The sequence below is a fragment of the Mustelus asterias genome, chromosome 22 (assembly GCF_964213995.1).
Source record: "Mustelus asterias chromosome 22, sMusAst1.hap1.1, whole genome shotgun sequence".
Lineage (NCBI taxonomy): Eukaryota > Metazoa > Chordata > Chondrichthyes > Carcharhiniformes > Triakidae > Mustelus > Mustelus asterias.
The window spans coordinates 55,161,180-55,233,010 of record NC_135822.1 but is presented as its reverse complement, the minus strand read 5'-3'; the positions used below and the strand labels follow the sequence as shown (position 1 = coordinate 55,233,010).

The following is a 71,831-nucleotide window of genomic DNA, read 5'->3' as shown; positions in this document are numbered from 1 at the left end:
GTGACTGCATTTCACCGGAAGGGTGGAGGTTTGCTGAAGTTTTTCCTTTAAACAGAGAACTTCCGCCAGTTGTGCTTAAAGGAACGAGGTGCTGGCTACAAAAGATCGGTTTTCCACCGAATAATTCCTTCATTTATGTGCCAGGTAAGTGTTCTTTAAGAACTGGATATACATTTTCTTAAAGCACTGCCTTGTGTCCAAGTGAAATACTATACTTTTGCCACATGGTTTGGAGAGGTTGGTAAAAATAAATTGCCTTTTTGACCAAATTCACTCATTGAATGAACGTGAAGTGCTCCTGGCTAAATCTCTTGGCATGCAACCTTGTTGCACTATACTTTGTTGTCTAGCCATTTCTGATCTGAAATCCAACTCTTCAAATTATTGGCGTTTCATTGGGAGAAGGAAAGCATACCATTAGAAAGAAGGTCTCTGGTCACTAGTCAGTTGTTGTCTTGCAACGAATGCAGTGGTTGGCACTGCTGCCTCACAGCGCCAGGGACCCAGGTTCGATTCCAGCCTTGGGTGACTGCCTGTGTGGAGTTTGCACATTCTCTCCATGTCAGGTTTCCTCTGGGTGTCGGGGTTCTTCCCATCGTCCAAAGATGTACAGGTTGGGTGGATTGACGATGCTAAATTGCCCCTAGTGTCCAAAGATGTGCTAGTTGGGTGGATTGGCCATGCTAAACTGCTCCTTCGAGTCAGAGGAACTAGCAGCGTAAACTCGTGGTGTTACGAGGATGGGGCCTGGGTGGGATTGTTGTCGGTGCAGACTCGATGGGCCGAATGGCCTCCCGTACTGTTGGGATTCTAGGATTTGTTGAAAGCTATCTGAAAGGTCAGAATTTGTTGAATCGTTTAAAATTAGTTGTAACTGGGATATTTTGGCAGCTGTTTAATTGTATCCTACCTTTATTCATTTTTCTCGCCAGGAAATGTTGAGTCATAGTGAAGAAGAGAATGATAGGTCTCGGGAATCTTTAGATGCTTATTTAGGAGTCGGTTCAGGGAAAGGAACAGTGTCACCTGCCGCAGAATAATAGCAGTAAGCTGTTTCTCAGGTTGGTGGCCTAGGCCCAGCTATCTTTAGCTACCATTGGTGACCTCTCAGCCAGAAGTGGTGATGTTCACTAATGATTAGTGTTCATCAAGACACCTCTTGATACATCCAGCAACGGTTAGAGTGGGCCATTAAATGGCAAGTGACATTGTGCCACACAAGTGCCAGCCAGACAATGGCCATCTCCTGAGGATGTAACCTCGTCCCATTTCATTCAGTGGCATTAACCATTGCTTTACTGCCCCACTATCAACATTCTGACAGTTAACCATTGCCTGAAACTTTAACTGGGGCAGCCACATAATACAAGAGGAATTCTGTGGTGAGTAACTACCCAAATCCTGTCTGCCATCTAGAAGGCACAAGGTGGGAGTGCGGTGGAATACTCCCCACTTGTCCAGGTGAGTGCAGCTCCAACAATGCTAAAATGCTCCACTATTCAGGACATTGCAGCCTGCTTTATTGCCACCCCGTCCATTGCCTTACCCCTTTGCCACTGGCATCTGGTGGGTACTGTGTACTAGGTAGATGCAGCAACTCACTAAGGCTCCTTGGATGGCACCTTCCAAACCTGTGTCCTGCCACCCTGGTCATTCTAGGTGGTAAGGTTCCTGTCCGAGCCACATGCTGTCCTGACTATATTGCTGCTCCATCACTTTTGCTGGATCAAAATCCCTCCCTAACAGCATTGGGGAAAGACCTACATCACGTGGACTGTAGCAGTTCTCGAAGGAAGCCTTCCCCGCAATACCTGCATTCTGTGAATAAAAAAAGTACAGGGGTTAAAACAGTGCCACAACGCAGGTCAGGCCACTTGCATGCAAAGCAGCATTCTTTTGGCATGGGTTAATGTTTCTGCAGGCAGACCTTATTCCAAGCAGTTATGGATGGGATACAAGGCTGGGAGTTGTAGTGATGAGTTTTACAAGCCGAGTGCCCTAACTCAAGATGCTGAGTGAGATGGGCTGTGGGACATGGCGGAAGAGGAACTGAATGATCAGTACGTTATGGTGGTTGAGGCTAAAATGGGTTAGCATTTTGGCAGCAGTCCAGGTGGAAATGGGCCATGTTCTGCAAATGGAAAGCTGTGGCATTAAAAATTTACCATTTGGGTGGTAATATCTGCATATAATTAGCTAAAGGATAAGAGGGAGTAACTTCCTATTGGGCTGTAGGCAGTGAGGTTTGAGGCATAGAGGCAGTATAAATCTACGGAGGGAATGTAGTCTTAAAGGTAGTGAGGATGTTGAGATTTTTCAAATCATATTGGATGACTCAATTTGCAACTGGGTCATGGATAGCCAAGCCTATCCCAAGTTGCTGATGGCCCTTGGTTCAAATGCTGTGTACAGTTGGGCTGGGGTAGAGATTTACCAAGGACTACGATGCCATTGAGAGGTTGGAGAATCTAAGATTTTTTATCTATGCAATCCCTGCCATTGAGTTGTTTCTGTATGTCATGGTAACTCTGTCTTACATAGGACTTGGCACAGCATCTTTGAGGATGACAAGATGTCCCAAAGTACTTTTACAGCCAATGAAATATTCTTGACACCTGAGCAGCAGATACCTGGGATGTTCCCCTCAAGTTGCTCTCCATCCTGACTTGGGAATATATTGCTGTTCCCTCACTGTTGGGCCAAATCTTGAATTTTGCTCCCTCTAACAGCACTGTGGGTGTATCTGCACCTCGGGCTATTCAAGAAGGTGTCTCTCCACCACCACCTTCAGAAGCACATTGAGGAATGGGCAATAAATGTTGGTCTAGACAGCCACCCACATCCCATAACTGAAAATGGGCTGCAAGCTCTGAAAGCAGCATGTGATAATGAGCAGAATCTGTTTTTGGGAAAGGTAACTTATTGGCCAGCACACCAGCATTATTCCTCTTAATGCTATTGGATTTTTTGCATTCACTGGAGGGTAAACAGAGCCTTGGTTTATTACTGCACGGAAAAATGGCATCACTGACAGTGCAGAGGTTCCCCAAGTACTGGTGTGGAGTTTGGCACCTAGCCTGATGCACAAGTGGACAATAGTTCCAATCCCCAGTTTCACAAGGCCTCCTTCAAATGACATTGACGCATTTTTACGAGTGGCCGTCTTAAGTGCACAGAGATTGAATTTTCTGCCTTTCTGAGAGTAATTTATAATCTGTCTGCGTCCCATAGGGTGGTGATTTCACAAATGGCAATGGCACTGGTGGCAGGTCCATCTATGGTTCAAAGTTTAAGGATGAGAACTTCACTCTGAAGCACGAAGAAGCAGGTAAGAGACTTGTGCACAACCTGCAACTAGAACGCCAGTTATAATGCTGTCTGAACAGCAGCAGCACCCTGTCTGAGCCAGAAAGTTTGAGCTCCGGCCCCACTCCAGGACTTGCCATGGAAGGAGTGTTTGCTGAAAGGATACAAAGATAGGTCTTTTGAATCAGCTCCGTTCAATGAGATCATTGCTGAACTTCTTATGACACCATTTTCCTGCACAACTAAATGTTTTTCATATATAGAAACCCATTGTCAATAAGCTGAGAATCTACAGCCCTCTAGCAGAGAATACCAAAGATTTTACTACCCTCAAGTGCAGAAACTCCTCATCTTGGTTCTAAATGACCTGCCCCCATCAATCTGAGACCACCCCCTGGTTCTAGGCACTCCAGCCAGGGGCATAGAATCATAGAAACCCTACAGTGCAGAAGGAGGCCATTCGGCCCATCGAGTCTGCACCGACCGCAATCCCACCCAGGCCCTACCCCCACATATTTACCCGCTAATCCCTCTAACCTACGCATCTCAGGGGCAATTTTAACCTGGCCAATCAACCTAACCCGCACATCTTTGGACTGTGGGAGGAAACCGGAGCACCCGGAGGAAACCCACGCAAACACGAGGAGAATGTGCAAACTCCACACAGACAGTGACCCAAGCCGGGAATCGAACTCGGGACCCTGGAGCTGTGAAGCAGCAGTGCTAACCACTGTGCTACCGTGCCGCATCTCCTTTCTGCTTTGAAGCCTGTAAGAATTTTGTTTGTATGAGTGCGATTGCCCCCTCATTCCGTGAAGATCCAAACAGGTCTGCACATCCTTCAAACCAAGGGGGAAGCTGTAATGTGACCCTGCATGGGTAGCACATTATTGCTTTGAAGGTGGCAGGATCTAACACTCCTTTGCCTGAACCACGGTGCTTGCATGCTGCTGACCTATTGGCGAGGCATCAAGTCTTGGACCACCTTGGCCTGTGGTGCTGAGCAGGTTAATTGGAGCAATACCCTTTAGTCATGTGTAGCTTTGAGTATTTCTTTTATGACAAGACTACCAAAATGAGAGTCTGAGGCTAATGTTGCATTGTTTCAATTACAGGTACACTGTCGATGGCCAATGCTGGGCCCAATACAAATGGATCTCAGTTCTTCATCTGTACTGCAAAGACTGGATGGTAATGATCCTTACCTTGTTTGTCAGCCTGGTACTGAACTCAGTGCATCTTGGATTATGATGATTCTTGATGCTACAAAAGTGGCAGTCCATAAATGGACTCGCATTATATTGTGAGAACCGGATAATGGTGATTAATTGCTCTTTAGTTGTGTTCAGGTCAGGTGTTCAAGGGATAGAAAACCAAATGGTGGTGAGCAGATGGATCTGTAAAATTCACTGAGTTGCCTGTAGCTTATGAATATTTTTGCCTTTCCTAGATTGGTATTTGTGGTCTCCAAGTGAAGCATCCCCCTGTCCTTTGGTTGTCATTTGCAATGATCTGGTGCAAACCATAGTTGACACTTGGGTTTTGCCCACACAGAATCTAACCATTGCCCCTTAAAATTCAATGGTTTATGTTGCTGAATCCTCCACTATCAATGTTCTGGGGGTTACCATTGGCCAGCAACTGAAGCGGACAGGCCATATAAATACTATGGCTACAAGGATGGCAGTGGTTAGTTAGCACTGCTGCCTTGCAGGGCCAGGCCTCCAGGTTTTGATTCAGGTCGTGGGTGACTGTGTGGAGTTTCTCCCCGTGTCTACATGGGTTTCCTCTGGATGCTCAGGTTTCCTCCCACAGTCCAAAGATGTGCCGTTTAGGTGGATTGGCCATGCTAAATTGCCCCTTGATGTCCAAAGATGTGCAGGTTAGGTGGTGTTATGGGGATTGGGCAGGGGACTGGGCCTGGTTAAGATGCTGTGTCAGTCGCTGCAGACCCGATTGGCCAAATGGCCTCCTTCTGTATGTAGGGATTCTATGAAGAGCAGGTCATAGGTCAGGCATCTGCTAATAACTCACTACCTGACTCCCTGGTGCCTATCCACATGTACAAATCTGGAGTGAGGGAAAGGCTCCACTGGCCTGGATGAGTGCAACCCCAGCAGCTTGACACCACATCCATGAACATTCACTCCCTCTACACCTCCGACACACAGTAGCAGCAGTGTGTACCATCTACAAGATGCACTGCAGGAACTCACCAGGCCCTTTCAACATGACTGCTACCATCTAGAAGGACAATGGAAGCAGTCTCCTCAGAACAGCACCTGGAAGTTCCCCTGTCCTTGTACTGTATACCATCCTGACTTATAAATATATTGTCATTACTTCACTGTTGGATCAAAATAACACTGTACCTACCCCACATGGATGGTGATAGTTCAAGAAGGCAGCTCAGCACCACTGCTCGGACATCTAGGGTGGCAATGAATGCTGGTGTAGCCAGCAACACCCACATCCCCATGAGTGACTTTAAAAAAAAAACATTGGGTAATTCTGGGGCTGAAACATTGTAAGAAGTCTCACAACACCTGGTTAAAGTCCAACAGGTTTATTTGGCAGCACCAGCTTTCGGAGCACTGCCCCTTCATCAGGTGAGTTGGGAGTTGTGTTCACAAACAGGGCATATATAGACACAAACTCAATTTACAAGATAAAATCTGAAGCGTTGTAGCATGGCTGAGACTTGAGACCTCCAAGGAGTGACTCCTGAGGGTTCAATTTTTTTGAATCCTCTGCACTGACCAGTGCAGTGTTTGCTCCTTTTAAAAAGCAGTTCAGTCCCATCCCCCTGGCCCAGTGGGGCCTGGTCATGTCTTAGAATAGATGTAGGCAGCACTGATGTAGGGCGGCACGGTAGCACAGTGGTTAGCACTGCTGCTTCACAGCTCCAGGGTCCCGGGTTCGATTCCCGGCTTGGGTCACTGTCTGTGTGGAGTTTGCACATTCTCCTCGTGTCTGCGTGGGTTTCCTCCGGGTGCTCCGGTTTCCTCCCACAGTCCAAAGATGTGCGGGTTAGGTTGATTGGCCAGGTTAAAAAAAATTGCCCCTTAGAGTCCTGGGATGCGTAGGTTAGAGGGATTAGTGGGTAAAATATGTGGGGGTAGGGCCTGGGTGGGATTGTGGTCGGTGCAGACTCGATGGGCTGAATGGCCTCCTTCTGCACTGTAGGGTTTCTATGATTTTCTATGATCCGAAGTTGAACTACTTTTATTGAGCATCATTTAAAATGAACACATCAAAGTGAAAAAGGATTACTTGAGAGAAAGAGGGGGACCAGCAGAAGCTAGTCCTGATACAGACTTGGTGCAAATCTTGCACAGGACTCAACTGACCAAACAACTGTTAACTACAATGAATTCTTATCTGTGTTATTGAAAGAGCTGGTACAAACTGTCCCTAACTTTCTTAAACAATTGGCAGCTGTGGCTGTGAAAGACTTCTGTTTGGGCTTATGAGAAAGCCCAAGATTACTTTCAAAAAATGCAGTTAACTTTCCAAGCTAATCCCAGACTGCCTGCTGCATTTAAAATGTGGCCAAGTTGGCTTTAAAGCTTAGCATAGTTAGTTACACAGGCAGAAATATCTTAAAATGAAGTCTTCTAACTGAAGCAAGCCATACAAAGGATCCCACATACACCCCTCCCTCTGCACAGCTCCTTTCCCCTTGGTCACTGCAGACATCAAGGGGTGAATTTTCTCACTGCCTGCCACAGGAATTGGAGAGGGCAAGGGGTGGACCGTGGGGAGTCCATTGACATTGGGCAGGGTTTTCTGTTTTCAGGGAAATCCTGCCCCAAAGCTGAATGTTGAGTCTCGTTCGAGATGTAGCTTGTTCAACGCTGAACTGGAGGTTAAGCTGTTCTATTTCTTTTCAGGTTAGATGGAAAACACGTTGTGTTTGGAAAAGTTGTAGACGGCATGGATGTCGTGAAAGCAATGGATGCAAAGGGGTCACGATCTGGGCAGCCGAATGCTGTTGTTACCATTGCTGATTGTGGAGAGTTGTAAATGGTGCCATTCCTGCAATAGCTGCTACATATGTAGCTCAATGAATGACCAGTCTGCTATCAGACAAGATTTAAAAATCATTGTCAAATTGAAATGTTTGCTATGATTAACCATCCATGCTGTGGCGTAGTTGGACAGGTGTAACCTACAGATTATTAGTGATATTACGGCAGTGCTTTGCTTCATTTAACCTGTGGACTGGTTCATTTGTAATGAGAACGTCTGTGCAGATGTAATTATTCACTGTCACCCTGTACTAAATCACTTCATTCAAATAAAGTGAACACTTGTCACCTACTTTTGCTCATGGTGCATTTTTTGCAGTTGAAGAAATGTACTGAAAATTAGCAAATGCACTTTTGAGTTATCAGATGCTCAAATGGCCATGGGTAAGCTTGTTGGACCACGGTAGCAATCAGTTTTAATATTAAGGCAACTGTTCTGTGCAAAACCAATGTAACTACTGACGCCATTGATGCAAGCAAAGTAATGGAGGAATCGATGGAACATGAGATGTACACTGTAATCTGGGCAATTTTCTTTTCAAGGTAAATTCATGCATGGTTTGGTGTCCCGAACTGGATAGGATGGAGAGAAATTGCTTAGTGGTAATGTCACTGGACCAATAATCCCAAGTGCAGACTAATGGGTGGCTGTGGTTAGCACTGATGCCTCCGTGTCAGGCCAAGTTCAATTCCAGCATTGTGTGGAGTTTGCATGTTGCTGTGGGTTTCCTCCAGGTGGCCCAGTTTCTTCCTCCTGTCTGAAGATGTGTAGGTTGGGTGGATTGGCTACACGAAATTGCCTCTTGGTATACAAAGGTGTGTGTTAGGTGGATTGGCCATGCTAAATTGCCTTGGTATACAAAGGTGTGCAGGTTAGGTGGATTGGCCATGCTAAATTGCCTCGGTATACAAAGATGTGCAGGTTAGGTGGATTGGCCATGCTAAATTGCCTCTTGGTATACAAAGATGTGCAGGTTAGGTGGATTGGCCATGCTAAATAGAGGGTGTCGTGCTGTTTTGGCAAGTTGGTGCAGACTTGAAGGGCTGAATGGCCTCTAGATATAGCTCTTGGGCTAAAGGGACATGGCGGGGGGGGGGGGGGGGGGGGGATCAGGATATTTGATCAGAATGAAGGGTGGAAGCAAGCTTGAAGGACTGAATGGCCTACTCCTGCTTCTGAACTGTAGGAATTCTATGGTTTCAATGTCCTTGGGACACAGGCCTGCTAGCTGGCATTCAATTAATCAGGACTATCAATTTCACTAAAGGTGACCATCAGACTATCATTCTAAACATCCATCTAGTTCATTGATGTCCTTTAGGGGAGGAAATCTGCTATCTTTACCTGGTCTGGCCCACATGTGACACTCATCCCACGAAAGAATAAAAACTTTGGTTCAGCTGATTTGGTTTTAAAGGTTCGTATTATGACCCAGGCCAGAAACTCCAAGGTCTTTATGAAGTCAGCTTAGACCATATGTTCTGCACTTTGAACTTGGCACGGGTGAGCATAAGATTTGGTTCAAGTGTCCCACTAGAAAGCTTTTAACAAATTTTATTTAAGAACAGTTCTCTTTTACCAGTTACAAGAGTAACATGATGTATGAACTTTAACAGCTAAGTATACTGTTCCAAGTCTCAACCCCATACTGTTCTGGGCTTGACACACAGTAGGCTCATGTGTTGGCCTTAGTGAGAGAGCATTTGAGTATAGGGATAGGGGTGTTTTACTGCAATTGTATAGGGCATTGGTGAAGTCCTTACTATAGAGAGTACAGCGAAGGTTTACCAGGCTGATTCCTGGGATGGAAGGTCTGTTATATTAGGAGACTAAGTCGGTTAGGATTACATTCACTGGAGTTTAGAAGTGAGGGGATCTCATAGAAACTTAGAAAATTCCAACAGGGTTGGACAGGGTAGATTATGTTCCCAATGGTTGGGAGTGGAAGAGTCCAGAACTAGGGGTCAGAGTTGATATGGGGTAAACCTTTTAGGACTGAGGTGAGGAGAAATTTCTTCACCCATTGATGGTGAATGTGTGGAATTCACTACCACAATGTAGTTGAGGCCAAAATGTGATTTCAAGAAATTAGATTTCACTCTTGGGGCTCAAGGGATATTGGGGGTGGGGGAGGAGAAATATCAGGATATTGAATTTGATGATCAGCCAATGATCAAAATGAATGGTGGAGCAGGCTCGAAGGGCTGAATGGCCTCCTCCTGCTTCTAGTTTCTATGATGCTGGATTTTGCAGCTTTTTAACATTTGCTGTGGTTTTGTCCTTTGGATGTTGAATTAAAACGCTGAGGCTTACCAGTCCTGGAACTTTCAACATCTCAGTATGGAGATTGAGACACTGTTTGCCTCTAGTGTCTAGCTGGCAACCACACACAGTGAAATCTTCACTCCAGAAAGGCAAGAAACACTGCTTTCAGTCTGCAGTCCAAACAGCTGCTGGCCAAAATGTAACTAAAATCCTGAACTTAACTGTGGGGAACTGTCCATGCAGGTATCAGCAACAACAGTTGGCACATCTGGTCCAGGTGTGATATCCTGAATTACAGGTGGCACAATGGTTTGCACTGCCTCACAGTGGCAGGAACCTGGGTTCAATTCTGACCTTGGGTCACTGTGGAGTCTGCATGTTCTCCCCATATCTGTGTGGGTTTCATCCCACAGTCCAAAAGACGTGCTGGTTAGGTGGATTTTTTAATGCATTTGTGGGACATGGGCATTGCTGGCTGGGCCAGCATTTATTGCCCATCCCTGGTTGCTCTTGGAGGGCAGTTGAGAGTCAACCACATTGCTGTGGCTCTGGAGTCACATGTAGGCCAGACCGGGTAAAGATGGCAGATTTCCTTAAAGGACGTTATTGAACCAGATGGGTTTTTCCAATCAACAATGGTTTCATGGTCATTAGATTAATTCCAGATATTTTTTTATTGAATTCAAATTCCACCATCTGCCGTGGTGGGATTCGAACCCAGGTCCCCAGAACATTAGCTGAGTTTCTGGATTCATAGTCTAGCGATAATACCACTAGGCCACCACCTCCCCTTGCCATGCTAAATTCTCCCGTGTGCCTGAACAGGTGTCGGAGTGTGGTGACTAGGGGATTTTCACAGTAACTTCATTGCAGTGTTAATGTAAGCCTAACTTGTGACACTAAGAAATAAACTTTAAGCTTTCCAGAGGAGAAAAGGGGGGAAATCATGGAGGGGAGCACATCCTCGATATGGAGATGGTTGCAAATGTTAAAAAGCAGGGAGTGATACAGTCGGCTGCTGGCCTTGGTGAGGCCACACCTGGAGTATTGTTTGCAGTTTTGGTCTCCTTTTCTGAGGAAGGATGTTCTTGCTCTCGAGGGAGTGCAGCGAAGGTTTACCAGGCTGATCCCGGGGATGGCGGGACTGATGTATGAGGAGAGATTGACTAGGTTAGGATTGTTTTTGCTGGAGCTCAGATGAATGAGGGGGAATCTCAGAGACTTATAAAATTCTAACAGGACTAGACAGGGTAGATGCAGGGAGGATGTTCCCGATGGTGGGAGAGTCCAGAACCAGGGGTCACAGTCTGAGGATTCGGGGTAGACCATTGAGGATGGAGATGAGGAGACATTTCTTCATCCAAAGAGTGGTGAGCCTGTGGAATTCATTACCACAGGAAGTAGTTGATGCCAAAACACAATGTATTCAAGAGGCGGCTGGATATAGCACTTGGGGCGAATAGGGAGAAAGCAGGATTAGGCTATTGAGTTGGACGATCAGCCATGATCGTGATGAATGGTGCAGCAGGCTCAAAGGACCAAATGGCCTCCCCCTGTTCCTATCTTCTATGTTTAAACTGGCTGGGATTAAATTTGTGATATGGATGTGTCTGCCAAGGCCAGTCGTTATTACTTGCCACTAAGCAGCTCATGTTTCAAGAGTTGTCCACGTTGCTGTGAGTCTGATTTAGGCCATACCAAAAAAAAATGGGAGATCTCCTGGCATTGGTTTATGTAATTTAATTTAAAAGATGGATCTGCCGTCCCTGATTGCTGGCCGCGATACGATTTTCCAAGATCGGCTCTTGAATTAATGAAGCAGGTTTATGAGGGAGCTGCAGTTATGGATTTTCAAATGCCACTTGATGTAGTGCAGGCTTGCTATCAGAATTAAAGCCTGGGGAATTAATGAAGGTGTGGAGACACTCTCGGTTAATAGGTGAAGCAGAGTGGAGCAGGGAAGTATCCTGGAGGTTGGTATTAGGAACACTTCTTGATTTTTGTGAATATTGGTCCTATGTGGCACAATTTCAAAGTTTCGTGATGAAACAAAGCTTGAATGTAACTTTCTGGTTGTGTCACAGCTTGGTATGGCTCCTGTTCTCACCAAGACCGCAAGGCACTACAAAGGGTGGTGAATGTAGCCCAGTCCATCACGCAAACCAGCCTCCTATCCACTGACTCCATCTACACTTCCCGCTGCCTCGGGAAAAGCAGCCAGCATAATTAAGGGCCCCACGCACCCCGGACATTCTCTCTTCCACCTTCTTCCGTTGGGAAAAAGATACAAAAGTCTGAGGTCACGTACCGACCGACTCAAGAACAGCTTCTTGCCTGATGCCATCAGACTTTTGAATGGTCCTATCACATATTAAGCTGATCTTTCTCTACATCCTATCTGTAACTGCAACACTATATTCTGCACCCTCTACTTTTCGGTTCCCCTATGCACTCTATGAACGGTATGCTTTGTCTGTATAGCGCATAAGAATGAGGGGCACAGTTTAGCACAGGGACCCAGGTTCAATTCTATTTTGGCTCACTGTCTGTGTGGAGTTTGCACGTTCTCACCGTGTCTGCGTGGCTTTCCTCTGGGTGCTCCGGTTTCCTCCCACACTCCAAAGATGTGTAGGTTAGTTGGATTAGCCATGCTAAATAGCCCCGTAGTATCAGGGTGAGTAGCTGGAGTAAATGCATGGGGTTATGGGGATGGGGCCTGGCTGGGATTGTGGTCGGTGCAGACTCAATGGGCCGAATGGCCTCCTTCTGCATCGTAGGATTCTATGATTCTATCCAAACAGGCGCCAGAGTGTGGCGACCAGGGGATTTTCACAGTAACTTCATTGCAGTGTTAATGTAAGCCTCCTAGTGACACTAAAACATAAACAAGAATACTTTTCACTGTACCCTAATACATGTGGCAATAATAAATTGGAATAAGGGTGGTGGAGAGACTGAGAATGACAGGAGACTGGCAATCCCTACAGTGCAGAAGGAGGCCATTCTGCCCATCGAGTCTGCACCGACCACAATCCCACCCAGGCCCTATTCCCGTAACCCCACACATTAACCCTGATCATCCCCTGACACTAAGGGACAATTTAGCATGGCCAATCCCCCTAACCCGCACATCTCTGGACTGTGGGAGGAAACCGGAGCACCTGGAGGAAACCCACGCAGACACGGGGGGAATGTGCAAACTCCACACAGACAGTGACCCAAGCTGGGAATTGAACCCGGGTCCCTGGCGCTGTGAGGCAGCAGTGCTAACCACTGTGCTACCGTGCAGTGAGGTCATGCTTGCAGACTGAGCAGAGGCATTCAGCTATCTGGTTGTTGTTTGGTTTTTCCAAAGTAGAGATTGTGTTGTGAGCAGCGAATACCGTCGACGAAATCTAAAGAACAATTTGTTGGTTAGTGGACATGTTGTCGAAGCTTTTTGTCCAGCACTCATCAGGACAAGAATGCCAAATATCAAACAATTGCAGCAATTTATACTAAAAAGAAAGTAAAAGAAAGGGAACCCTTTGAAAGGGCTGAATCCATAGTGCAGAAGGAGGTCATTCGGCCCACTGAGTATGCACCAATGCTAACACAGCATAGAATCCCTACAGTGCAGGAGGCCATTCGGCCCATCGAGTCTGCACCGACCACAATCCCACCCAGGCCCTATCCCTGTAACCCCACACATTTACCCTGCTAATCCCCTGACACTAGGGTCAATTTAGCCTGGCCAATCCACCTAACACGCACATCTTTGGACTATGGGAGGAAACCGGAGCAGAGGAAACCCACGCAGGCACGGGGAGAATGTGCAAACTCCACACAGTCATTGGACTGGACCCAGGTTTGAACCCGGGTCCCTGGCGCTGTGAGGCAGCAGTGCTAACCACTGTGCCGTCTCAGGCCCCTCTTACCCAGGCTGCACATGCCCTATCTCCGCACCCCAGGCATTCACCATAGCTTTTAAAAAATTAATTCATGGGACATGGGCGTTGCTGGCTGGCCAGCATTTATTGCCCATCCTGACTTGCCCGAGGGCAGCTGACACATTGCTGTGTGTCTGGAGTCACATGTAAGCCAGACCGGGTAAGGATGACAGATTTGCTTCTCTAAAAGAACATTAGTGAACCAGATGGGTTTTTCCAACAATCGACAATGGTTTCATGGTCATCAGTAGATTCTTAATTCCACATTTTTTTTATTGAATTCAAATTCCACCATCTGCCGTGGCGGGATTCGAACCCGGGTCCCCAGAACATTCGCTGGGTTACTGGATTAATAGTCTCGTGATAATACCACCAGGCCATCGCCTAACCAGCACATCTTTGCAGTGTGGGAGGAAACTGGAGCACCCGGAGGAAACCCACGCACACACGGGGAGAATAGAAACATAGAAAAACTACAGCACAAAACAGGCCCTTCGGCCCCACAAGTTGGGCCGAACATATCCCTACCTTTTAGGCCTACCTATAACCCTCCATCCTATTAAGTCCCATGTACTCATCCAGAAGTCTCTTAAAAGACTTTGTCTCCACCACCACTGATGGCAGCCGATTCCACTCACCCACCACCCTCTGTGTTAAAAACCTCCCCCTAACATTTCCCCTGTACCTACCCCCCAGCACCTTAAACCTGTGTCCTCTCGTAGCAGCCATTTCCACCCTGGGAAAAAGCCTCTGAAAGTCCACCCGATCTATGCCTCTCAACATCTTATATACCTCTATTAGGTCTCCTCTCATCCTACGTCTCTCCAAGGAGAAAAGATCGAGCTCCCTCAGCCTATCCTCATAAGGCATGCCACTCAATCCAGGCAACATCCTTGTAAATCTCCTCTGCACCCTTTCAACCTTTTCCACATCCTTCCTGTAATGAGGCAACCAGAACTGAGCACAGTACTCCAAGTGGGGTCTGACAAGGGCTTATATAGCTGCATCATTATCCCCGGACTCCTAAACTCAATCCCTCGATTGATAAAGGCCAGCACACCATACGCCTTCTTAACCACCTCCTCCACCTGCGGGGCCGATTTTAGAGTCCTATGGACCCAAGGTCCTTCTGATCCTCCACAGTACTAAGAGTCTTTTCCTTTAGATTGTACTCCATCATCCCATTTGACCTGCCAAAATGGACCACTACGCATTTATCTGGGTTGAAGTCTATCTGCCACTTCTCCGCCCAGTCTTGCATCCTATCTATGTCCCTCTGTAACTTCTGACATCCCTCTAGACTATCCACAACCCCACCAACCTCCTTGTCGTCGGCAAACTTACCAACCCATCCCTCCGCTTCCTCATCCAGGTCATTTATGAAAATGACAAACAGCAAGGGTCCCAGAACAGATCCCTGGGGCACACCACTGGTGACCGACCTCCATTTAGAAAAAGACCCATCTATACCCACTCTCTGCCTCCTTTGGGCAAGCCAGTTCTGGATCCACAGGGCAGCAGCCCCTTGGATCCCATGCCCTCTCACTTTTTCTAGAAGCCTTGCATGGGGGAACCTTATCGAACGCCTTGCTAAAATCCATATAAACCACATCTACCGCTTTCCCTTCGTCAATGTGTTTAGTCACATTTTCGAAGAACTCCACCAGGCTCGTAAGGCACGATCTGCCTTTGACAAAGCCATGCTGAGTATTCTTGAGCATACTAAACCTCTCTAAATGCTCATAAATCTTGTCCCTCAGGATCTTCTCCATCAGCTTACCAACCACTGAGGTGCAAACTCTGCACAGACAGTGACCTGAGGCTGGAATTGAACCGGGTCCCTGGCGCTGTGAGGCAGCAGTGGTAACTACTGTGCTACCGTGTAACCTCTTACTGTTCTAAACTCCAGCAGATACAAGCCTAGCCTGTCCAACATTTCCCCATAAGACCACCTGCCAATTCAGAGAATCACTATGGTGCCATTCAGCCCAACAATTCTGCCAATTCCCTGAAAGAACAACGTAACCAGGCTGACCCGCCCTATCCCTATGACCCCAAGCCGCCAGCTATCTTTGGTAAACCTTCTCTGAACAACTTTATCTGTACCCATCATGATTTTATAAACCTCTATAAGGTCACCCCCTCATCCTCCGACACTCCAGGGAAAAAAAATCCCAGTCTATCCAGCCTCCCTTTAAAGTAAGCGCGCAGGTACAGCAGGCAGTAAAGAAGGCAAATGGTATGCTTGCCTTCATAGCGAGAGGATTTGAGTATAGGGCGTTGGTGAACATAGAACATTACAGTGCAGTACAGGCCATTCGGCCCTCGATGTTGCGCCGACCTGTGAAACCAATCTAAAGCCCCTCTAACCTACACTATTCCAATATCATCCAAATGTTTATCCAATGGCCATTTAAATGCCCTTAATAGAACATAGAACAGTACAGCACAGAACAGGCCCTTTGGCCCACGATGTTGTGCCGAGCTTTATCTGAAACCAAGATCAAGCTATCCCACTCCCTATCATCCTGGTGTGTTCCATGTGCCTATCCAATAACCGCTTAAATGTTCCTAAAGTGTCTGACTCCACTATCACTGCAGGCAGTCCATTCCACACCCCAACCACTCTCTGCGTAAAGAACCTACCTCTGATATCCTTCCTATATCTCCCACCATGAACCCTATAGTTATGCCCCCTTGTAATAGCTCCATCCACCCGAGGAAATAGTCTTTGAACATTCACTCTATCTATCCCCTTCATCATTTTATAAACCTCTATTAAATCTCCCCTCAGCCTCCTCCGCCCCAGAGAGAACAGCCCTAGCTCCCTCAACCTTTCCTCATAAGACCTACCCTCCAAACCAGGCAGCATCCTGGTAAATCTCCTCTGCACTCTTTCCAGCGCTTCCACATCCTTCTTATAGTGAGGTGACCAGAACTGCAATCAATATTCCAAATGTGGTCTCACCAAGGTCCTGTACAGTTGCAGCATAACCCCACGGCTCTTAAACTCCAACCCCCTGTTAATAAAAGCTAACACACTATAGGCCTTCTTCACAGCTCTATCCACTTGAGTGGCATGTTGACGAGTCCACTACTGTTGCAGGCAGGGCATTCCATGCCCTTACTACTCTCTGAGTAAAGAACCTACCTCTGACATCTGTCCTATATCTATCACCCCTCAATTTAAAGCTATGTCCCCTCGTGCTAGCCATCACCATCCAAGGAAAAAGGCTCTCACTGTTCACCCTATCTAATCCTCTGATCATCTTGTATGCCTCTATTAAGTCACCTCTTAACCTTCTTCTCTCTAACAAAAACAGCCTCAAGTCACTCAGCCTTTCCTCATAAGACCATCCCAGGCAACATCCTGGTAAATCTCCTCTGCACCATTTCCAATGCTTCCACATCTTTCCTATAATGCGGCGACCAGAACTGTACGCAATACCCCAAGTGCGGCCGCGCCAGAGTTTTGTACAGCTGCAACATGACATCATGGCTCCGAAACTCAATCCCTCCACCAATAAAATCCTATCCCTTATGGTGAGGCCACACCTGGAGTATTGTGTGCAGTTTTGATGTTCTTATCTGAGGAAGGATGTCCTTGCTATAGAGGGAGTACAGCGAAGGTTTACCAGGCTGATTCCTGGGATGGCAGGTCTGTCATATGAGGAGAGACTTAGTCGGTTAGGATTAAATTCACTGGAGTTTAGAAGAGTGAGAGGAGATCTCATAGAAACTTATAAAATTCTGACAGGGTAGATTCAGAAAGAATGTTCCCGATGGTGGGGGGAGTCCAGAACTAGGGGTCATAGTTTGAGGATAAGGGGTAAACCTTTTAGAACTGAGGTGAGGAGAAATTTCTTCACCCAGAGGGTGGTGAATGTGTGGAATTCACTCCCACAGAAAGTAGTTGAGGCCAAAACGTTGTGTGATTTCAAAACATTAGTTATAGCTCTTGGGGCTAAAGGGATCAAGGGATATGGGGGGAAAGAGGGGGGATCAGGATATTAAACATTCTTTCTGGTTGTATCACAGCTTGGTATGGCTCCTGCTCTGTCCAAGAGGACGTGATGAGCCATCAGTGTCAAATCAAAGAGCTAATATTTTTAGCTTGCCTTGATTATCTCAGTGAATTTGACAAGCTTCTCAAATAGGGTCGTGAATGAAGCATAGCCCGTCACACAAATCAGCCTCCCATGCATTGACTCTGTCTACACTTCCCGCTGCCTCGGAAAAGCAGCCAGCATAATTAAGGACTGCCATGCACTCCGGACATACTCTCTTCCACCGGGAAAAAGATCTGAGGATGCGTACCAACCGACTGGAGAACAGCTTCTTCCCTGCTGCCATCAGACTTCTGAACTGACCTACTCGCATTAAGTTGATCTTTCTCTGCACCCGAGCTATGACTGTAACACTACATTCTGCACCCACTCCTTTCCTTCTCCCCGATGTACTCTATGAACGGTATGCTTTGTGTGTATAGCGCGCAAGAAACAATACTTTTCACTGTGTCCCAATACATGTGACAATAATAAAGCAAACAATACTTTTCACTGTGTCCCAATACATGTGACAATAATAAATCAAACAATACTTTTCACTGTGTCCCAATACATGTGACAATAATAAAGCAAACAATACTTTTCACTGTATCCCAATACATGTGACAATAATAAATCAAACAATACTTTTCACTGTAGCCCAATAAATGTGATAATAACCTGATCTTCTCCCCTATTTACTCTATGAACGGTATGCTGTGTCAGACTAGCGCGCATGAAACAATACCTTTCACTGTATCCCAATACGTGACAATAATAAATCAAACAATACTTTTCACTGTATCCCAATACATAGAAAAACTACAGCACAAAACAGGCCCTTCGGCCCCACAAGTTGTGCCGAACATATCCCTACCTTTTCGGCCTATCTATAATCCTCCATCCTATTAAGTCCCATGTACTCATCCAGGAGTCTCTTAAAAGACCCTATTGAGTTTGCCTCCACCACCACTGACGGCAGCCGATTCCACTCGCCCACCACCCTCTGTGTGAAAAACTTCCCCCTAACATTTCCCCTGTACCTACCCCCCAGCACCTTAAACCTGTGTCCTCTCGTAGCAGCCATTTCCACCCTGGGAAAAAGCCTCTGAAAGTCCACCCGATCTATGCCTCTCAACATCTTATATACCTCTATTAGGTCTCCTCTCATCCTACGTCTCTCCAAGGAGAAAAGACCGAGCTCCCTCAGCCTATCCTCATAAGGCATGCCGCTCAATCCAGGCAACATCCTTGTAAATCTCCTCTGCACCCTTTCAATCTTTTCCACAACCTTCCTGTAATGAGGCGATCAGAACTGAGCACAGTACTCCAAGTGGGGTCTGACGAGGGTCTTATATAGCTGCATCATTATCCCCAGACTCCTAAACTCAATCCCTCGATTGATAAAGGCCAGCACACCATACGCCTTCTTAACCACCTCCTCCACCTGCGGGGCCGATTTTAGAGTCCTATGGACCCGGACCCCAAGGTCCTTCTGATCCTCGACAGTACTAAGAGTCTTTCCCTTTATATTGTACTCCTTCATCCCATTTGACCTGCCAAAATGGACCACTACGCATTTATCTGGGTTGAAGTCCATCTGCCACTTCTCCGCCCAGTCTTGCATCCTATCTATGGCCCTCTGTAACTTCTGACATCCCTCTAGACTATCCACAATCCCACCAACCTTCGTGTCGTCGGCAAACTTACCAACCCATCCCTCCACTTCCTCATCCAGGTCATTTATGAAAATGACAAACAGCAAGGGTCCCAGAACAGATCCCTGGGGCACACCACTGGTGACCGACCTCCAATTAGAAAAAGACCCATCTGTACCCACACTCTGCCTCCTTTGGGCAAGCCAATTCTGGATCCACAGGGCAGCAGCCCCTTGGATCCCATGCCCTCTCACTTTTTCTAGAAGCCTTGCATGGGGGCCTTATCGAACGCCTAGCTAAAATCCATATAAACCACACCTACCGCCTTCCCTTCGTCAATGTGTTTAGTCACATTTTCGAAGAACTCCACCAGGCTCATAAGGCACGATCTGCCTTTGACAAAGCCATGCGGAGTATTCTTGAGCATGCTAAACCTCTCTAAATGCTCATAAATCTTGTCCCTCAGGATCTTCTCCATCAGCTTACCAACCACTGAGGTTAGACTCACCGGTCAGTAATTTCCTGGGCTATCCCTATTCCCCTTCTTGAAAATAGGAACCACATCCGCAATCCTCCGGCACCTCTCCCGTCTCCATCGACGACGCAAAGATCATCGCCAGAGGCTCTGCAATCTCTTCCCTCGCCTCCCACAGTAACCTGGGGTTCATCCCATCCGGACCCGGCGACTTATCTATCTTGATGCCATTCAAAAATTCCAGCACAACCTCTTTGTTAAAGTCCACATACTCAATCTTTTCAGTCCACCGCAAGCCCGCAGTACATCCACCCAGGTCCTTCTCCTCTGTGAAAACCGAGGCAAAATACTCATTAACCACCTCTGCCATTTCTACTGGTTCTGTACAGACTTTCCCGCCTTCACCTTTTATAGGCCCTTTTCCTTCACGTCTCATCCTTTTACTCTTCACATATTTATAGAACGCCTTAGGGTTTTCCTTAATCCTACCTGCCAAGTCCTTCTCGTGACCACTTCTTTAGTCCCTTCCTACAAGCCGTATACTCATCTGGATCCCTATCTTCGCCAAGCTCTCTGAACCTTTTGTACGCTTTCCTTTTCTTCTCGACTAGGTCCTGCACAGCTTTCGTGCACCACGGTTCCTTTAATCTACCAATTCCTCTGTCTGCTCGGCACATTGTCCTGTAGAACTCTAGACAGACATTCCTTGAAAAACTGCCACCTCTATTCAGTACATTTCCCTGAGAATACCTCCTTCCAATTTACCCCTCTAATTTGCTGCCTTATGTCTTCATATTTCCCCTTACTCCATATAAACGCTTTCCTAGCTTGCCTGATCCTCTCTTTTTCCAATGCAAGCATAAAGGAGATAGAGTTATGATCACTATAATAAATCAAACATTACTTTTCACTGTATCCCAGTACGTGACAATAATAAATCAAACAATACTTTTCACTGTATCCCAGTACATGTGACAATAATAAATCAAACAATACTTTTCACTGTATCCCAGTACATGTGACAATAATAAATCAAACAATACTTTTCACTGTATCCCAGTACATGTGACAACAATAAATCAAACAATATTTTTCACTGTATCCCAGTACATGTGACAATAATAAATCAAACAATACTTTTCACTGTATCCCAGTACATGTGACAATAATAAATCAAACAATACTTTTCACTGTATCCCTGTACATGTGACAATAATAAATCAAACAATACTTTTCACTGTATCCCAGTACATGTGACAATAATAAATCAAACAATACTTTTCACTGTATCCCAATACATGTGACAATAATAAATCAAACAATACTTTTCACTGTATCCCAGTACATGTGACAATAATAAATCAAACAATACTTTTCACTGTATCCCAATACATGTGACAATAATAAATCAAACAATACTTTTCACTGTGTCCCAATACATGTAAATCAAATCAAAATATATTAAGCTGATCTTTCTCTGCACCCTAGCTATGACTGTAACACTACATTCTACCTTCTCCCCTATAAGAACATAAGAAATAGGAGCAGGAGTAGGCCATCTGGCCCTTCGAGCCTGCCCCACCATTCAACAAGATCATGGCTGATCTGAAGCGAATCAGTTCCACTTACCCGCCTGCTCCCCATAACCCCTAATTCCCTTATCGATCAGAAAACTATCTACCCGTGATTTAAACATATTCAATGAGGAAGCCTCCACCACTTCAATGGGCAGAGAATTCCAGAGATTCACTACACTCTGAGAGAAGAAGTTCCCCCTCAACTCTGTTCTGAACCGGCCCCCCCTTATTTTGAGGCTGTGCCCTCTAGTTCTGGTTTCCCTTCTAAGTGGAAAGAATCTCTCCACCTCTACCCTATCCAGCCCCTTCATTATCCTATAGGTCTCTATAAGATCACCCCTCATCCTTCTAAACTCCAACGAGTACAGACCCAATCTGTTTAATCTCTCCTCATAAGCTACACCTCTCATCTCCGGTATCAACCTGGTGAACCTTCTCTGCACTCCCTCCAAGGCCAATATATCCTTCCGCAAATAAGGGGACCAAAACTGCACACAGTACTCCAGTTGCGGCCTCACCAGTGCCTCTATGTACTCTATGAACGGTATGCTTTGTCTGTATAGCGCACAAGAAACAATATTTTTCTGACAACAATAAATCAAATATCAATTTGATGACCAGCCATGGTCACAATGAATGGCAGAGGAGGCTAGAAGGGCTGAATGGCCTCCTCCTGCTTCCAGAGCTGCAGCCTCCCCCCAGCCCACTGGGGGGACAGACTGAGTGAGCCAAGAGCACTCAGGGACCTCGGCCCCGCCTTCCCCTCCATGATTGGCCGGCTGGACCTGCCACTCAGGTGACGTCAGCGCGCCGCACGCACACCCCCTCCTGAAGCATGCCGGGAGCTGTAGTCGTTGGGCTCGCTGACCAGCGGCGCGTGCGCACTGAGGGCAGAGCCAGGCCGGGGCTGCGCTGCCATGAGCGGGTGGCGGGCGCGGGGGAGGAGGCGGCTTTCTCTCGGCGGCAGTGAGTGAGGGAGCAGGAGGCGGCCTGGGCCCGGCTCTCCCCCTCCCTCACACCCGGGTCTCAGGTTGAGGGGGGGCTTCCCAATGACTGCGTGGCTCATCCTCCCCGTCAGCCTGTCCGCCTTCTCCATCACCGGCATATGGATCGTGTGAGTACCGCTTCTTTTTTTCCAGCCCGGCCTCCCGCCGCTCACACCCCCTCGGACTCTCCCCCTGCAGCCGTTTGCTCTGCCGGCACCCTGCCCACTGCGCCTGCTCCTCGGGGCCGGCTGCCGGCACCCCGCCGACTACGCCTGCGTCACGAGCCGGCGGCCGGTTCGCACTTCGTCACCTGCGGACTGCGCATGCAACTGGGGCCGGCCGCCGGCATCCCGCCGACTGCGCTTACTTGATGCACGGGCGACGGCATCCCGCCGACTGCGACTGCTCCTGGAGCCGGCTGCCGTATACGCTGACTGCGCCTGCGTCAGGAGCCGGCGGCTGTCTTCCGTACGGCCACTCGTGGACTGCGCATGCTCTGTCTGCCGGCCGCCGGCTGTCACTGCCTGGCACTGGAGCTGTCACTTCAGAAGATTGCCCCAGATACAGTCTCCAGTTCCCCTGGATTGCTTATCTGATCAAATCCAACCTAGCTAAACATCTCAGTGTGTGTTTGAGAAGAGGGTCTGTTTCTGAGTTGCCGATCTGACCAATTCCATCATCTTAAAGTTTTAAAAGTTTAATAATTCATGTCACAAGTAGGCTCACATTAACACTGCCATGAAGTTACTGTGAAAATCCCCTAGTCGCCACACTCCTGTTCGGGTGACACTGAGGGAGAATTTGACACCTAACCAGCACGTCTTTCGGACTATGGGCGGCACGGTAGCACAGTGGTTAGCACTGCTGCTTCACAGCTCCAGGGACCTGGGTTCGAATCCCGGCTCGGGTCACTGTCTGTGTGGAGTTTGCACATTCTCCTCGTGTATGCGTGGGTTTCCTCCGGGTACTCCGGTTTCCTCCCACAGTCCAAAGATGTGCGGGTTAGGTTGATTGGCCATGCTAAAATTGCCCCTTAGTGTCCTGGGATGCGTAGATTAGAGGGATTAGCGGGTAAAATGTGTAGGGATATGGGGGTAGGGCCTGGGTGGGATTGTGGTCGGTGCAGACTCGATGGGCCGAATGGCCTCTTTCTGTACTGTAGGGTTTCTATGAAACCGGAGCACCCGGAGGAAACCCACGGAGAATGTGCAGACTCCACACTCAGTGACCTGGGAATCGAACCCAGATCCCTGGTGCTGTGAGGCAGCAGTGCTAACCACTGGGCCACCATGCCGCTGACGCTAAAAGTAGACCATTTTGGCTTCCCTCATTCTCACAGTAAGAAGTCTCACAACACCAGGTTAAAGTCCAGCAGGTTTATTTGGAATCACGAGCTTTCGGAGCGCTGCTCCCTCATCAGGTGAGTGGGGAGGTGGGCTCGCAAACATGGCATATATAGGCCATATATCCTGCAATTGTGTCTTGGCCTACATACATGCCGTGTTTGTGAAACCTACCTCTCCATGCACCTGATGAAGGGCTGTGCTCCAAAAGCCCGTCATTCCAAATAAACCTGTTGGACTTTAACCTGGTGCTGTGAGACTTCTTACTGTGCCCGCCCCAGTCTAACTCTGGCATCTTCAGATCATGGCTTTCCTGATAGTGGCATTCGAGTCACCCACCTTAAAAACTGAGGGGTGACACTGAATTTCAAATCGTTTGTGGATATTCACAGTGGTCAGTACTGCTGCCTCACAGCGCCAGGGACCCGGGTTCGATTCCCGGCTTGGGTCACTGTCTGTGTGGAGTCTGCACGTTGTCCCCGTGTCGGCGAAGGTTTCCTCCGGGTGCTCCGGTTTCCTCCCACAGTCCAAAAGACGTGCTGGTTAGGTGCTAAATTCCCCCTCAGTGTAACCCAAACAGGCGCCGGAGTGTGGCGACTAGGGGATTTTCACACTAACTTCATTGCAGTGTTAATGTAAGCCTTACTTGTGACACTTATAAACTTTAAACTTAAAAGGTGGCCAGCAAGTGGTGGTGCACGAAAGCAGAAATACTTCATTCTAACCTTGTTCAAAGTTGATGCTCCCACTTCACAACTTGTGCTTTTGAGGTAGTGGATGCATGAGTTCAGCTAGAGTGACTAATGTCACAGAGAAAATGATTTGATTTATTATTGTCACATGTATTGGGATACAGTGAAAAGTATTGTTTCTTGCACACTATACAGACAAAACATACTTTTCATAGAGTACATCGGAGAGAAGGAAAGGAGACGGTTCTGAATAAGGTAAAAGTAAAGTTTATTTATTAGTCACAAGTAGGCTTACATTAACACCGCAATGACGTTACTGTGAAAATCCCCTAGTCGCCACACTGACAGACTTCTAAACGATGAACATAAGAAATAGGAGCAGGAGTAGGCCATCTCGCCCCTCAAGCCTGCTCCGCCATTCAATAAGATCATGGCTGATCTGATAGTGGGTTCAGTTCCACTTACCCGCCCGCTCCCCATAACCCTTAATTCCCTTAATGGTTAAAAATCTATCTATTTGTGACTTAAACACATTTAACGAGGTAGCCTCCACTGCTTCATTGGGCAGAGAATTCCAAAGATTCACTACCCTCTGGGAGAAGAAGTTCCTCCTCAACTCTGTTCTAAATTGACTCCCCTGTATTTTGAGGCTATGCCCCCTAGTTCTTGTTTCCATTGTATAGAATAGTACAGCACAGAACAGGCCCTTCGGCCCACGATGTTGTGCCGAGCTTTATCTGAAACCAAGATCAAGCTATCCCACTCCCTATCATCCTGGTGTGCTCCATGTGCCTATCCAATAACCGCTTAAATGTTCCTAAAGTGTCTGACTCCACTATCACTGCAGGCAGTCCATTCCACACCCGAACCACTCTCTGCGTAAAGAACCTACCTCTGATATCCTTCCTATATCTCCCACCACGAACCCCCTAGTTATGCCCCCTTGTAATAGCTCCATCCACCCGAGGAAATAGTCTTTGAACATTCACTCTATCTATCCCCTTCATCATTGTAAGTGGAAATAACCTTGCTGCTTCTACCCTGTCTAGACCCTTCATTATATGTCTCTATAAGATCTCCCCTCAACCTTCTAAACTCCAATGAGTACAGGCCGAGTCTACTCAATCTCTCCTCATAAGCGAACCCCCTCATCTCCGGAATCAACCTGGTGAACCTTCTCTGTACCCCCTCCAAAGCTAATATATCCTTTCTTAAATAAGGGGACCAAAATTGTACACAGTACTCCAGGTGCGGCCTCACCAATGTCTCCGGGTGCTCCTGTTTTCTCCCACAGTCCGAAAGATGTGCTGGTTAGGTGCTAAACTCTCCCTCAGTGTCACCCGAACAGGAGTGTGGCGACTGGGGGATTTTCACAGTAACTTCATTGCAGTGTTAATGTCAGCCTACTTGTGACACGAATAAATAAACTTTAAACTTTTAAAGAAGCATGTAAACCAAGGAGAGGAGGGAATAAGGAAGCTTGCGGCAGGTTCAAAATTAGTGTAAGGGTGTCCAGAAGAGCGTTGCCATCTACGTCTGGTTACAGTAAGAAGTGTCACAACATTAGGCTAAAGTCTAACAGGTTTATTTGGAATCACGAGCTTTCGGAGCGCTGCTCCTTCATCAGGTGAGTGGAGAGGTGGGTTTCACAAACACGGCATGTATAGGCCAGGACACAACTGCAGGATTTACAACCTATACATGCCGTGTTTGTGAAACCCACCTCTCCACTCACCTGATGAAGGAGCAGCGCTCCGAAAGCTCATGATTCCAAATAAACCCGTTGGACTTTAACCTGGTGTTGTGAGACTTCTTACTGTGCCCACCCCAGTCCAACGCCGGCATCATGTCTACGTCTGGTTAGGTAGGGGTTGAGAGCCGTGTAGGTGACTAGTGTTGAAATGGAGGAGAATGGAGTGGTTGATTGTGACCAGTGTGACGAGAGGAACTGTGATGGGTCTCTCCCGCCTGCACATTGTTCACATGTGAAGCTAGTTGGCAGGTTTAAAACCCAGCTGAATCTGGTCTCCTAATGCCAGTGCCTGAATATCATTTGCTTTGCCATTCCCTCCCTTATCCTGGGTCAACTCTGCGATTCTGTTTTTCGTGGCATGGTGGCACAGTGGTTAGCACTGCTGCCTCGCTGGGCCAGGGACCCAGGTTTGATTCCCGGCTTGGGTAACTGTCTGTGTGGAGCCTGCACATTCTCCCCGTGTCTGTGTGGGTTTCCTCCGGGTGCTCCGGTTTCCTCCCACAGAGCAGGCGTCGGAGTGTGGCGATTAGAGGATTTTCACAGTGACGTCATTGCAGTGTTAATCATAGGACCCTTACAGTACAGAAAGAGGCCATTCGGCCCATCAAGTCTGCATGACCTCAATCCCACCCAGGTCCTATTCCCGCAAGCCCACATATTTATCCTGCTAATTCCCCTGACACTAGGGTCAATTTAGCTAGTGTCCAATATTTGGACACTGAGGGGCAATTTAGCATGGCCAATCCACCTAACGTGCACATCTCTGGACTGTGGGGAGGAAACCCACGCGGACGCAGGGAGAACATGCAAACTCTGCGCAGTCACCCAAGGCCAGAATCGAACCCGGGTCCCTGGCGCTGTGAGGCAGCAGTACTAACCACTGTGCCACCAAGCCGCCCATCTTTCAACATCTGATGCGAGATAGGCTTTTGAAGTCTTGTGGAACCAGTTGACCGAGGAGCCTAAAAGCAAAATCCTGCAGACGCTGGAATCTGAAACAAAAACACAAAATGCTGGAAAATCTCAGCGGGTCTGACACCGTCTGTGGGGAGAGAAAAGAGCCAACGTTTCAAGTCCAGACTCTTGACAATGGGTCATCCAGACTCGAAACGTTGGCTCTATTCTCTCTCCACAGGTGCTGCCAGACCTGCTGAGATTTTGCAGCATTTTGTGTTTGTGTGAATGTGGAGCCTGATGCGAGATGGAGGCCTCCCAACTTAGAAACGAGTTACCTCATCACGAGTGACACCATTCCTCCCACCAATTCTGCCGAGTTTTATTTTCGCAGTGGCAAGGAAATGGACACCGATTTAAAGTAATTGGCAGAACAGATATGAGAAAAAAACGTTCTTGGAACAAGGCTTGCAATATACTGCTTGAGAGTGTGGCAAAGGCACGTCCAATGAGGTGTTCAGAGTGGGAGGGGGTGTAATGTGCAGGGTTATGGAGGAGGAATGGGACAAAATGAATTGCTCATTTGGAGACCCGGTGCAGACACCCTGGGCCGAACGCCTCCTTCGGTCCTGTGAATGTGGGTAAGTAGGGCGGCACGGTGGCATAACTAGGCCGATACCTCCCCTTATTGAATGGCAGAGTGGGCTCGAAGGTTCCTAGGTGTTAGGGGCGGCACAGTGGTTACCACTGCTACCTCACAGCGCCAGGGACCCCAGTTCATTTCCCGAATGGGGTCACTGTCTGTGTGGAGTCTGCACGTTCTCCCCGTGTCTGGGTGGGTTTCCCCCGGGTGCTCCGGTTTCCTCCCACCATAGAAAGCATCTTTTCCGAATGTATCACAGCTTGGTCTGGGCTCCTGCTCTGTCCAAGACCACAAGAAACTACAAAGGGTCATAAAGCCCAGGCCGTCACGCAAACCAGCCTCCCATCCATTGCCTCCGTCTGCACTTCCCGCTGCCTCGGGAAAGCAGCCGGCATAATCAAGGACCCCACGCACCCCGGACATTCTCTCTTCCACCTTCTTCCGTCGGGAAAAAGGTACAAAAGTCTGAGGTCACGTACCGACCGACTCAAGAACAGCTTCTTTCCTGCTGCCGTCAGACTTTTGAATGGACCTACCTTGCATTAAGTTGATCTTTCTCTACACCCTAGCTATGACTGGAACAACACATTCTGCACCCTTCCCTTTCCTTCTCCCCTATGTACTCTATGGACGGTATGCTTTGTCTGCAAGAAACAATACTTTTCACTGTATACTAATACATGTGACAATAAATCAAATCAAAGTCTTTAATCGAATGCAGTTGACCAACGCTGATAAGATTAGTGTAATTCTTAACTGGAATTTATCTAAGTAACCCGCTTTGACTGATCCACACCATTCAAAATCCTCTCGGGCACCAACCTATGGGCCAGCACAGTGGTTAGCGCTGCTGCCTCACAGCTCAAGGACCTTGGGTTCAATTCCCGGCTTGGGTCACTATCTGTGTGGTGTCTGCATGTTCTCCCCGTGTCTGCGTGGGTTTCCTCCGGGTGCTCCGGTTTCCTCCCACAGTCTGAAAGACGTGCTGGTTAGATGCTAAATTCTCCCTCAGTGTAACCCAAACAGGCGCAGGAATGTGGCAACTCTGGGATTTTCACAGTAACTTCGTTAACTTTCCTGTGCTGTGCTGTTCTTTGTTCTAATGTAAGCCTACTTGTGACACTAATAAATAAATTAAAACTTTTCTTTCTCTCTTTCAGATACGCCATGGCAGTGATGAACCACCACGTCTGTCCTGTCGAGAACTGGTATGGTATTTATGATTACTTTTTTGCCTTTCCTTTCTGCTTTGATGTGGTTCGATTCCGGTCGGTCATCCGAGGCGGGAGCGAGAATGCTTTCTGAGCTAGGGAAGCTGTTTTTCTTCTCTCTGTAATGAAAGCCGTCCTTGTGGAAAATGTGTCAGTCTCCACTGGGAGTAGGGGAAGATCCGCTGGGGAAACCTCCTCTGCGAACTGTGTAAACATTTAGATCTGGTGGAATGGCAGTGGCATAATCCTCGCTCGGGGATGGGATTTGGGAGTGTGATGCTATGTTCCGAGAACACGCCAGCATAATCAAGGACCCCACGCACCCAGGACATACTATATAAAAGCTTTGACAAAGAGTCATCTGGACTCGAAACATCGGCTCTTTTCTCGCCTTACGGATGCTGCCAGACCTGCTGCGATTTTCCAGCATATTTTCTTTTGGCCCCGGACATTCTCTTCCACCTTCTTTCGTCGGGAAAAAGATACAAAAGTCTGAGGTCACGTACCAACCGACTCAAGAACAGCTTCTTCCCTGCTGCTGTCAGACTTTTGAATGGACCTACCTCGCATTAAGTTGATCTTTCTCGACACAATAGCTATGTCTGTAACACTACATTCTGCACTCTCTGGTTTCCTTCTCTATGAACAGTATGCGTACTTTTCACTGTATCCCAGTACATGTGACAATAATAAATCAAACAATACTTTTCACTGTATCCCAGTACATGTGACAATAATAAATCAAACAATACTTTTCACTGTATCCCAGTACATGTGACAATAATAAATCAAACAATACTTTTCACTGTATCCCAGTACATGTGACAATAATAAATCAAACAATACTTTTCACTGTATCCCAATACATAGAAAAAATACAGCACAAACGGGCCCTTCGGCCCACAAGTTGCGCCAGTTATGTCCCTACCTACCTAGGCTTATATATAGGCTTACCTATAAACTTCAATCCTATTAAGTCCCATGTACTCATCCAGAAGTCTCTTAAAAGACCCTATCGAGTTTGCCTCCACCACCATTGACGGCAGCCGATTCCACTCGCCCACCACCCTCTGTGTGAAAAACGTCCCCTTAACATTTCCCCTGTACCTACCCCCCAGCACCTTAAACCTGTGTCCTCTCGTAGCAGCCATTTCCACCCTGGGAAAAAGCCTCTGAGAATCCACCCGATCTATACCTCTCAACATCTTATATACCTCTATCAGGTCTCCTCTCATCCTACGTCTCTCCAAGGAGAAAAGACCCAGCTCCCTCAGCCGATCCTCATTAGGCATGCCACTCAATCCAGGCAACATCCTTCCGTGTGTTTGATTTTCACCGCTCAACACTGCAATCTGAAATCTGCTCTTGGCGTCTGATAATCCTTTTTAAAAATATTCCATCAGCAGCAAATAAGCCTCAAAGTACAAAGAAAATTACAGCACAGGAACAGGCCCTTCGGCCCTCCAAGCCTGCACCGATCATGCTGCCCTACTGAACTAAAACCCCCCTACCCTTCCGGGGACCATATCCCTTTATTCCCATCCTATTCGTGTATTTGTCAAGACGCCCCTTAAAAATCACCATTTTATCTGCTTCCACGACATGTCCCGGCAGCGAGTTCCAGGCACCCACCACCCTCTGTGTTTAAAAAAAATACTTAGAAATCATAGAAACCCTACAGTACAGAAAGAGGCCATTCGGCCCATCGAGTCTGCACCGACCACAATCCCACCCAGGCCCTACCCCCACATATTGTTACTCGCTAATCCCTCTAACCTACGCATCTCAGCACTCTAAGGGGCAATTTTTAACCTGGCCAATCAACCTAACCCGCACACCTTTGGACTGTGGGAGGAAACCGGAGCACCTGGAGGAAACCCACGCAGACACGATGAGAATGTGCAAACTCCACACAGACAGTGACCCGAGCCGGGAATCGAACCCAGGTCCCTGGAGCTGTGAAGCAGCAGTGCTAACCACTGTGCCACCGTGCCGCCCAGTATCTTGAATGTTTTCCACTTGACTTGCTTTGCAGCTGTAACAAGGCGCGTGACTCTTGCGTCTGTGTGTATACATAGTTGTGTGCAGCTTATGTGTACACAATCGTGTGTGGTTTTTTTATTGTCATTTCCCCATCTCGCCTCCTTCCACATGCATCAGGATTGACTCGTTATTTGATTTTTAAAAATTTGCTTTATTATTGGGTGGCACAGTGGTTAGCACTGCTGCCTCACAGCGCCAGGGACCCGGGTTCGATTCCCGATTTGGGTCCGCTGTCTGTGCGGAATCTGCACGTTCTCCCCGTGTCTGCGTGGGTTTCCACCGGGTGCTCCGGTTTCCTTCCGCAGTCTGAAAGACGTGCTGGCTAGGTGCTAAATTCTCCCTCAGTGTAACCCAAACAGGAGTGTGGCGACTAGGGGATTTTCACAGTAACTTCATTGCAGCGTTAATGTAAGCCTGCTTGTGTCACTGAAAAATAAGTAAACAAGAATACTTTTCACTGTATCCTAATATGTGTGGCAAGAATATATCAAAGAGGGGGGGGGGGTTGTAACAGACTTCACAAATAAATAAACTTGATTATCATGTGTATTGGGATACAGTGAAAGGTATTGCTTCTTGCACACTATACAGAGAAAGCATACTGTTCATAGAGTACATAGGGGAGAAGGAAAGGAGAGAGTGCAGAATGTAGTGTTACAGTCATAGCTAGGGTGTAGAGAAAGACCAACTTAATGTGGGAAGGTCCATTCAAAAGTCTGACAGCAGCAGGGAAGAAGCTGTTCTTGAGTCGGTTGGTACGTGACCTCAGACTTTTGTATCTTTTTCCCGATGGAAGAAGGTGGAAGAGAGAATGTCCGGGGTGCGTGGGGTCCTTGATTATGCTGGCTGCATTTCCCGAGGCAACGGGAAGTGTAGACAGAGTCAATGGATGGGAGGCTGGTTTGCGTGATGGACTGGGCTACGTTCACGACCCTTTTGTCGTTCCTTGCGGTCTTGGGCAGAGCAGGAGCCATACCAAGCTGTGATACAACCAGAAAGAATGCTTTCTATGGTGCATCTGTAAACATTGGTGAGAATTAAAACATGCTACCGTGCAAAGGGACCTGGGGGTCCTTGTGCATGAGACGCAAAAGCCCAGTCTGCAGGTACAACAGGTGATCAAGAAGGCAAATGGGATGTTGGCCTATATTGCGAGGGGGATAGAATATAAAAGCAGGGATGTCTTGATGCACCTGTACAGGGCATTGGTGAGGCCGCAGCTGGAATACTGTGTGCAGTATTGGTCCCCTTATATGAGGAAGGATATATTGGCATTGGAGGGAGTGCAGAGAAGGTTCACCAGGTTGATACCGGAGATGAGGGGTTTGGATTATGAGGAGAGGCTGAGGAGATTGGGTTTGTACTCGTTGGAGTTTAGAAGGATGAGGGGGGATCTTATGGAGACTTATAAGATAATGCGGGGGCTGGATAGGGTGGAGGCGGAGAGATTCTTTCCACTTAGTAAGGAAGTTAAAACTAGAGGACACAGCCTCAAAATAAAGGGGGGTCGGTTTAAGACAGAGTTGAGGAGGAACTTCTTCTCCCAGAGGGTGGTGAATCTCTGGAATTCTCTGCCCACTGAGGTGGTGGAGGCTACCTCGCTGAATATGTTTAAAGCGCGGATGGATGGATTCCTGATCGGTAAGGGAATTAAGGGTTATGGGGATCAGGCGGGTAAGTGGAACTGATCCACGTCAGATCAGCCATGATCTTATTGAATGGCGGGGCAGGCTCGAGGGGCTAGATGGCCTACTCCTGCTCCTATTTCTTATGTTCTTATGTTCTTAATTGTAGCGGACATGCTGAATTTCCTTGGCCTGCTGAGAAAGTAGAGGCGTTGGTGGGCTTTCTTAACCATAGCGCGGCGTGGAGGGTCCGGGACAGGTTGTTGGTGATCTGGATACCTTGAAACGTGAAGCTCTCGACCATTGCTACTTCGTCCCCGTTGATGTAGACAGGGACGTGTGCGCTACAACGCTTTCTGAAGTCGATGACAATCTCCTTCGTTTTACTGACATTGAGGGAGAGATTATTGCCGTCGCACTCTACATTCTTGTAAATCTCCAGACAGAATCTCTGATTGGCGGAGCCGCTCCTCACCCATTTTGTTTTGCATGCTCACTTGCTGCTCCTCCAATCAGGGAGCATGTTGTTTTCCCGCTCCCTGCGCCTTTAATTGCTCGTTCCGAATCAGGAGTTATAACGTACAGAGGGAGGCGACATTTCCCGAATTCCTTCACGCCCCCTCGCCGCCTGTGACTTGGCACCTTTCTGGTGGGTATTACAGCCCATGCGGCCCGAGAAAGAGAGAGGGCACCGTCTGCAAGCGAGTACGATTCAAAGTTAGTTTGCTGCTGATAAGCTTGTGCCTTTCATTCCCAAGGTTGTACAACGAGTCCTGCTCCGAGGACACCTCCAAGCACGGCTATCCGAAAACCTGCTGCACCGTTCAGGATATCCCATTGGTCAGGTAGGAGAGATTTTCCATTCCGTCTCTCCCTATCTACCCAACAGACCCACCGAGCAAAATATGTACAAGAATGCGCAGGTTAGGTGACCTTCCACAAGGTAAGCCTCCATCAGAAGGATTTGGGCTCCTCGAGCATCATCGGAGAAAGGTTTCTGGGGCAATTTAGCATGGCCAATCCACCTAACCTGTGCATCTTTGGAGTATGGGAGGAAACTGGGGCATTTGGAGGAAACCCACGTAGATATGGGTAGAACGTACAAACTCCGCACAGTTACCCGAGGCCGCAATTGAAGCCGGGACCCTGGTGCCGTGAGGCAGCAGTGCTAACCACTGTGCCACCTGCCATCCCTTCTCGCTGTTTGTTCAGGTACTGGGTAAGATGCACTGTGTATATAATGAGAAGGTAGATAACTGGCACACACAAGGCAGCCAAGATAAACCTATTATCCAATTCTCTTCTCCACCCTTCCTTTTGTTTTACATCACGACTGCATAAACTTCTTGCCTCAGGAAGATTGCCCAAGACTCAACTTTGACAACCCAATGGTCCAAAGCCCAGTGACATTTGAGTCAGATCTTCCTGTACGTAAAATGGCCACTTGTTCAGGCTGCCAGCCCCTGGATAACTGTCACCCAGTTGGACTAGTAATCCAGAGACCCAAGATGATGTTTTGGGGACCCGGGTTCAAATCCCGCCACGGCAGATGGTGGGATTTGAATTCAGTAAAAGAAATCTGGAATTAAGAATCTACTGATGACCATGAAACTATTGTCGGAAAATCCCATCTAGTTCACTAACGTCCTTTAGGGAAGGAAATCTGCCGTCCTTACCCGGTCTGGCCTACATGTGACTCCAGAGCCACAGCAATGTGGTTGACTCTCAACTGCCCTCTGAAATGGCCCAGCGAGACACTCAGTTCAAGGGCAACTAGGGATGGGCAATAAATGCTGGGCCCAGCCATGTCCCACGAACTGATAAAAAAAGGTTATTAATGTTATTAAATCAAACATTGTACTAACTGCTTTTCATATTTCCTCGACAGTAAATGTGGATCGTACCCTCCTGAAAGCTGCTTCTTCAGTTTAATTGGCAATGTGGGGGCTTTTATGGGTAAGTTGTCCACAGATTCATTACTGGAAGTAGCAACTGGACAATAGGATTACTGCGCAAGAGGCTTAAACCGTTAGAGCTTCCGTTTGGAATCTTGCAAAAGCTGTAATTAAAAGTGGGCCAATTGTTCAGCTGTCTTGCTGCTTTTAGAATAGAATCCTTACGAGGCCATTTGGCCCATCGAGCCTGTACCGACAACAATCCCACCCAGGCTCTGTCCCTGTAAACCCCATGTATTTAGTCCCCCTGACACTATGAGGCAATTTAGCATGGCCAATCCCCCTAACCTGCACATCTTTGGACACTAAGGGACAATTTAGCATGGCCAATCCCCCTAACCTGCAAATCTTTGGACACTAAGGGGGAATTTAGCATGGCCAATCCACCTAACCCGCACATCTTTGGACACTAAGGGGGAATTTAGCATGGCCAATCCACCTAACCCGCACATCTTTGGACACTAGGGGCAATTTAGCATGGCCAATCCACCCAACCTGCACATCTTTGGACACTAAGGGGGAATTTAGCATGGCCAATCTACCTAACCCGCACATCTTTGGACACTAAGGGGGAATTTAGCATGGCCAATCCACCTAACCTACACATCTTTGGACTCTAAGGGGCAAATTAGCATGACCAATCCACCTAACCTACAATCTTTGCACACTAAGGGGCAATTTAGCGTGGCCAGTCTGCCTAACCCCCACATCTTTGGAGTGTGTGTACAAACCGGAGCACCCGGAGGAAACCCACGCAGGCACGGGGAGAATGTGCAAACTCCACACAGACAGTGACCTGAGGCTGGAATTGAACCCGGGGCCCTGGAGCGGTGAGGCAGCAGTGCTAACCCACTGTGCCGTCCCTTGGTGTTGGTGTCTGGCAGAGTGTCGCTTCATTGCCATTCACCATCCAATCTGATGAAAAGAATTAGCACTTGGGTAAGTTGTAGGAGCCACCCAGAAGATGTGCAGGTTAGGTGGATTGGCCGTGCTAAATTGGCCCTTACTGTCCCGGGATGCATAGGTCAGAGGGATTAGCGGGGTAAATATGTGGGGTTCGGGTAATAGGGCCTGGGTGGGATGGACACGATGATGTCCCTCTGCACCGTAGGGAATCTATGATTCTAAAACCACCTCAGCATTTACCCCCGTCATCCAGAGAGGAATGAGAACATTTCACCAGGAAATACTGGTGTTTGCTTTGGCAGCAACACTGTTGTTTTTCTTGCATTCCTTTGTCATCAGCTCAATCTTGTTTTTTATGATTTTTAAAGTAAAATATTTGTAACTAAATTAGGAAGTATTACGAGGAATAATTAAAGTGCAGAAGTTTCACTCCCTATCTAACCCCGTGCTGTACCTGTCCTGGGAGTGTTTGATGGGGGACAGTGTAGAGGGAGCTTTACTCTGTATCTAACCCCGTGCTGTACCTGTCCTGGGAGTGTTTGATGGGGACAGTGTAGAGGGAGCTTTACTCTGTATCTAACCCTGTGCTGTACCTGTCCTGGGAGTGTTTGATGGGGGACAGTGTAGAGGGAGCTTTACTCTGTATCTAACCCCGTGCCGTACCTGTCCTGGGAGTGTTTGATGGGGACAGTGTAGAGGGAGCTTTACTCTGTATCTAACCTCGTGCTGTCCTGTCCTGGGAGTGTTTGATGGGGACAGTGTAGAGGGAGCTTTACTCTGTATCTAACCCCATGCTGTACCTGTCCTGGGAGTGTTTGATGGGGACAGTGTAGAGGGAGCTTTACTCTGTATCTAACCCCGTGCTGTACCTCTCCTGGGAGTGTTTGATGGGGACAGTGTAGAGGGAGCTTTACTCTGTATCTAACCCCGTGCTGTACCTGTCCTGGGAGTGTTTGATGGGGACAGTGTAGAGGGAGCTTTACTCTGTATCTAACCCCGTGCTGTACCTGTTCTGGGAGTGTTTGATGGGGACAGTGTAGAGGGAGCTTTACTCTGTAAATAACCCGTATAATATCTGGATTGGAAGTGCAATGTGATTTGCATAGTTATTTGATAGGGCAGTGCAGATGAAGCGTGCATCATGAATGCTTTAGTGAGCACCCAAAATTACTTTGAATCCCTGTGTGCCGCGACTCATCCTAATTCATGCAAAAATTCACCCAAACAGAAATGCTTTATTGCGGAGTTATTTGTGTTTCAGGATGCGAATCATCCCAAGCGCAGCACTGTGCCCAGCGACAGGGCCTGTCCTAACTTCCTGCTTGTGTCCCGGTGCCGTGCCTGAATGTACTGACGTTTGCCTGTGTTTCTTTGTGTTCATCCAGTGGTGGTGATCTGCGTTCTACGCTACGGTCAGATTCTGGAGAGGTGCCGCCCCACGTGGATCAACACCGGAGCCCTGGTCACCGGCTGTGTTAACGCCGTCGGCCTGATCATGGTGGGAAATTTCCAAGTAAGGCCATTTTCCCTCCTGTCCAGCTAAGGGGAGACGGCGGCGTAGCGGTGGTGACACTGGACTAACAATCCAGGCTAATTCCCTGGGAAGGAGGGAACTGGTGGATTTTAAATTCAGTTAATAAATCTGGAGTTGAAAGCTAGCCTCAGTAATGGTGACCATGAAACTAGCATTGTGAAATTCGGCCCATCGAGTCTGCGCTCACCTGTACAGAGATGTGCAGGTTAGGTGGATTGGCCGTGCTAAATTGCCCCTTAGTGTCCAAAGATGTGCAGGTTAGGTGGATTGGCCATGCTAAATTGCCCCTAGTGTCCAAAGATGTGTGGGTTAGGTGGATTGGCCATGCTAAATTGTCCCTTAGTGTCCAAAGATGTGCAGGTTAGATGGATTGGCCATGCTAAATTGCCCCTTAGTGTCCAAAGATGTGTGGGTTAGGTGGATTGGCCATGCTAAATTGTCCCTTAGTGTCCAAAGATGTGCAGGTTAGATGGATTGGCCATGCTAAATTGCCCCTTAGTGTCCAAAGATGTGCAGGTTAGGTGGATTGGCCATGCTAAATTGCCCCTAGTGTCCAAATATGTGTGGGTTAGGTGGATTGGCCATGCTAAATTGTCCCTTAGTGTCCAAAGATGTGCAGGTTAGGTGGATTGGCCATGCTAAATTGCCCCTTAGTGTCCAAAGATGTGCAGGTTAGGTGGATTGGCCGTGCTAAATTGCCCCTTAGTGTCCAAAGATGTGCAGGTTAGGTGGATTGGCCATGCTAAATTGTCCCTCAGTGTCCAAAGATGTGCAGGTTAGGTGGATTGGCCATGCTAAATTACCCCTTAGTGTCCAACGATGTGCAGGTTAGGTGGATTGGCCATGCTAAATTGCCCCTTAGTGTCCAAAGATGTGCAGGTTAGGTGGATTGGCCATGCTAAATTGCCCCTTAGTGTCCAAAGATGTGCAGGTTAGGTGGATTGGCCATGCTAAATTGTATTATCGCTGGACTATTAATCCAGAAACTCAGCTAATGTTCTGAGGACCCGGGTTCAAATCCTGCCATGGCAGATGGAATCATAGAAACCCTACAGTGCAGAAGGAGGCTATTCGACCCATTGAGTCTGCACCGACCACAATTCCCACCCAGGTCTTATTCCCGTAACCCCACACATTTATCCTGCTAATCCCCCTGACACTCGGGTCAATTTAGCATGGCCAATCCACCTAACCCGCACATCTGTGGGAGGAAACCGGATCACCCGGAGGAAACCCACGCAGACACGGGGAGAATGTGCAAACCTCACGCCGACAGTGACCCAAGTCGGGATTTGAAACCGGGTCCTTGGCACTGTGAGGCAGCGGTGCTGACCACTGTTCCACCATGCTGCCCAATTGGGGAGCGATCAAAATCGGGGAATGCCCAAGAGGCCGGAATTAGGGGAAGCACGGAGGTTTGTTGTGGGGGAGGGGTGGTTGCTGGAGGAGATTAGGGAAGAGTGTGCAAGGCCGTGGAGGGATTGGAAAATGAGGATGAGAGTTTGAAAATGCTTTGACATGGGGAGCCAGTGTCGGGCAGTGAGCACGAGGTGGGGCGCCTAGGTGGTGAGAGCACCGGCTAGGATATGGGCAGTAGAATATTGGGTGCCCCTTACAGGGATGGTTCAGTGACGTTTCCCGGGTTCTGGTGATGGTGCGGAACCCAACTTTGCCTCACTGAGCCACATCTGGACGTTACCAAAGAGAATTCAAATGCTTTAGCTTTCCTCCCACCCCTGTTTATAACCTCTTCCCCTAAACCTAAACCTGGTAGGATGCGGGCACTGTCACCGCTTTCTGTTTGGAAACAACCCAGCAGGTTGGCACCCGGCCAGTGTGCTTGGGTGAGATCAGGTGTGGGCATGTTTACAGTGCCACGCTGCCCAAATATTATTCAACTCCAGTCCTGTTAAATTCCATTCCTGTGGCCTGCCGCTACATAAACTGTGCTTCTTACCGTCTACCTAATTAGAGACACGTTATCCCTACAATTTGTCTTTGGGTTTTTTTTAATATACTCAGACTGCTTGTCAGCTTGTTGAGGTTATCTTTGTGATTAGGGCTCGTCAGAAGCCGTTGGTGCTGTAAAGAAAAGGAACATTTCCCATTTCAAGCACTGGCCACTCCCAGGGGTTGTACGTTCTCCCCATGTCTGTGTGGGTTTCCTCCGGATGCTCCGGTTTCCTCCCAGGCTCCAAAGCCGTGCTAGTTAGGTGGATTGGCCATGCTAAATTGCCCCTTAGTGCCCGAAGATGTATGGGTTAGGTGGATTGGCCATGCTAAATTGCACCTTAGTGTCCAAAGATGTGTAGGTTAGAGGGATTGACCATGCTAAATTGTCCCTTAGTGTCCAAAGATGTGCAGGTTAGGTGGATTGGCCATGCTAAATTGTCCCTTAGCGTCCAAAGATGTGTAGGTTAGATGGATTGGCCATGCTAAATTGCTCCTTAGTGTCCAAAGGTGTGCAGGTTAGGTGGATTGGGGCTTACAGGAATAGGGCGGAGGAAGAGGATCTGGGTGTGATATTCTGTCAGAGAGTCGGCACAGACTAGATGGGCCGAATGGTTTCTTCAGGAAAGGTGCTGCGAGTGTTACATGCAGAGTAAAGGTCACTTAGGTCTGAGGTCCACAGCCTGTGAGTCCCCAGCCTCTTGTGACAGCTTTACAACTCATTTGTGGCTACCAACCTTTCTCGGCTGGGCACAATTAGCATGACGTAAAAGTAGAAAAAATCTTCAGAAAATTAAGAGATGTGTTTCCTTGTAAGGTTGAAAAGCTAATTGTTGTCATAGAATCATCATAACATCCGTACAGGACAAAATTGAGTCCATGCTGACTCTCCAACAGAGTATTTTATCCAGGCCCTCTCTCCCGCCCTTTTCCCATAACCCCACAGTTATCATGGCCAATCCACCTAACCTGCACATCTTTGGAGTGTGGGAGGAAGCCGGAGCACCGGAGGAAACCATCGCAGACACGAGGAGAACGCGCAAACTCCACAAAGACAGCCCCTCTTCCCAACCTCCCTGAACTTACTCCTCAGCAGCCCCTGTTTATCAATTCCACCTCCATCGAATCCCGACAGTGCAGAAGGAGGCCATTCGGCCCATTGAGTCTGCACTGACCCTCTGCCAGAGCATCTTACTCAGGCCCCATCCCCCGACATAACCCCACACATTTACCCCACTAATCCCCTTAACCTGCACTTTGGACATGAGGGGCAATTTTGCACGGCCAATCCCCCTAATCTATACATCTTTGGACACTAAGGGGCAATTTAGCATGGTCAATCCACCTAACCGCACATTTTCGGACTGTGGGAGGAAACCGGAGCACCTGGAGGAAACCCACGCAGACACGGGGAGAATGTGCAGACTCCACACAGACAGTGACCCGAGCCAGGAATCGAACCCGGGTCCTTGGCGCTCTGAGGCAGCGGTGCTAACCACTGTGCCACTCTGCCGCCTTTGACAATGAAAGAATTGCACTGTTGAATTGTTAATGTAGTCTTTGCAGTGCTTTGTACAATACCTCTGCTTAGATAGAAAGCAAGACCCCTTTCTTGCTAATTTAACGCACCATCTTGCTCCCACGCTCACATTTCTGTCCTTGACCTGCTGCTGTGTTTCAGTGAAGCTTAACACAAGCTCGGGGAACAGCACCCCGCTTTTCATTTAAGCACTTTGCAGCCTTCTGGACTTGACATTGGGTTCAAAGGACAAAACAACGCAGAAACAGGCCCTTCAGCCCAACAAGCCTGTGCCAACTCCTAATCCTTATTTACACCCTCTACTTATTGCCCATACACTCCTCTCGTTCATGTGTCTATCAAGATACACCTTGAACGTTGTTAACATGCCTGCTTCCACCACCTCCTCTGGCAGTGCGTTCCAGACACCCACCACTCTGCGTGAAAAGCCTCCCCCGCACATCTCCCTTAAACTTTCCCCCTCTCACCTTGAACCTGTGCCCCCTTGTAATCGACACTTCCACCCTGGGGAAAAGCCTCTGACCATCCACCCTGTCTGTGCCTCTCATCATTTTGTAGACCCTCGATCAGGTCTCCCCTCAGCCTCAGTGACAAAAACGGTTGATGAAGGCAGGGCCATGGATGTCGTCTATATGGATTTCAGTAAGGCATTTGACAAAGTCCCACATGGCAGGTTGGTTAAGAAGGTTAAGGCTCATGGGATACAAGGAGAAGTGGCTAGATGGGTGGAGAACTGGCTTGGCCATAGGAGACAGAGGGTAGTGGTCGAAGGGTCTTTTTCCGGCTGGAGGTCTGTGACCAGTGGTGTTCCGCAGGGCTCTGTACTGGGACCTCTGCTATTTGTGATATATATAAATGATTTGGAAGAAGGTGTAACTGGTGTAATCAGCAAGTTTGCGGATGACACGAAGATGGCTGGAATTGCGGATAGCGAAGAGCATTGTGGGGTAATACAGGAGGATATAGATAGGCTGGAAAATTGGGCGGAGAGGTGGCAGATGGAGTTTAATCCGGATAAATGCGAAGTGATGCATTTTGGAAGAAATAATGTAGGGAGGAGTTATACAATAAATGGCAGAGTCATCAGGAGTATAGAAACACAGAGGGACCTAGGTGTGCAAGTCCACAAATCCTTGAAGGTGGCAACACAGGTGGAGAAGGTGGTGAAGAAGGCATATGGTATGCTTGCCTTTATAGGACGGGGTATAGAGTATAAAAGCTGGAGTCTGATGATGCAGCTGTATAGAACGCTGGTTAAGCCACATTTGGAGTACTGCGTCCAGTTCTGGTTGCCGCACTACCAGAAGGACGTGGAGGCATTGGAGAGAGTGCAGAGAAGGTTTACCAGGATGTTGCCTGGTATGGAGGGTCTTAGCTATGAGGAGAGATTGGGTAAACTGGGGTTGTTCTCCTTGGAAAGACGGAGAATGAGGGGAGATCTAATAGAGGTATACAAGATTATGAAGGGTATAGATAGGGTGAACAGTGGGAAGCTTTTTCCCAGGTCGGAGGTGACGATCACGAGGGGTCACGGGCTCAAGGTGAGAGGGGCGAAGTATAACTCAGATATTAGAAGGATGTTTTTTACACAGAGGGTGGTGGGGGCCTGGAATGCGCTGCCAAGTAGGGTGGTGGAGGCAGGCACGCTGACATCGTTTAAGACTTACCTGGATAGTCACATGAGCAGCCTGGGAATGGAGGGATACAAACGATTGGTCTAGTTGGACCAAGGAGCGGCACAGGCTTGGAGGGCCGAAGGGCCTGTTTCCTGTGCTGTTCTGTTCTTTGTTCTCTTTGTCCATCTTTCTAGTGAAAACAATCCCAGTTTATCCAACCCCTCATATCCGACTCCAAACCAGGAGGAACTTTGCCCTCCAGTTTGATTTTTAAAAAAATCTACCAAGTGCCGTTTAAATCTTAATGTCGCGTATTTTGCCTTCAGACAGAGCTGTTCATTATTCTGCCATTAACGTTTACTCTAGACCCCAATGCTTTGTTTTGTTTTGCTACGACTATTCCCACATCTTTGTTATGCAATCCAGGACATCTTTGTTATTCAATCTCTCCCGCCCTCTATCGTTGTGAAGGGTGGTGGTCCCTTTAAAAGCTGGTTTTGTGTCAGCACCTGGATGTTTAAAATGTAGGTACACACAGGGTACACAGATTGCAACAATTATAACGAGGACCAAGCATCAGGGCTGCCTTGGTAACAGGCTTTTGCATTTTGACAGCCTATCAGTTTAAAGAAGGCACTCGCCTATCGGGAGCCTATCAAATTTGAATTTGCTGTTGTTTACAACATCAGACCAATCCTGGTGTCGGAAAATTGACATGTCATCATTAGCTGCAAAGAGAAACTCAACTGCCTGCCTGCTGTAGTTGAACTGAAGAGCTGCCACCTCTCAACACCGAGGGAGGGAAGGATCAGCCCCCTGCCAGCTTAAAATATCTCTTAAGAGGACTCTCCATCTATCTAATGAAGGGTACCAAATCAGAAAGAGCTTCCAGACAGTGGAATTGGCAGCAGAACTCCGAAGGTTTTCCAAAGCCAAAGCACTTGGTTGTGTATAGTTTTGAGAGGGACTAAAATTCTGGTATTGTTATTTTCTTTTGGTAATGAATGGACCTTGTATTTATTTGAACAGCATTTGTAGACGGGGGTTTCCTCTCGAGGCTATGTATTTGCTCAGACTTGAGCAAACTACAAAGACTCTAAACGCATGGCCATGCTTAAAAAAAAAAATTGCCCTCAGCGTCCTGAGATGCGTAGGTTAGAGGGATTAGTGGGTAAATATGTAGGGATATGAGGGTAGGGCCTGGGTGGGATTGTGGTCGGTGCAGACCCGATGGGCCGAATGGCCTCTTTCTGTACTGTAGGGTTTCTATGATGAATGTACTGATGTCGGTGACTTTATTTAACCAAACGATCGAATGGGAGACTGATATGAGGGAGCCCTGCACTCGAGGTAAAGAATGCGGGAGGCCGGATATCACTCTGGAGAACACTACCCCCGTGAAGGCAATTGTACATTTACCAAATCATGTTGCCCACCTATCCGATGGGCATTATCCAGTAAACATGAATACAAATGAGTCAATTAACTTCGACCAATAACAATACACATCCTGACCTCATGGGATTTCATTTGTCATTAATTACGGACGTTGCCTCCCTTCTGTTGCCCAGCAACATGGGACGGTAGACAGTGAAATGATTCCCACCAAATTGAGCCCACGTGGTCTCTCGTCCGACCCTGAGAAATGCTTTGTGTGCTCGCCACCTCAGTGTTGTCTGACCCTACTCATAAGGCTAGCATTGGTAGCCATTTTGTTCTCGACCACTGCCGATAGCATCACTGCTTATTGTTCCTTCCTCCTCCCACCAGAGCCTGCTGTACTTTGTCACTGACTGAAGTTTCACAAAATGTAACCCAAAAACAAATTATAAATTCAAAATACTGAGCTGTTTTCTATGGCAACAGCCCTGGCTTGCGTTCCCATAATCCAAAATCATTCATCCTAAAGTAATTGTTGTGTTAGTGTTCTTAAATCTATGGTTGTGTGTTTATTAGCCTAATTAGCCCCCCCTATATCAGTGTTCCAGTAACACCTTACTTTAATCGAGATGTTACTTGTTTAGTTAAAGCTCCCGGTTGATTAAATAAATAACTTGTTAATTATTCACTGGAAGTGATTGTCGGGTATTTCTGTTGATTAACCTCTAAACGTTATTGAAGAGCGGTTAACACCTTCCCAAACACTTTTAGCAGATTACGAAGCGAGGTATTCCTCTTTGGGGAATTCGGCGTGGCTCTTCAAAAAGGGGATCTTTTTCACACAGAGTGGTGGGTGCCTGGAACGCGCTGCCCAGTGGAGGTGGTGGAAGCAGGCACATTAGTGGGGGGGGAATCTCATAGAGACTTATAAAATTCTAACAGGACTAGACAGGGTAGATGCAGGGAGGATGTTCCCGATGGTGGGGGGAGTCCAGAACCAGGGGTCACAGTCTGAGGATTCGGGGTAGACCGTTTAGGACGGAGGTGAGGAAACATTTCTTCACCCGGTGAGCCTATGGAATTCATTACCACAGGAAGTAGTTGATGCCAAAACATTGAATGTATTCAAGAGGCGGTTGGATATAGCACTTGGGGCGAATGGGGTCAAAGGTTATGGGGGGAAAGCAGGATTAGGCTATTGAGTTGGATGATCAGCCATGATGGTGATGAATGGTGGAGCAGGCTAGAAGGGCGAAATGGCCTCCTCCTGCCCCTATCGTCTATGTTTCTATGTTAGCAAAGTTGAAGGCATATCTTGAAGACACATGAACGGGAGGCGAACGGAAGGATAGAAACTGCGTGTGGGCAGTAAGTAGTGGGTGTAAATAAGGATTAGGAGTCGGCACAGGCTTATTGGACCGAAGGGCCTGTTCCTCCCACAGTCCAAAAATGTGCAGTTAGGTGGATTGACCGTGCCAAATTGTCCTTTGAACCCAATGTTAAGTCCAGAAGGCTGCAAAGTGCTTGAATGAAAAGCGGGGTGCTGTTCCCCGAGCTTGTGTTAAGCTTCAGTGAAACATAGCAGCAGGTCAAGGACAGGGATATGAGTCTGGGAGCAAGATGGTGCGTTGTGACACTGCCTTACCTCTTGTTCTCCCCCTTCTCCCATAAAGCCCCCCTTCAGCTCTGAAGAGTCCTATTCAGCAGAAGGTTAACTCGGTTCCCCATGCCAGGGATGCTGCCAGACCTTCCGAGTATTTCTCTGATACTGAACTAGCGTGTTTGGTTTGGTGACGATGCATTAAGATCTGCTCCTGTCTCCCCAGGTTGACCATGTTAAAAGCCTCCATTACATCGGCGCTGGAGTGGCCTTTCCCGCGGGTATGGCGTTCGTCTGCCTACAGTGTATCCTGACGTACAAAGTCGCGATATCACTTCTGGATCACTGGATTGGCCACATCAGGGTCATCCTCACCATACTGGCCTTAATCTCCCTCGTCCTCAGTATCCTTTCGTGCAGTACTCCACCCAAGCAACCCGCTGGGTTTTTGACTTGATTTATCATTGTAAATGTACCGGGATACAGTGAAAAGTATTGTTTCTTGTGCACTATACGGGCAAAGCATACTGTTCATAGAATACATAGGGGAGAAGGAAAGGAGAGGGTTCAGAATGTAGTGTTACAGTCATAGCTAGGGTGTAGAGAAAGATCAACTTAATATTTGATTTGATTTATTATTGTCACATGTATTGGGATATGGTGATAAGTGTTGTTTCTTGCGAACTATACGGACAAAGCATACTGTTCATAGAGTACATGGGGAGAAGGAAAGGAGAGAGTGCAGAATGTAGTGTTACAGTCATAGCTAGGGTATAGAGAAAGATCAACTTAATATTTGATTTATCATTGTCACATGTATTGGGATACAGTGAAAAACATTGTTTCTAGCGTGCTATACGGACAAAGGCATACTGTTCATAGAGAAGGAAAGGAGAGGGTGCAGAATATAGTGTTACAGTCACAGTTAGGGTGTGGAGAAAGATCAGTTTAATTTATGGTAGGTCCAATTGGCAGCAGGAAAGAAACTTCTTGAGTCGGTTGGTACATAACCTCAAACTTTTGTACCTTTTTCCCAACGAGAGAAGGTGGAAGAGAGTGTGTCCAGAGTACGTGGGGTCCTCCATTTTGATTTGATTTATTGTCACATATATTAGTATACAGTGAAAAGTAATGTTTCTTGCACGCTATACAGACAAAACATACCATTCATAGAGTACATAGGGGAGAAGGAAAGGAGAGAGTGCAGAATGTAGTGTTACAGTCATAGCTAGGGTGTAGAGAAAGATCAGTTTATGGTAGGTCCATTCAAAAGTCTGATGGCAGCAGGGAAGAAGCTGTTCTTGAGTCGGTTGGTACATGTTCTTGGATTTTTGTATCTTTTTCCTGATGGAAGAAGGTGGAAGAGAGTATCTCTGGGGTACGTGATTAAGCTGGCTGCTTTTCCCGAGGCAGCGGAAAGTGTAGACGGAGTCAATGGATGGGAGGCTGGTTTGCGTGATGGACTGGGCTTCGTTCACGACCCTTTGTACTTTCTTGCAGTCTTGGGCAGAGCAGGAGTCATACCAAGCTGTGATACAACCAGAAAAATGCTTTCTATGGTGCATCTGTAACAGTTCGTAAGAATCGTAGCTGACAAGTCCAAGTTTCCTTACCTCCTGAGAAAGTAGAGGCATTGGTGAGCTTTCTTAACTCTTGTAGAGGGACCAGGTCAGGTGGTTGGTGATCGGGATTCCTAAAAACTTGAAGCTCCTGACCATTTCTACTTCGTCCCCATTGATGTAGACAGGGGCATGTTCTCCACTACACTTCCTGAATGCAGCTTGGTCATAGACGACCGTGTCTGCAGTAAGTGTCCGCAGCTTTGGATGAGGGTTGCTGAGCTTAGAGTCTGAGTTTCAGACATTGCCGGCTATCAGGGAGGGGGGAGAGTTACCTGGATGCTTTATTCCAGGAAGCAATCACACACCTTAGATTAGGCAGAACTTTGGAGATCCTTAGTTGTCAGGGACAGGAGGGTGTGCCTATGAGGTTAGGTAGTTGTGGGGGTGTCATGATAGTAGAAACCCGGTGCCCAGCAGACACTAGGCACTAGCTTACCGGCGTAATGAGGAGAAGGACTTGTAGGGTGGAGGAGCAAGTGGGCCATGGCTTCGCGGTGCAAGATATCATTCCAATGAGGATGGTGAAAAGGAATGCCGTGGCGATGGGAGGCAGCGTAGCCAGGGACACTACCCTCTCTCTCCCCCAGGGGCGCCACGGTGGCACAGTGGTTAGCATCGCTGCCTCACAGCGCCAGGGACCCGGGTTCGACTCCTGGCTTAGGGCACTGTCTGTGTGGAGTCTGCACGTTCTCCCCGTGTCTGTGTGGGTTTCCTCCCACAGTCCGAAAGACGTGCTGATTAGGTGCTAAGTTCTCCCTCAGTGTAACCCGAACAGATGATGGAATGTGGCGACTAGGGGATTTTCACAGTAACTTCACTGCAGTGTTAATGTAAGCCTGCTTGACTCTAATAAATACACTTTAATTTTAAGATGGCCATACTAAACTGCCCCTGAGTGTCCCAAAATGTGTAGGTTAGGTGGGATTGGCCATGGTAAATTGCCCCTTACTGTCCCAAGATGTGTAGGTTAGGTGGACTGGCCATGCTAAATTGTCACTTAGCGTCCAAGGATGGTTAGGTTAGGTATTAGAATTAACTAAGGTAAATGCGTTCAAAGATGTGCGGGTTAGGTACATTGGCCATGCTAAATTGCCCCTTATTGTCAGGGGGATTAGCAGGGTAAATGTGTGGGGTTACGGGGATAGGGTTGGATTGTTGTCAGTGCAGGCTCAATGGGCCAAATGGCCTCTTTCTGTACTGTAGGATTCTATCATTCTAAAGCCTTACAGCCAGTGTAGTTGCTGTTGTAATGTAGGAAATGGGGCTGCCTGATCTGACCCACAGTCCAAAGATATGCGGGTTGGGGTGGATTGGCCATGCTAAATTGCCCTTTAGTGTCAGGGAGACTAGCTAGGGTAAATGCATGGAGTTATGGCTGGACTTGCGGATAGCGAAGAGCATTGTCGGGCAATACAGCAGGATATAGATAGGCTGGAAAATTGGGCGGAGAGGTGGCAGATGGAGTTTAATCCGGGTAAATGCGAAGTGATGCATTTTGGAAGAAATAATGTAGGGAGGAGTTATGCAATAAATGGCAGAGTCATCAGGAGTATAGAAACACAGAGGGACCTAGGTGTGCAAGTCCACAAATCCTTGAAGGTGGTGAAGAAGGCATATGGTATGCTTGCCTTTATAGGACGGGGTATAGAGTATAAAAGCTGGAGTCTGATGATGCAGCTGTATAGAACGCTGGTTAGGCCACATTTGGAGTACTGCGTCCAGTTCTGGTTGCCGCACTACCAGAAGGACGTGGAGGCGTTAGGGAGAGTGCAGAGAAGGTTTACCAGGATGTTGCCTGGTATGGAGGGTCTTAGCTATGAGGAGAGATTGGGTAAACTGGGGTTGTTCTCCCTGGAAAGATGGAGAATGAGGGGAGATCTAATAGAGGTGTACAAGATTATGAAGGGGATAGATAGGGTGAACGGTGGGAAGCTTTTTCCCAGATCAGAAGTGACGTTCACGAGGGGTCACGGGCTCAAGGTGAGAGGGGCGAAGTATAACTCAGATATTAGAAGGATGTTTTTTACACAGAGGGTGGTGGGGGCCTGGAATGCGCTGCCAAGTAGGGTGGTGGAGGCAGGCACGCTGACATCGTTTAAGACTTACCTGGATAGTCACATGAGCAGCCTGGGAATGGAGGGATACAAACGAATAGTCTAGTTGGACCAAGGAGCGGCACAGGCTTGGGGGGCCGAAGGGCCTGTTTCCTGTGCTGTACTGTTCTTTGTTCTTTGTTCTTTATGGGGATAGGGCCTGGGTGGGATTGTGGTCGGTGCAGACTCAGTGGGCTGAATGGCCTCCTTCTGCACTGTAGGGATTCTATGACTCCCCTGCTCCCTTCTGAGTCGGAAAAGAAGATTCTTCATTTTTTTAAAAATAAGATCTTTGCCAGCGTCCGCAGGATTATACTGGAGGTTTCCTTCATTTAAATACTCATCACCTAGGCAACCGGGAAGGGAAAGGAAAACACAGCAAAGGGTTGTGAAGGGAAAAAAAAGGTTGTTTTAGTTATGAAGATTTTTGAGGTGGCAGGAATGTTCGAATATACACCATCGTCCAATTGGATAACTGGCGCCTTCCAGTTGTGGGGATGAGCTGGCTGAGCGTGTCGGGTGGTTCGTGGTGGGGAGTGAGGTCTTAATTTCACCCCCTGGAGATGGCGAGATAACTGCTTATTAGGAGCTGCTGGTAGGATGGTATGACCGCAGAGGCTGCGGTACAGGATTACCATAACCGGTGCCCCCCTACTCACTCTCCGGGCGTCCTCCGCCACACAAGTGGAGAAGGTTCATTTCGCTCAGCTGACATCTCAGTGAATCTCTCCAGCCAGGAAAGCAGCAAGACTATTTACTTAAAGGAGATGGCGGCCGGGGCGGTGGGGGGGAGGTTGCAGGGGGGGAAGAGGGGGTGAGAGAGAGATTTGGCACTGGCAGAGAACAAGATTAATGCAGATCCCTGCACAAGATAATGACTGCTACACTCCGGGCTCGGACTCGCAGGAGAATCCTCACCAAATAAGGCAATGCTCAGGAGCCCGAGAGTTTACACAACCTCTTTGTGTTGGCAGCTTATCTCCAGCTGCACGCCCTGGCGTTTAAATAACCCTATTTCCGTCGCATTTAAAAGCCCCCACTGAGGGGTGGGAGAGGAAGGAAGCTTTATCGCAGACGGCTAAAATATTATGCAGCCTCGGAATAAATTGTGACGGCAATATCGATCTTGTCCGCCTTCAGGGAAAGTATGAGGTGCTGTCGGAGCGGGAGATTGGGGGCGGAAGTGTCTGGATTCGAGACTCCGTAGGGGATTCTCTGTCCGTTTGTTTTCAGCCCAGGGTAGACACCATCAATCAATGTTACTGCAGCTATTTAGCCGACTGACAACAACTGACCAGAGGGCAAAGCCACACAATTAAATATACAAACCAGCCTTATGTCATCAGCCCCCACAGTGGATGGCACGGTGGCACAGTGGTTAGCATTTCTGCCTCACAGCGCCAGGGTCCTGGGTTCGATTCCCGGCCTCTGGTCACTGTCTGCGGAGTCTCCATGTTCTCCTCGTGTCTGAGTGGGTTTCCTCCGAGTGCACCAGTTTCTTCCCACAGTCCCAAGATGTGCAGGTTAGGTGGATTGGCCATGCTAAATTGTCCCTTAGTCATAGAGATTTACAGCATGGAAACAGGCCCTTCGGCCCAACTTGTCTATGCCGCCCTTTTTTTTTAAACCCTTAAACAAATCCCAATTGCCTGCGTTTGGCCCATATCCCTCTATACCCATCGTACCCATGTAACTATCTAAATGCTTTTTAAAAGACAAAACTGTACCCGCCTCTACTACTGCCTCTGGCAGCTTGTTCCAGACACTCCACCCTCTGAGTGGAAATAAATTGCCCCTCTGGACACTTTTGTATCTCTCCCCTCTCAGCTTAAACCTATGCCCTCTAGTTTTAGACTCCCCTACCTTTGGGAAAAGATATTGACTATCTAGCTGATCTGTGCCCCTCATTATTTTATAGACCTCTATAAGGTCACCCCTCAGCCTCCTACGCTCCAGAGAAAAAAGTCCCAGTCTATCCAGCCGCTCCAAAGATGTGCAGGTTAGGTGGATTGGCCATGCTAAATTGTCCCTTAGTGTCCCAAGATGTGTAGGTTCGGTGGATTGGCCAAATTGTTTCTTGGTGTCAGGGGGATTAGCAGGGTAAATATGTGGGGTTACGGGGATAGGGCCTGGGTGGGATTGTTGTCGGTGCAGGTTCGATGGTCTCCTTCTGCGGTGTAAGGATTCTATCATTCTTCCAATTCTCTTAATGTTTCCGCTTCACTTTTTTCCTTGCTCTGCTGGAGTAGAGTTGCATGAGTGTGTAATATGGTTTGGCCCCTGGGTCATCCTGCATGTGTGATCCCTGCACTGTGGATATAGACAGGCTGTTCCACTGTGGAGAGTACTCGGCAGTCCAGCTCCATCATGTCCTCACTCCTGATACCCCATCACACATTCCTTCCCTAGCCCAGGGTGTTTGTACCTTCCCGCCTCAGCTGGGATCAGCAAACTCGACACTGACTGATGATCAAGAACTTCAAAATCCTTGAAGAAGCAAGGAAGTGTTTTAATGTCCTTTTTATTTCAGGAATGAGTGCGTGTAACCTGAGTAAAGAGAGTGTAATAGTTGGGAATTCGGTGTAGAGGGTGGAGGAGGCTTGTGCAAGCTTGAGGTGGTAACAACTTCAAACTTTTGTCCAGTGTTTCGGTGCTTATTGCAAGTTGATCTGTAGAAATAACAAAACCAAACTAAAATATCGATATAAATCTAGATTGAGAAATAGCAGAGCTGAATGGGGTTAGCGTGACCCCATGGCACGGGCGGCACAGTGGGTTAGCACTGCTGCGTCTCAGTCCCAGGGATCCGGGTTCGAGTCCCACCTTGGGTCACTGTCTGTGTGGAGTTTGCACGTTCTCTCCCGTGTCTGCGTGGGTTTCCTCCCACACTCCAAACATGTCTGGGTTAGAGGGATTGCTAAATTGCCCCTTTGTGTCAGGGGGATTAGCAGGGTAAATGCATGGGGTTATGGGGATAGGGCCTGGGTGGAATTGCGGTTGGTGCAGACTCGATGGGCCGAATGGCCTCCTCCTGCACTGTAGGGATTCTCTGAACCGTATCCCTACTCTCTCTGCTGGTCCATTTCCCAATCCGTTGCTGTCAATTTCACGGGCTCCAACTTCAGCTAAATGTTTCTTGGGAGAGATTTTTTTCAGATGTCATAGCGTAGTTCAGCACAGAAACAGGCAATCAGGTTCATCATGCTTTTCACAGTAACTTCATTGCGGTGTTAATGTAAGCCGACTTGTGACAAGAATAAATAAACTTTAAACAGAGCAGTCCCAAGACAAGGCTCCTCGGGATTAGAATCATAGAATCCCTACAGTGCAGAAGGAGGCCATTTGGCCCATTGAGTCTGCACCGACTACAGTCCCACCCAGGCCCTAGCCCTGAATCCCCACATATTTAGAACTTAGAACATATAGAAAAACTACAGCACAAACAGGCCCTTCGGCCCACAAGTTGCGCCGGTCATGTCCCTACCGACCGAGGCTTATATATAGGCTTACCTATAACCCTCCATCCTATTAAGTCCCATGTACTCATCCAGAAGTCTCTTAAAAGACCCTATCGAGTTTGCTTCCACCACCACTGACGGCAGCCGATTCCACTCACCCACCACCCTCTGAGTGAAAAACTTACCCCTGACATCTCCTCTGTACCTACTCCCCAGCACCTTAAACCTGTGTCTTCTCGTAGCAGACATTTCAGCCCTGGGAAAAAGCCTCCGAGAATCCACCCGATCTATACCTCTCAACATCTTGTACACCTCTATCAGGTCACCTCTCATCCTTCGTCTCTCCAAGGAGAAAAGACCGAGCTCCCTCAGCCTATCCTCATAAGGCATGCCACCCAATCCAGGCAACATCCTTGTAAATCTTCTCTTCACCCTTCCAATAATTTCCACATCCCTCCTGTAATGAGGTGACCAGAACTGAGCAGAGTACTCTAAGTGGGGTCTGACGAGGGTCTTATAAAGCTGCATCATTATCTCCCGACTCCTAAACTCAATCCCTCGATTGATAAAGGCCAGCACACCATACGCCTTCTTAACCACCTCCTCCACCTGCGAGGCCGATTTAAGAGAGCTATGGACCCGGACCCCAAGGTCCTTCTGATCCTCTACACTGCTAAGAGTCTTACCCTCGATATTATACTCCTTCATCCCATTTGACCTGCCAAAATGTACCACTACACATTTATCTGGGTTGAAGTCCATCTGCCACTTCTCCGCCCAGTCTTGCATCCAATCTATGTCACGCTGCAGCTTCTGACATCCCTCCAAACTATCCATTACCCCGCTAATCCCTCTAACCTGCGCATCCCGGGATACTAAGGGCAATTTAGCATGACCAATGCACCTAACCTGCACATCTTGGGACTGTGGGAGGCAACTGGAGCACCCGGAGGAAACCCACACAGACACAGGGCAGAACGAGCAGACTCCACAGAGACAGTGGTCCAACCCGGGAATCGAACCCAGGTTCCTGGAGTTGTGAGGCAGCAGTGCTAACCACTGTGCCACCTTGCTGTCCCTAAATTCTCTTTTTTTTTAAACATCGAAACTAGAAGCAGGAGGAGGCCATTCGGCCCTTCCAGCCTGCTCCGCCATCCATTTTGATCATGGCTCATCATCAAATTCAATATCTTGATCCCCCCTCATATCCCTCGATCCTTTTAGCCCCGAGAGCTATAACTAATTTCTTCCTGAAATCGCACAACGTTTTGGCCTCAACTACTTTCTGTGGGAGTGAATTCCACACATTCCCCACCCTCTGGGTGAAGAAATTTCTCCTCACCTCAGTTCTAAAAGGTTTACCCCTTATCCTCAAACTATGACCCCTAGTTCTGGACTCCCCCCACCATCGGGAACATTCTTTCTGAATCTACCCTAAACCGGGAATCGAACCCAGGTCCCTGGTGCTGTGAGGCAGTAGTGCTAACCACTGTGCTACCGGGTGCTCCAGTTGCCTCCCACAGTCCCAAGATGTGCAGGTTAGGTGCATTGGTCATGCTAAATTGCCCTTAGCATCCTGAGCTCAAGCATCTACTTAATAAAGGCGGAATCATCAACAGGACCGGGTTCGGAGCCACTGCAGCACAGGTGGAACCTGCCACTGATGCAATAAACAAAGGCTGCATAAGGCACACCGCAAGCCAGTATTTTACACAGGAAACAGAAACGGGGGGGGGGGAAAAGAGCCATTTAACTTCCCCGTGGGGATCTCCAGCTCTAAGTGCCATCAATCAGATCCCACCAAGAACAGTCTAAAACACGCAGGGCCTGTGACAGATAGGAAGACCAATGACAGTAGATACAGGCTACGTATGGCAGCTCACAGCCAGGGGAGTGACGAAAGATCAGACGGGTGACCGATATAGCAGAAGGGAATGTCAGAATGTGCTCGCCACCCGAGTCTTTTCACTGACTGACGGAAGTGTCACCCGCTGCCCACAGTGCCACTCCTGGCTTGATACGCCAGAGCTGTCGTCAAGTATCAGTGATGGGTGGAGAGTCTTAAATTGAATCCACTTGCCTGCCATCTATACTGTGCTGCTCATGCAGACCTTTTGCCGTGTGGCTTCACAGAGCAGGGATCATAGCGGAAAATAGGGGGGTTGGGGTAAAGCTGGTGGGCAGCATGGAGACACAGTGGCTCGAAGGACCATCAGAACCATGGCACTTTGGGGGCAAAGACTAACCAAGAGGAAGAGGGAAGTGCAAAGTGGCTATGCAGGATTCCATAGTTATACGGATGGATAGCATCCCTTGTAAGCAGGTGTCGGGGCAAGGGACAGGTTAGGCTCTGTGGTCCAAATAAACATTCTTCTGCAAATACGTGCATGGCAGAATTTTCCTGTCCTGCCCTGCCCACCACCACGCGAATCGTGGCAGGCTGGGAGGGGTGGGGTGGGGACCATGCACAGGTCCATTGTTGTCCTTGGGATTTTCCGGTCTTGGGGGCAAAGCAGCTGGAAAATCCCACCAACCGGATAAGGAACAAATTCATCTTGGAGGGTGGCCCAGTGGTCAGCACTGCTGCCTCACAGCGCCAGGGACCCGGGTTCGATTCCCGGCTCGGGTCACTGTCTGTGCGGAGTCTGCACCTTCTCCCCGTGTCTGCGTGGGTTTCCCCCGGGTGCTCCGGTTTCCTCCCACAGTCCGAAAGACGTGCCGGTTAGGTGCTAAATTCTCCCTCAGTGTAACCCGGACAGGCGCCGGAGTGTGGCGACTAGGGGATTTTCACAGTAACTTCATTGCAGTGTCAATGCAAGCCTACTTGTGACACTAATGGATATACTTCTAAACTTTAATGCTTCCGCATTGGCACTTCCCGGTGACCTTTGGTGGGTCGCAGTTGGTCTCGTGGCAGTGGAAACCCCTGGAGCAGGCTCACTAACTATGTAATGCATTTCTGTCTGCAGCTAATTTGCACAATTGCTTTGTAGCTTTTTGCTGATTTAAATGTCTATTTATTCAGGATGTTTTTGTAGTAAAACACAATTTTTAAAAAAATCTCATAGCTGAACAACGTGCCAGCATTTGGCACTATTGCTGGTGCCTAACACATTGTTAATCATAGAATCCCTACAGTGCAGAAGGAGGCCATTCAGCCCATCAAGCCCTATCCCCATAACGCCATGCATTTACATTTCTAATCCCCCCCGGACACTAAGGGACAATTTGGCACAGCCAGTCCACTGCGCGTGTGGGAGGAAACTGGAGCACCCGGAGGAAACCCACGCAGACACTGGATGAGAGTGCAAACTCCACACAGTGACCCAAGCCAGGAATCGAACCCGGGTCCCTGGCAGCAGCGCTAACCACTGTGCCACCATGTTGCCCGAACGGTAGGCAACTGCGTTTGGAGCTGAGGAACTTTTTTTTAATATTCATTCATGGGACATGGGCGTCGCTGGCTGGGCCAGCATTTATTGCCCATCCCTAGTTGCCCGAGGGCAGTTGAGAGTCAACCACATTGCTGTGGCTCTGGAGTCACATGTCGGCCAGACCGGGTAAGGATGGCAGATTTAGGGGAATTAGGGGTTATAGGGAGCAGGCGGGTAAGTGGAACTGATCCACTTCAGATCAGCCATGATCTTATTGAATGGCGGGGCAGGCTCGAGGGGCTAGATGGCCTACTCCTGCTCCTATTTCTTATGTTCTTATTTCTTTCCCTAAAGGACGTTAATGAACCAGATGGGTTTTTCCGACAATGGTTTCATGGTCATTCGTAGATTTTTAATTTCTGATATTCTTTATTGAATTCAAATTCCACCATCTGCCGTGGCGGGATTCGAACCCAGGTCCCCCAGAACATTAGCTGAGTTTCTGGATTGATAGTCTAGCGATAATACCACTAGGCCATCGCCTCCCCCACTCCTGAGGCTGCGCTATCACTCTGCTGCTGAAGAGAGTGGTCGGTGTCCACGACGTGGTGGTAGGTTTGGGTATGGAAAGAATACTGGGCCTATCGCACCTTCTCCTGACGGCCACCTCCAGTTGACTCATAGAATCCTTAGAGCGCAGAAAGAGGCCATTCGGCCCATAGAGTCTGCATCAACTACAATCCCACCCAGGCCCTATCCCCATAACCCCAGGCATTTACCCTAGCTGATCCACCTGACACTAAGTGGCAATTTAGCATGGCCAATCCACCTAACCTGCACGTCTTTGGACACTAAGGGTCAATTTAGCATGGCCAATCCACCTAACCTGCACATCTTTGGACACTAAGGGTCAATTTAGCATGGCCAATCCACCTAACCTGCATGTCTTTGGGCACTAAGGGGCAATTTAGCATGGCCAATCCACCTAACCTGCACATCTTTGGAGTGTGGGAGGAAACCGGAGCACCCGGAGGAAACCCACGCAGACACGGGAGAGAACATGCAGACTCCACATAGACAGTGACCCAAGTCGGGAATCGAACCTGGGTCCCTAGCACTGTGAGGCAGCAGTGCTAACCACTGCGCCACCGTGCCACCCAATGTCCAAACCTTGGCCAATGTCCTGATGCTTTGTGGAAATGTCTTCCCTCGAGTAAGGTGTGGGTGAAGCAGAGTCCATTCTGGGCATGAAGGGCTGTGAATGACCATAGCCCACCCCATGGTGACTGACGCGCGTTGGCAATAAATCACTATCTGCCCCCCCATGCGTGTGTTGAAGTCACCCAGGATACACAGCCTCTCGCCATTTGGTTTAATAAAGTTTATTTATTAGTTAGGCTTACATTAACACTGCAATGAAGTTACTGTGAAAATCCCCGAGTCGCCACACTCTGGCACCTGTTCGGGTTACACTGAGGGAGAATTTAGAACGGCCAATGCACCCTAACCAGCACGTCTTTCAGGCTGTGGGAGGAAACCAGAGCTCGAGGAGGAAACCCACGCAGACACGGGGAGAACGTGCAAACTCCACACAAAGACAGTGACCCCAGCCGGGAATCGAACCCGGGTCCCTGGTGCTGTGAGGCAGCAGTGCTAACCCACTGTGCCACCGTGCTGCCCACAGGAGTCTTTGAAATGCCACTTATCTGAGATGCTGACAGGTAGAGTTGGTGAGTAAGTGCAGATGATGTTGACTTTACCACTCTATCTGATAGTTTACATAGAAACTAGAAGCAGGAGGAGGCCATTCGGCCCTTCGAGCCTGCTCCGCTATTTTGATCATGGCTGATCATCAAATTCAATATCCTGATACCCCCCTTCCCTCCATATCCCTTGATCCCTTTAGCCCCAAGAGCTGTATCTAATTCCTTCTTGAAATCACACATTTCGTCCTCAACTACTTTCTGTGGGAGTGAATTCCACACATTCACCACCCTCTGGGTGAAAAAATTTCTCCTCACCTCAGTCCTAAAAGGTTTACCCCTTATCCTCAAACTGTGACCCCTAGTTCTGGACTCCCCCCACCATCGGGAACATTCTTTCTGAATCTACCCTGTCTAACCCTGTTAGAATTTTATAAGTTTCTATGAGATTCCCCTCTCACTCTTCTAGACTCCAGTGAATATAATCCTAACCGACTTAGTCTCTCCTCATATGACAGACCTGCCATCCCAGGAATCAACCTTTGCTGCACTCCCTCTATAGCAAGGACATCCTTCCTCAGATAAGGACACCAAAACTGCACACAATACTCCAGGTGTGGCCTCACCAACACCCTGTACAATTGCAGCAAAACATCCCTATCCCTACACTCAAATCCTCTCGCTATGAAGGCCAACATACCATTTGCCTTCTTTACTGCTGCTGCACCTGCGCGCTTACTTTCAGCGACTGATGCATGAGGACTCCAAGGTCTTGCTGAGTCTCCACCCCTCAAATTACACCTTTCTTGGTCATCAGCAGATTCTTAATTCCAGGTTTCTTTTAGTTGAATTCAAATTCCACCATCTGCCACAGTGGGATTCGAACCCAGGTCCCCAGAACAGCTGAATTTATGGATTAACAGCCGAGCAATAATACCACTAGGCCATCGTCTTGCCTAATCTCATACACCCAGTCTATCATCTCCTGAGCTGTGTGATGGGGAAATGGGTTAGGAGAGTAACTGAGGAGCCAAATGTTAACGGCAGATCAACTGTTCAGAACAGGGAAGCTGAGGGGGGAGAGGAGGTCTTGAGGTACCTGGAAGGAACTTGGACGGCATGGTGGTTGGCACTGCTGCCTCACAGTGGCAGGGGCCCGGGTTCAATTTCAGCCTCGGGTGTCTGTGTGGAGTTCGCACATTCTCCCCATATATCTTTAGAGTTATAGAATCCTACAGTGCAGAAGGAGGCCATTCGGCCCATCGAGTCTGCACTGACCACAATCCCACCCAGGCCCTATCCCCATAACCCCATGCATTTACCCCAGTGAGTCCACCTGAGATGAAGTGGCAATTTAGCATACCCAAGCCACCTAACCCGCACATCTTTGGACTGTGGGAGGAAACCGGAGCACCCGGAGGGAACCCACGCAGACATGGGGAGAACGTGCAGACTCCGCACAGACAGTGACCCAAGCCGGGAATCGAACCCAGGTCCCTACCACTGTGAGGCAGCAGTGCTAACCACCGTGCCGCCCCCGTGTTTTTAGTCCAAAGATGTGCAGGTTAGGTGGATTGGCCATGCTAAACTGCCCCTTAGTGTCCAAAGATGTGCAGGTTAGGGGGATTGGCCATGCTAACTTGTCCCTTAGTGTCAGGGGGATTAGCAGGGTAAAGATGTGGGGTTATGGGAATAGGGTCTGGGTGGGATTGTGGTCGGTGCGGACTCGATGGGCCGAATGACCTCCCCCTGCGCTGTAGGGATTCTATGACCAGGTTGCGAGTTGGAGGCATTGCAATGAGTCTGACACTGAGAGTATTCGGGGAGGAAGAGTTGTTTCATGTTCATCCTGGGTGTTTCAGTTCCAAGGCTGGTCACGTGCTGGTTATGCAGCCGGAGTCATTAATCTGCCTCCACCCCACCAATAAATCTCATTTCTATTCACCAGCCGGAATCCATTGAAGCACAAGAGGCCCATTTGTCACCATGACAACTGCTCACCATGGGGGCAGGTAGCTTCCTGTTGATGGAGTGTCAGTTAAACCACGCGTTCTTGCAGTTGAAGGTCTTTGAGAGTCCTGGCCTTTCACACTCTGTTTCCGTCCAGTAGGCAGGCCAGGCTTTTTTATACTTGGCTGCCTTTCCCAGTTTAACTCGCAATGAACTTGTTTAGATAATAGCACGGGTGGAGGTCTGAAAAAGCGTGGTCAGTAAAATGATCCAAGTACAAGATAATATATTGGGTGGCACAACGGTTAGCACTGCTGCCTCACAGCGCCAGGGACCAGGATTCGATTCCCAGCTTGGGTCACTGTCTGTGTGCAGTTTGCACGTTCTCCCTGTGTCTGCGTGGGTTTCCCCCCACAGTCCAAAGATGTGCAGGTTAGATTGATTGGCCGTGCTAAATTGACCCTTAGTGTCCCGGGATCCTTGGTTAGAGGGATTAGCAGGGTAAATGTGGGGTTACGGGGGTAGGATAGGTGGATTGGCCATGGTAAATTGTCCCTTAGTGTCCAAAGATGTGCAGGTTAGGTGGATTGGCCATGCTAAATTGCCCCTTAGTGTCCAAAGATGTGCAGGTTAGGTGGATTGGCTATGCTAAATTGCCCCTTAGTGTCCAAAGATGTTCAGGTTAGGTAGATTGGCCATGCTAAATTGCCCCTTAGTGCCCAAAGATGTGCGGGTTAGGTAGATTGGCCATGCTAAAGTGCCCCTTAGTGTCCCAAGATGTGCAGGTTAGGTGGATTGGCCATGCTAAATTGTCCCTTAGTGTCCCAAGATGTGCAGGTTAGGTGGATTGGCCATGCTAAATTGTCCCTTAGTGTCCCAAGATGTGTAGGTTAGGTGGATTGGCCATGCTATATTGCCCCTTAGTGTCCAAAGATGTGCAGGTTAGGTGGATTGGCCATGCTAAATTGACCCTAGTGTCATGGGGATTAGGAGGGTAAGTATGTGGGGTTACGGGGGTAGGGCCTGGGTGAGATTGTGGTCAGTGCAGACTCGATGGGCCGAATGGCCTCCTCCTGCACTGTCGGGATTCTATGATTCCAGTAACGTTTAAGAATAGCCCCTTGAGGATATACCGAATGATTGCTGTTGCCCGTGGAACTGTAGATCTCCAAAGGTGTCGGTGCCCAGCACAGACAGGAGCCTGAGCATATTGACTGTGTCTGTTCTTTGTTTCACTTCCTGGCGAGCGATTTCCTTAAACAAAGCTGTCTTCAGGTGGCATATTCTTCATCCACGAGAGTTCTCTGTTCCAGCATGCTGCTGCCGTTTGCGAGTGGATCTTTACTGTGGACGTCCTGGTCTTTTACGGCACGTTCTCCTTTGACTTTGCCTCCATCACCAACGAGACCGTGCTGGCCATCATGCGGAGAGGGAAGAGCAAAGCCTCCAAATCCCCGGGGAGCAGCGCGTCCGCGCACCTGAACAGTAACCCGGAGAGCATCGCCATGATTTAACCGGCTCGGCGGAAAAATGGGCTTCCCCCATCCCGTCCCGTCCCGCCACGCCAAGAGGTCTGAGTTGATTTGGATTCCTCGCTGTCTGAGCCACACTCTCCCTCTGTTTTATTTTTCGAATGACTTCCCACCAGAGCTTGGACATTGTCATAAAGAGAGAAAGACAATGCTGTCGAAGTTTTTCATCTAGCACTCATCAGGACAAAGGTGAGAATGCCCAATTTTATAAGACAAACAAGGAGCCTGTGCTTCCCTGTTGCTTTCTCCATGGCAACACCAATCATAGTGGGCTTGCCAACCAATCAGCACCCTTTTTTCCTGCAGCATAAACTGGTGTAGAATCATAGAAGGGGTGGCTCGGTGGCACAGTGGTTAGCACTGCTGCCTCACAGCGCCAGGGACCCGGGTTCGATTCCCGGCCTTGGGTCACTGTCTGTGCAGAGTTTGCACGTTCTCTTCGTGTCTGCGTGGGTTTCCTCCGGGTGCTCCGGTTTCCTCCCACACTGCAAAGATGTGCGGGTTAGGTGGATTGGTCATACTAAATTCTCCCTCAGTGTATCTGAACAGGCGCCGGAGTGTGGCGAGTAGGGGATTTTCACAGTAACTTCATTGCAGTGTTAATGTAAGCCTACTTGTGACACTAATAAATAAACTTAAAAAGGAATCTTACAGTGCAGAAGGAGGCCATTTGGCCTGTCCTGTCTGCACCGACAATGATCCCACCCAGGCCCTATCCCTGTAATCCCCCGTATTTACCTTGCTAGTCCATCTGACACAGGGGCAATTTAGCATGGCCAATCCACCTAACCTGCACATCTTTGGTCACTAAGGGACAATTTAGCATAGCCAATCCACCTAACCTGCACATCTTTGGACACTAAGGGACAATTTAGCATGGCCAATCCATCTAACCAGCACATCTTTGGACACTAAGGGACAATTTAGCATGGCCAATCCACCTAACCAGCACATCTTTGGACACTAAGGGACAATTTAGCATGGCCAATCCACCTAACCTGCACATCTTTGGACTGTGGGAGGAAGCCGGAGCACCCAGAGGAAACCCACGCAGACATGGGGAGAATGTGCAGACTCTGCACACACAGTCACCCGAGGTTTGAACCCAGGTTCCTGGTGCTGAGACAGCAGTGCCAACCGCTGTGCCGCCATGTTGTGATCATTTGAAATTTGGCATTCTTGCTTTGATCCTGATGAGTGCAGGGTGCAAAACTTCGACTGCACGTCTCTCTCTCTCTTGACAGCAATGTTCAGGCTCTGACCCCGTTCAGTTAGGGGAAAGCAAAAAAAAAGGGAAAACCCCCACCTTTCTCTCGGTCTTGAGATTCAACTCATCGAAAGACCAGCGTGGGGACACAACATCTCGGGAGAGTCGATCATCCCTTAACTCTGCACGGAACGGGACAGGAGCACTTTCCAGCCTAGGATTGCTGCACGGCGCGGAACATTCAGGCTGGAGAGGGAGACGTAAGATAGCGCCGCCGTCCTTTAGATGCACAACAACTGTGCAAATTCCCCCCTCCCCCCACCACCAATCCCGTTCACTTATTTTTGTCAAGTGATATTTCAGTGGGTTCAATTTAAAAGAGGTGGGTTTGGATTATACGGGGGAGGGGGGGGGGGGGTTTGTTTCTGTTGGCTGAGTTTGCGACTACTTTCGTTTTTGGCATCCAGGAATTCACAAAGTCCTCTGCTTTGATGCAAAAAAAAAGACCCATGATGTGGAGATTCCGGCGTTGGGGTGGGCGCAGTAAGAAGTCTCACAACACCAGGTTAAAGTCCAACAGGTTTATTTGGAATCATGAGCTTTCGGAGCGCTGCTCCTTCATCAGGTGAGCGGAGAGGTGGGTTTCACAAACACGGCATGTATATAGGTCAAGACACAACTGCAGGATAATGGTTGGAATGCGAGTCTTTCCAGATAATCAAGTCTTTCCAGGTACAGACAGTGCGAGTGGAGAGAGGGTTAATCACAGGTTAAAGAGGTGTGAACTGTCTCCAGCCAGGACAGTTAGTAGGATTTTCCAGGCCAAATGGTGGGGGTTACACGGAGTGTGACATGAATCTAATATCCCGGTTGAGGCCGTCCTCATGTGTGCGGAACTTGGCTATCAGTTTCTGCTCAGCGATTCTGCGCTGTTGTGTGTTGTGAAGGCCGCCTTGGAGAACACTTACCCGAAGATCAGAGGCTGAATGCCCGTGACCGCTGAAGTGTCCCCTGTTAGGAAGGGAGCAACTCCTGTCTGGTGATTGCTATGACAACGGATGAACGGACACCGCTCGACAATCGCCAGGCAGGAGTTTGTTCCCTTCTTGTCGGGGGAACACTTCAGCAGTCACGGGCATTTGGCCTCTGATCTTCGGGTAAGCGCTCTCCAAGGCGGCCTTCACGACACACGACAGCGCAGAATCGCTGAGCAGAAACTGATAGCCAAGTTCCGCACACATGAGGACGGCCTCGACCGGGATCTTGGGTTCATGTCACACTCCATGTAACCCTCACCATTTGGCCTGGAAAATCCTACTAACTGTCCCAGCTGGAGACAGTTCACACCTCTTTAACCTGTGATTATCCCTCTCTCCACTCGCACTGTCTGTACCTGGAAAGACTTGATTATCTGTAAAGACTCGCATTCCAACCATTATCCTGCAGTTGTGTCTTGGCCTATATATGCTGTGTTTGTGAACCTACCTCTCCGCTCACCTGATGAAGGAGCGGTGCTCCGAAAGCTCGTGATTCCAAATAAACCTGTTGGACTTTAACCTGGTGTTGTGAGACTTCTTACTGAAAAAAAAAAACGGAGGTTGGCGCGGGCGGGGGGGGGGGGGGGGGGTGGTGGTGAGGAATAGACCGAATGTGTTCCCTTTAAAAACCAAGTCTTTTTGACGACTAAGAGATTCCCACTCCATCCCCCAGTGGGCTTGAGAAGGGGGAATGAATGAGAGGTTACCTCCTTCCCGCCACAGTTCACGCTGCTATTTGCCGATCACTGCCACCTTTGCAGGGGACTTCTGTAGTTAGGCATTTCGTTAATAAGCTAAGAGAAACATTACATGATCAAATACGGGGGGGGGGCGGGCTTCTGATCTCCCGCCACTGCCCCGTCCACAACAGTGAAGCCAAAACGTTCGGTGGGCATCCCCCCGACACGAGCAGCAACCTCGTTATTACCCCTGCTGAAAAGGACTGGGGGGGAGGGTGGGGGCGTGCACTCTATGACAAGACTCGTGACACACAGGCTGAGACCATTCGGCCCATCAGGCCCCTGCCAGCTCTGACGGGCGGTTTGGCGGACGGTTCCACAGGATCCCCACACGCCGTCCATTCAGTCCGCTCACTCTGTGCGACCACACACACACACCCCTTCGCACCCCCCTACCCCCCCCAGTATCCCCCAATACCTCCAGTTGGCACAAATCCTATCGATCTCAGGTTTAAAGTTTGCAATCGATGGAATGTCGGTTGCCATTTGTGGGCGAGAGTTTCAGACTCCGGACCACCCGTTTTGATTAGACGTTTAATTTTGCTCCTGTAAATTCTGGCTCGCGAGATTACAGCTCCAGGCTCCCCAAGCCAGCAGGTATAGAGTTCCTATTATAGAAATCATAGAATCTACAGGGCAGAAAGAGGCCATTCGGCCCATCGAGTCTGCACCGACCACAATCCCACCCAGGCCCTATCCCCATAACCCCATACATTTATCCTAGTCTCTCTGACACTATGGGGAAATTTAGCACAGCCAATCCACCTAACCTGCACATCTTTGGATTCTATTCTTTTCCCCGAATCCAGGAATAGGCGGCATTGCGTATTAAACACTGGCCAATGGCGCCCATTGGTTTGAACTCTGCCCCCCGCCCCCCCATGGACCCACACTGCTCCACCTAATGGACCCACACTGCCCCCCCCAATGGACCCACACTGCCCCCCCCAATGGACCCACACTGCCCCCCCAATGGACCCACACTGCCCCCCCAATGGACCCACACTGCCCCCCCAATGGACCCACACTGCTCCACCTAATGGACCCACACTGCCCCCCCAATGGACCCACACTGCCCCCCCCAATGGACCCACACTGCTCCACCTAATGGACCCACAATGCCCCTCCCCAGTGGACCCACACTGCCCCCCCATGGACCCACACTGCCCCCCCAATGGACCCACACTGTCCCCCCAATGGACCAGCTCTCCCCCCCAATGGACCCACTGTGCCCTCCAATGAACCACTCTTTCTCCCCCCACAATGAATCCACACTGCCCCCCCCCAATGGATCCACTCTGACCCCCAATGGATCCACTCTCCCCCCCCCCCCAATGGAGCTACTCTGCCCCCAATGGACCCACTCTGACCCCCCCCCCAATGGATCCACTCTGCCCCGCCATGGATCCACTCTGTTCCCCCAAATGGAGCCACTCTGCCCCCCACCCCATGCACCCATTCTGCCCCCCAAAGGACCCGCTCTGTCCCCCCAATGGACCCACTTCCCCCCGACCCCCCCATGGACCCACTTCGCCCCCCCACCCCCCCATGGACCCACTTCCCACCCCCCATGGACCCACTTCCCACCCCCCATGGACCCACTCTGCCCCCGCCATGGATCCACTCTTCCCCGCAATGGATCCACTCTGTTTCCCCCAATGGAGTCACTCTGCCCCCCACCCCAATGAATCCACTCTGCCCCTGCCATGGATCCACTCTTCCCCGCAATGGATCCACTCTGTTTCCCCCAATGGAGTCACTCTGCCCCCCACCCCAATGAATCCACTCTGCCCCCGCCATGGATCCACTTCCCCCCCCCACCCCCCCATGGATCCACTTCCCCCCCCACCCCCCCATGGACCCACTTCCCACCCCCCATGGACCCACTCTGCCCCCGCCATGGATCCACTCTTCCCCGCAATGGATCCACTCTGTTCCCCCCAATGGAGTCACTCTGCCCCCCACCCCATGCACCCATTCTGCCCCCCAATGGACCCACTCTGTCCCCCCATGGACCCCCTCCATGGACCCACTCCCCCCCTCCCCCCCCCCGGACCCACTTTCCCCCCTCCCATGGACCCACTTCCACCCCCCCCCCCCTCCACATGGACCCACTTCCCCCTCAATGCGCCCACACTGCTCCCTCCAACATCCAGATTGCTCTGCTAATCCCCCTGACACTAGGGACAATTTAGCATGGCCAATCCACCTAACCTACACATCTTTGGACACTAAGGGGCAATTTAGCACGGCCAATCCACCTAACCTACACATCTTTGGACACTAAGGGGCAATTTAGCATGGCCAATCCACCTAACCTGCACATCTTTGGACACTAAGGGGCAATTTAGCATGGCCAATCCACCTAACCTGCACATCTTTGGACACTAAGGGGCAATTTAGCACGGCCAATCAACCTGACCTGCACATCTTTGGACACTAAGGGGTGCTTTAGCGTGGCCAATCCCCAAACCTGCATCTGGGGAAAACCCATGCAGACACGGAGAACGTGCAGGAGTCACCTGGGTCCCTGGCGCTGTGAGGCAGCAGTGCTAACCACTGGGCCACTGTGCCCCTTCTTTAGGAAGGAACCAAACTCTGCAACTTTCGCATATCGTTGGCTGCTTTTAACCTGAACCGTGCCCTCAAACGCTCACTCTCCCTGCACTGAAGGATAATGCGGCCACGATTCCCACTGTAGAAGGCAGCAGAAGACATGGATTGTGGGAAACATCCCTCGCTCGCCTGCCACATTGAGGTAAGCAGGTATAGCCACTGTAGATCTGGGCAGGTACAGGAACTCCACGCTGGGACCCGTTGCCATTGAGTGTGGCTGTCTCCGAGCATTCACTGGTGAGGGATTGCAACACGGAGCATTCCATCAAGGTAAAATTAATTTTCATAAATCAAAAACCTCCTACACTCCCAAGACGTTATGTGCGACCTACTCTTTACGAATTGTAGTGTCTTTTAAAGTATTCTCCCCCCACCCCCTCCCCATTTTGGGTTGCCATTCACTCCCACTGATAGCTCAGTGAAAATGCTATTCCTGCATCAGCCAACAGTGGTTCTGTTACAGTTCACTCAGGGGACGTGCAATTTTGCAAGCGTGCTGTCGTCTGGAGCTACAGGTAGTGATGGCGGAGGCTGCCAACTTTCTTTCCATCGCACGGCTGGCCAGAAAGGATACGCGACCCAATGGGCCACGATATGTCTTCAGCCGTGAAGTCCAGGGGGGCAAGACTCAAATCCAGAACTTCTGGCTCAAGAGGCAGGGACGCTACCCACTGCGCCACCAAACTGTGAGCACCTCCAGAGAGTTTATTCATCAATGTGACAAGTTGGCTTACATTAACGCCGCAATGAAGTTACTGTGAGAATCTCTCTCGTCGCCACACTCCGGCGCCAGTTCGGGTACACTGAGGGAGAATTTAGCACCTAACCAGCACATCTTTCGGACTGTGGGAGGAAACCGGAGCACCGACGGGAAACCCACTCAGACACGGGGAGAACATGCAGACTCCACACAGACAGTCACCCAAGCCGGGAATTGAACCCGGGTCCCTGTCGTCGTGAGGCAGCAATGCTAACCACCATGCCGCCTACAGAAAGCTGTGGAATGTGGTGGCATAGAATCCTACAGTGCAAAAGGAGGCCATTCGGCCCATCAAGTCTGCACCGGCCACAATCCCAACCAGGCCCTATCCCCATAACCCATGCATTTACCCTGCTGATTCCCCCTGACACTAAGGGGCAATTTAGCATGGCCAATCCCCCTAACCCGCACATCTTTGGACTGGGACGAGGGGAGAACGTGCAAACGCCACACAGATACTGACCCAAGCCGGAATTGAACCGGGCTCCCTGGCGCTGTGTCCCCGTGAGATCAAATCTGGCTAGCAATCATGAGGAGGCACAGACCGAAAGAGACCCAATTGACAAAACCGAACCCTTCAATGTGGCCTGGCCTCTGCTCTGCCCTGGTTTTGTACACTTACAGCGAAGGATGCTGTCTGACCTAGTGCGGCAGAATGATAGTGAAACGTTGGAGCTCCTTGCAGACAGGTACAAGTGGTTGACTGAAAGTCAAGGTGGCCTCCACCCCAAGAGGTTGCAGGCTCCACACAAGAACCACTGGACAGCGGCTGAATGGAAGGAATCTGGGCTTTCCAATGCTGTGAGAAATAGAATTAGAAAGAATGCTATTTACTTTATAGATCTGCACTGGGGCGGATGCCCTGGATCTATAATCTGCTCGGGGAATGTTTATACAAAAGGAAAATACATATACAACCACACTGACTGCTGAAAAGGTTATTTCTGGCAGTCTCACCATCGTGTGGAGATGCCGGCGTTGGACTGGGGTGAACACAGTAAGTACGTTTCCCAGCCATCGACTATAAGAAATAAACCTTCGACACCAGAACAAGGCTGAGTACAACTTGAACTTTGGCTTTTTATGTTTTTAATTAATTTATTCGAACAAAAAAAGGGAAAATACTTGTCGACTGTGAGATTTTTAACGGACTATTTTTAAATTCTTTCTGTCTGACACTGTTCGTCAATGAGGCCTTGTGTATTTTGATCAGGATTTACAGGAAACACTAAAATGTTTGATACTGTTTTTCAGAAACTTGTCCTCAGAGTCTTACCATGAGAACCACAACTTTAAATCATGCATCAGGAATTTAATTTCTTTTTTAAATAAACATATTTTTAAATGTTGTCGTTCCTTTCACTGTTGTCTACCCCTTTGCACGAATCTGTCGCACCCACATCTTATGTTGGGAAAGTGGAGGAAAATCTACCTGACTTTGAACAGCAATGGTTACGACGGAAGTCGAGGGGGTGACCCGATAGAGGTCTACAAGATTGTGTGAGGGGCATGGACAGAGTGGATAGTCAGATGCTCTTTCCCAGGGGAGAAAAGTCAAGTACTCGGGGACATGGGTTTAAGGTGCGTGGGGAAAAGTTTAGAGGAGATGTGCGAGGCAAGTTTTTTTACACAGAGGGTGGTGAATGTCTGGAACGCGCTGCCCGGGGAGGTGGTGGGAGCGGGTACAATAGTGGCATTTAAGGGGCAACTAGACGAATACATGAATAGGATGGGAATGGAAGAATACGGGCTCTGTAAGTGCAGATGGTTTTAATTCAGTCGGGCATCATGATCGTCGCAGGCTTAGAGGGCCGAAGGGCCTGTTCCATTGTACTGCTGTACTGTTCTTTGTTGTTGGCATGTATTGCAAAAAGACTGGAGTACAAAAGGAGAGAAGCGTGATTGCAATTGTATAGAGTGTTGGTGAGGCCACATCTGGAGTATTGAGGCAGATTTTCCTGTTCCGCCCGCCATGGGAATCGTAGCAGGCAAGGGGCGGACCATAGAAAGGCCTGTTGACCTCGGGTGGGATTTTCCAGGCACCATTGCCCAAAAACCGGAAAATCCCACCCATTGAGTCCAGTTTTGGTCTCCTCATTTGAGGAGGGATGTGGTGGCATTGGAGGCAGCTCAGAGGAGGTTCACCAGATTGATTCCAGGTATGAAAGGTTTTTATTTGTTTGTTCGTTTCACAAGTTGGCTTACATTAACACTGCAGTGAAGTTACTGTGAAAATCCCCTAGTCGCCACACTCCGGCGCCTGTTCGGGTACACTGAGGGAGAATTTAGCACGGTCAATACACCTAACAGCACATCTTTCAGACTGTGGGAGGAAACCAGAGATAACCCACGCCAGCAAAGGAGGAGAATGTACAGACTCCACATAGACAGTGACCCAAGCCGGGAATCGAACTCAGGTCCCTGCCACTGTGAGGCAGTAGTGCTAACCACTGCCACTGTGCCATTGGTGTATGAGGCTATATTAAACAGTTTAGGCTTGTACTAGCTGGAGTTGAGAAAGGATGGGAGGGGAACTGATCGAGGTATATAAAATTTACTGTGGGGCGGCACAGTGGGTTAGCACTGCTGCCTCACAGTGCCAGGGACCTGGGTTCAATTCCGGCCTCGGGTGACTGTGTGGAGTCTGCACATTCTCCCCGTGTCTCCGTGGGTTTCCTCCCACACTCCAAAGATCTGTGGTTAGGTTGATTGGCCATGCTAAATTGACTCTAGTGTCAGGGGATTAGCAGGGTAAATATGTGGGGTTACGGGGATAGGGCGTGGGTGGGATTGTTGTCGGTGCAGACTTGATGGGCCAAATGGCCTCCTTCTGCAGGGATTCTATGGATTTTAATAAAATATTAAAAGGGATTGATAAGTAAACATAGGCCAAATGTTTCCCCTTGTGGGGCAATCTAGAACAAGAGGTCACAGGTATAGGTTGAGAGGCGCAGATTTAAAACTGAGATGAGGAGGAACTACTTCTCACAGAAGGTGGTGAATTTGTGGAACTTGCTGCCCCATAGCGCGGGGGAGTCTGAATCATTGAATGGTTTCAAGAAGGAGATGGATATATTTCTGATAGAAAAATGGGTTAAAGGGATATGGGGAACAGGTGGATTTGAGACCGGGGAGAGATCAGCCATGATCTGATTGAATGACGGAGCAGGCTCGAAGGGCTGAATGGCCTACTCTGCTCCTAATTCCTAAGTCAGTATTTCACTAAATGTTCCTCTTTCGTCCATCGGATTGCGGTTGCAATCAAGACCATTTTTTAACCCCGACCTCAACAACTTACCTTGCACTTTTCCACACTGCAACTGATCCCCCAAAGAGGAGAAACTAAAATGATACAGAAGACAAGAGTCCAAAGTCAGAGAAATCTACCAATTAAAATAAAGTTGAGTAAGTCAAATATTTTCTGGCAAACGTTTTGGCTGCTTTCTTCCTTCCTATTTACTGTGTAAAGACTGAATTAACCTACAGAGTACCAATTGTTACAATATGGCACGTGGTAATTGCTGGACTGACCAAATCCCAAAGGAAAACTTGGACAATGAAAATCCAAACCCTCACTTATCTCCTAATGAAAATTTCTACTCAGTTTGTATTTATTGTAACCCGAATAATTCGGTCATCTCCATTTCAAATGCCTGCTCTTATACCTAACCCTTTCGATGATTCAAACCTTGCTTAGGCTTAATCCAATCAGTCACACACAAGGCTGCTTCACAGTAGATCATAGAATCCCTACAGTGCAGCAGGAGACCATTCAGCCCATCAAATCTGCACCAACAACAATCCCACCCAGGCTCTAATTCTGTAACCCCAACGTATTTACCCTGCTAATCCCTTTGACACTAAGGAGCAATTTAGCATGGCCAATCCACCTAACCTGCACATCTTTGGACAGTAAGGGGCAATTTAACATGGCCAATCCACCTAACCTACACATCTTTGGACACTATGGGGCAATTCACCATGGAAACCTCGGATGAACCTGTATCTGATGTCACCATTGCAGATGTCAGAGCAGCTTTCTCGAAGGTCAACCCATGGAAAGCGATTGGCCCGGATGGGGTACCCGGACAAGCACTCAGATCCTGCGCGGATCAGCTGCCAGGGGTATCGTAGCCACTGTGTCACCGTGTCACCCGATCTGTGGCTCTGGAGTCACAAGTAGGCCATCCTTACCTGGTCTGGCCTACACGTGACTCCAGAGCCACAGCAATGTGGTTGACTCTCAACTGCCCTCGGGCAACTAGCGATGGGCAGTAAATGTTGGCCAGCCAGCGACGCCCATGCCCCACAGATGAGTAAAAACAATAAAGATCGTGGCTGATCTGAGGCTGATCCATGAACCTGCCCTAGGCTCACATCCCTTAATACCCTTGCTCAATAGAATTGTGTAAATCTCAGACTTAAACCGAACAATTGAACCAGGAACCGTCACTGTTTGAGGAAGAGAGTTCTAAGAGAGTTCTTAGGATATCTGCAGTTGAAGAAGGAGGCTCACCACCACCTTCTGAAGGGCAATTAGGGATGGGCAATAAATGTTCCCTAGCCAGCGACGCCACATCCCAAGAATGGATTTTTAAAATAATCTATGGTACAGTTGTACTTGGCAAGCTCAAATCTCCCACTGATAAAATTGCAGGGTATCGCAACAGATAAGAGACGCCCCAATCAAATCAGGCAACCTTGGTAAAGTTCTAAAATAAAGGCAAAACAGGGCTGCACATGGTACAGTGATTAGCATTGCTGACTCACAGTGTCAGGG

General features: G+C 48.7%; 2 protein-coding genes across 5 annotated transcripts in view; both read left to right on the top strand.

The window, feature by feature from the left end:
* The window catches only part of LOC144510071 (peptidyl-prolyl cis-trans isomerase-like), a 10,886-nt gene extending 3,257 nt beyond the window's left edge, over nt 1–7,629 (top strand). Inside the window, exons 3-6 of the mRNA XM_078239306.1 lie at nt 56–144; nt 3,232–3,328; nt 4,422–4,497; nt 7,200–7,629. Of these exons, the coding sequence (XP_078095432.1) occupies nt 56–144; nt 3,232–3,328; nt 4,422–4,497; nt 7,200–7,332 (395 nt within the window). The 3' untranslated portion in view covers nt 7,333–7,629. The remainder of the gene's footprint in view (nt 1–55; nt 145–3,231; nt 3,329–4,421; nt 4,498–7,199) is intronic.
* A 14,528-nt stretch (nt 7,630–22,157) lies between these two features.
* On the top strand, nt 22,158–68,400 carry tmem150aa (transmembrane protein 150Aa). 4 transcript variants are annotated; one of them, XR_013500561.1, is made up of 8 exons: nt 22,158–22,402; nt 28,760–28,807; nt 33,237–33,323; nt 34,367–34,434; nt 36,725–36,852; nt 45,186–45,363; nt 60,435–60,730; nt 68,306–68,400. XR_013500561.1 is itself a non-coding variant. In XM_078239295.1 (7 exons), the coding sequence occupies exons 1-7, from the start codon at nt 22,338–22,340 to the stop codon at nt 60,671–60,673; spliced, it is 813 nt and encodes a 270-aa protein (XP_078095421.1). In that variant the 5' UTR covers nt 22,158–22,337; the 3' UTR covers nt 60,674–62,576. The 4 variants fall into 4 exon arrangements, 1 of the variants encoding a protein (XP_078095421.1); XR_013500560.1 differs by having other exon boundaries at nt 60,435–60,880; XR_013500559.1 differs by lacking the exon at nt 68,306–68,400 and adding an exon at nt 61,823–62,576 and having other exon boundaries at nt 60,435–60,966.
* Nucleotides 68,401–71,831: the final 3,431 nt, after the last annotated feature.

Excerpts from the sequence above, each read along its gene's own strand:
- tmem150aa (XM_078239295.1), top strand. The coding sequence starts at position 22,338 with ATGACTGCGTGGCTCATCCTCCCCGTCAGCCTGTCCGCCTTCTCCATC. Across the intron at positions 34,435-36,724 it reads CAATGTGGGGGCTTTTATGG|TGGTGGTGATCTGCGTTCTA; the intron begins GTAAGTTGTCCA and ends GTGTTCATCCAG. Across the intron at positions 45,364-60,434 it reads CTTAATCTCCCTCGTCCTCA|GTGGCATATTCTTCATCCAC; the intron begins GTATCCTTTCGT and ends AGCTGTCTTCAG.